This window comes from Leptidea sinapis, chromosome 46 (genome assembly GCF_905404315.1).
Source record: "Leptidea sinapis chromosome 46, ilLepSina1.1, whole genome shotgun sequence".
Taxonomy (NCBI): domain Eukaryota; kingdom Metazoa; phylum Arthropoda; class Insecta; order Lepidoptera; family Pieridae; genus Leptidea; species Leptidea sinapis.
The window spans coordinates 2,421,792-2,493,880 of NC_066310.1; the positions used below are offsets into that span (position 1 = coordinate 2,421,792).

The 72,089-nt window shown below is 36.0% G+C and overlaps 2 protein-coding genes across 2 annotated transcripts; both read left to right on the top strand.

Moving 5' to 3' along the window:
• Positions 1-9,636: 9,636 nt before the first annotated feature.
• Positions 9,637-37,792, top strand: LOC126977952 (beta-hexosaminidase subunit beta-like). The gene is made up of 10 exons (XM_050826658.1): positions 9,637-9,882; positions 14,675-14,888; positions 18,837-18,946; positions 23,307-23,515; positions 28,685-28,797; positions 32,030-32,231; positions 33,028-33,154; positions 33,812-33,895; positions 35,248-35,450; positions 37,302-37,792. The coding sequence occupies exons 1-10, from the start codon at positions 9,712-9,714 to the stop codon at positions 37,483-37,485; spliced, it is 1,617 nt and encodes a 538-aa protein (XP_050682615.1). The 5' UTR covers positions 9,637-9,711; the 3' UTR covers positions 37,486-37,792.
• Positions 37,793-47,005: 9,213 nt separating this feature from the next.
• On the top strand, positions 47,006-60,492 carry LOC126977977 (uncharacterized). Its single transcript, XM_050826701.1, has 7 exons — positions 47,006-47,062; positions 48,319-48,467; positions 48,912-48,988; positions 49,095-49,186; positions 50,350-50,559; positions 51,304-51,453; positions 52,248-60,492. The coding sequence occupies exons 2-7, from the start codon at positions 48,344-48,346 to the stop codon at positions 52,756-52,758; spliced, it is 1,164 nt and encodes a 387-aa protein (XP_050682658.1). The 5' UTR covers positions 47,006-47,062; positions 48,319-48,343; the 3' UTR covers positions 52,759-60,492.
• Positions 60,493-72,089: the final 11,597 nt, after the last annotated feature.

The following is a 72,089-nucleotide window of genomic DNA, read 5'->3' on the forward strand; positions in this document are numbered from 1 at the left end:
AGTTCGGACAGAGAACATAATAGATAAAAGAACTAATATGAAAATATTTACCGACAAAAAATGGATACTTAAAAATACAAAATTAGCAGCGCTTTCCGCACTAGGCATGCCTGTATCGCGGAAAACCAGTTAACATACAAATACAATTAAGTCACAAAATAGGTTCATGACTGAGCTTCAAATTAAATTTTTAATGAGTTTAGAAAATATTTGATAGAAGTAAAGTACTCATTTCTGATATTAATATAATACATTATAAGTAACCATTGTCTATGTGTTTAAGCACGTACATAATATTTATAGGCAATGCAATAGAGGAGTAGATATTGGCAAAGTGCGGTGTAAACTAGAAGTAATGTTTCTTTACTAGAACCATTCCGTAGAAGATTCATAAAATGAATTGTTTTACGAATTCTTGACGAAATAGATTGTATTTGCTTAGAAAAAGTTAGCCTTTGGTCTAGGTATACACCTAGGTACCGAACAACATTAACCCTATTCAGAATAACACAAGAACATGGAATTATGTCATCAGGGCAGGTGTGAATTTTTAAGGAAAGATTTGGTGGAGGGGATGATGGTTGCGATTTGTGGAAACATACATAGTTGGTTTTGGAAATTTTTAGGGATGATAAGTTATGCTTTAGCCAGCTAGATATTTTGAGGATTTCGTTATCAGCTTTGCAGAACACGCTTTGCCATGATGAGTCTTGTAAGATCAGAGCTGTATCATCGGTATAGCCAATTATGTCAACGTAATCGCTAGCGCTAAATAAATCTAGCATGTCATTTACATAAATTAGGCAGAGCAGGGGTTCAAGAACGCTTCCTTGGGGTACACCGAATTTTACAATAGATGTTGAGCTAGAGAATATGAACCATCAATTTTTATACAATGTTGCCTACTCACTCACTCGAGAACCAGTCCAAGGTGACACCCCTGATATCAAGCAGTTCCAGTTTCCGAAGGAGGATAGGGTGGGACACAGTATCTATAAAGCTTTACCCATTGTCAAGCGCGTTTGATACCCTTCCACGAAGAAGAGACACTGCATCTTCCGTTGACATTTTCCTACGGAAACTGAACTGATTAGGTGATAAAATATTTTTAGTCTAAAAATCTCCTAAGCCGACTATCGACAATTTTCTCTAAGATTTTAGAAAACGGAGACAGAAGGGATATGGGCCCGTAGTTGGAAGGGTTGGTATTCGAGCCACCTTTGTGAATAGGCACAATCAAAGCATTTTCCAGCATTCAGGAAATACTCCAGACTCCAGTAGATAAACTAAGGTTAAATATGTGACATAACGGTAAAATAACTATAAGAGCAATTTTTTAATAAGAACATTGCTAATTTTATCGAATCCAGGTGCGGAATTGTGTTATAACTGTTGGATGATTGTGTATATTTCTTGCTCATTGCAAGGATGTAGGAAAAATGATTGGGATGAATTAGTATCTTGGGTTGAATTGGGTAGGTAAATATTCGATGCCAGCTCGAGCTCTGTTTTGTTTAAGTTAATTAGGGATTCATTAGATAGATTACTTCCAATATTAGCAAAATAGTCGTTACAAAGAGTCACTGAATTTGCAGGAGATCCACTGATTTTTGTTAATTCGTTACCTGATGAACTATTTTTATTAATATCACAAATTTCATTTATTGATTGCCAGAACTTACGAGGATTATTTTTGTTTTTGACTAATTTATTGTGATTATATTCAGACTTCATTTTCTTAAGTAGGTTATTTAAGAAATTCCTATATCTATTCTATTATATATAACTTTTTTGATAAGATTAGTGAGATCATTTTTCGATATCATGTGTAACTTGTCTCTGTGCTTCATACATTTAATTAATCCGGGAGTGATCCATTCTTACATTACGAATTTAGATCGTGGAATAGTTTTCATATTAGTGTGCTTATGAAGAGATGCGCAAATGGCGGATGAGAAATTCTCAGCGGTTGTTGAAGCATTACCACAGTTTAAAACATTATTCCAGTCATGAGTTTTAAGATCTTCTTCAATCGCAGTATAATTGATAGCAGGTAAAACACGTGATCGTTTTGGTTTGGTAGTTTTAAACGAAAGGTCGCTATAACCATGTCATGATCTGTAATAGAACTTGAGTAGACGATCCCAACGGCATCAGCTTTTGAGTTATAAATTGAATTTGGAGACTGTTGTGGATGATAAGATAAGATTAGATGATATTTTATTGTGATCTTAAAAAACATTACTTTTTAGTCTCGGGTGGATCTATTAGTAGGTTGGTAGGTGGAATACAACATCGTACAAAGTTTTCGATTAGGTTACGTAGTGTATATGTATTTGCATTTACATGTACCACATCTTTCTAATGAGGACAAAGTGAGGACAATATTTTAAAAGTACAATCGTTGGAATTGAATCATGACGTTATCCTTGAATCCTTGAGGTGGTTTTCCTACAGTCAATAAACAAGTAGGACGAAACTAGCTTGAATATACATTTCCTAAGTAACTGTCACTAAAGGCCTTCCCAAAAGACCGCCATGATGATCACTCCTGCGCTGCCCTCATCCAACCTATTAAACCTTTAGTGTCCCTTTAAATTTACAAAATTATCTAGCTAACTTGACGTTTATAATCATTTCGCTAAATAGTTACATTTCAATTGTACGTTCTCAATTTTAAATCGAATAAACTTTATTCAAACAGGCCTACACAAAGTCCTTTGATTGGTCATTATAAATATTTAATTTAAATTACTGAATCTACCGCGAGTTCGCAAAAAGTCTACGACACTCAATTATCATGTAATTACAATCTCCTAAAACTGAAACCTTGTTATTGCCACGGTTGGTGTTCTGGGTAAACACGACACCCCCTCCGATCTGGGTCCGGTCTGCCTCCTGAGGCAAACCCCGGGAACCAGCCCGGTGGGGTGCTGGCGTGCCAGCACCTCCGCTTGGGCCGCGCCTAAAGGCAAGGCAAAAAAAAAATATAAAAAACAGCATGCCACCACCAATCCTGCCGCTGATGTCACAGCGACGCGCGACTCGACCGCGCCCACTTCGACGTAAGGTTTTTGTGCGGTCGGCAATCTCCAGCCTTGAGGCCGGGATGGACGCAATGATAGCGTCCGGCCAAGCCACCCTCGCTGCTGGCGCAACGAGGCGCCCCGAAGCCGCTCAAGCGGGTCCTTCAACGGGAGCCGGTGAAGCGACCTTCGCAGCGAGTCCGCTGATGCCGTCACCGGCTCCATCCATGGAATCGTTACCGTCCATCGTCCGACCAGCAACGCCCAGGCGACGACTGATGCCCAAGACTGCCGCTACGCCTACTCCTGCCGTACGCACGGCGACGCCTGCAACGGCGAATCATACCGCGCAAGCACCTCACCCACGTCAGCCACGATATCCCGCCACGCAGCCAGGTATACCCGTGGGGCGTTTCCCCTCGCCTCCTCATAGAGGAGAACACAAAACCTCGGCACGAACACCACCGAGTATGCCTACCCTGTCGCCAGGCTCTCCAATGGAGACCGCGACAAGCCCAACATACGCGGCTACTACCGCGTCCAAAAAGACGCCGACGACGGGCGACGTCACCGCATCCGCCGCCTCCGCCACCGCTACCGCTGCGACCGCCGCCACCACCTCAGCCACTCCGACCACCAAAGCGACCAGTCGCTACCCACCGCTGATTGTGGAGGTGCTTCCCGACTGGCCGACGCATTTCCGGGAGCTCAAAAAGCTACTCGGCCACACACCTAACGGACGCCCGTTTGGCAAAGGCGTCCGCTTCATCCCCAAGTCGGACCAGGAGTTCCGCCACATCCAGCGCTACCTCACGCAGCTGGAAAGTGTCGCTGGAATCTCCTGGTTCTGCTACTCGCTCCCCGCGGAGAGGAGCGCTAAGGTAGCAATACGGGGCCTGCCGGCAAACACAGAGCCGGCACAAGTGGACGCGGAGCTGCGTGAGCTCGGATACGTCCCGGAGCACATGCGCACGATCCCCGCGCGCCCAGGCAGACCGGGATGTCTGATGTTCGTGCAACTCCAGCGTACGCCAAATCTCATCCCGGGTATATATGAGGTGCACGAGCTCCTCTGTATGCCCGGGATCACCATCGAGGCGTGGCGCGGCAGAAAGGGACCAGCGCAGTGCCATCACTGCCAGCAGTTTCGGCACTCCTCGCACAACTGCCACCGGCCCATTACCTGTGTGCGGTGTGGGGAGAACCATCCTGCACGAGAGTGCCAGCGCCCCAGGGAGGACCCGCCGACGTGCACCAACTGCGGTGGCGCGCACACGGCGAACAACGCAAACTGCCCGGTGTTCCGCAAAGAGACGCGCAACCGCCGGGCGGGCACCATCGCACGCACCGCCTCAACAGCGCGCGCGTATCCTCCCACTGTCCACGTATTAGAGGCCGACGCGCCCGGCTCGCTCATGGCTGCCGCCAACCAGCCACGGCAACCGGTTAAACGCCGACGCAAGCGCGGGAAACGCGCTCAAGCGCGCCAAGGCGCCCTACCTGCCGCACCACTTACTGCGACACGCGCTGCTGCGCCCGCCGCACTGCAGCCTACCGAGCGCAGTACGAAATCGTCCAAGCCCACCGTGGTCGCCGCCCCCGCAGGGGGGATGAAGGCGAAGCGAGTGACGCCGCTGGACCCGCGACTCACCAAAGTTATCAGCACATTGAATCATGTGCTGATGGCCATCCAGGAGCAGCGTGAACCTGTTCCGCTGATCCTGGGTTGCATCACGGAGCTCTGCACCTTTTATCTCTTCTCTTCTCTTTTAGTTCTCCGACCCGTGCTGGCGTCCCACCTGCCTCTACGTACGAAGTTGTGCGTATACAAGGCGTACGTTCCCACGCGACTCACCTACGCTGCCCCCGCCTGGTTTGCGCTGACAAGCGAGACGGGTCGCAAGTCGCTGCGAGTGCAGCAGTCGCTGACGGTCCGCACCATCTCCGGAGCACCACGCTTCGTACGAAATCAGGTCATCTCCAGAGACCTGCGCATGGAGAGCCTGGACGACTTCATTCGTCGCCTGAGCACCTCTATGTTCGCGCGCGCCGATGGAGCGCGATCCCAGCATTTGCGTGGCATCGCGCCATACCATCGACGACCGCCGGACAGAAGAGGACTACCACGTGACCTAGTCTCCTAGGACACGACTGCTTCCTCGCCGCTGGCTGATGGGCGCTCACCGGTACACTACCGGTGGGCTCGACCTCGCTGAGCGGCGGGCGCAAGCTAACCACGGACCTACAAACCGGCTGCAGTCCGCAGATCGCTCGCGACACTACGCGGGCTTGATCGCACTGTAGCATGATACCACCGGACATGACACCACGGACCAACCGGTCCCACCCAGTGCCCCGTCTGTAGTTGCAGGCGGCGTTTATACTACTGAAAGGGGCCATCGCCCCGAACAGTTACCCCGAGGCCCGTAAGGACCTACGCGGAAGACCCACCAGTTTAAATCTGTATTCAGTACTACCAATATTGCAGTTTTCTTTTGAGTGAACATTTGGGCCTTCTGCCGGATATACCAAAGTGAAGTAAGTGAAGTGAATAGTGATATGAATTGTGAAGTGAAGTGGTGTAAATAAAGTTGACTGCCGTTTTCTTTTGAGTGAACAAATAGTAATAAATAGGTACTATTTTAGTCTTATATTAAGAGAATTATGTTATAAAAAGCAACTTTGTTTTAATGAAAATAACATAACCTGCATTAATTTTTTTAAATTATTGCGAGACCATTTTTGTATGCTAGTCCGTGTATAATAAATAATAAAAAACTAAAAAAATTAAATATTAAATTTCAAAAACTATAATAATATTTTCATTGGATTCGAAAGTATGCTTCGTAAATTATTATAATGTAAAATGAAAGAAAAATATGGGAAATACCCGTATATTTTTCGAATGGGTTCGGTTTAAAGAACTTTAATTTCTCATTAAGACTGTCGTCACTTACATGAGAACATAAAATCAGTGAGTGAGAGGCGAATTTGCTCATTGCTGCTTTCCGGTTTTTTAAGGCGGTGGTCCAAGTTACAAGATATAGTTTAGTGTTATTATAATAAGATGTTTTTATTCATTGCTTTGTAAATGATATAGCAGCCTTTTTTTGAAGATGTTGAGCGAAGTCGCTTCTCTTACAGTTTTCGGAGGCTTATTGTATAGCTGTGCTCCTGCAAATGTTATGTATTTTTACCATAGTTGGTTCTAATACTAGGTATATAATAATACAAGGTGTCTGGCGCGACGTAATACAGATTTGTTGGTATTGTGTTTTGTTGTGAATGTTGTATTTGAGTGAATGAGTCTATGAGTTATCTTATATATAAGTATGCATGTGTAGTAGTTGTAAAGTTGAGTAATGTTCAATAGTTTCGTTTCTTTGTAAATAGTTTCTGTAGGAGTTAAGTAGTCATAATTATGTAAATTTTTTATTATTCGGTTTTGTAGCGTTTGGATTGGTTTTATATTAGTCTTACCTGCATTACCCCATATTTCAATGAGGTAGAGTAAGTGTGGCTTAACTAGGGCATTATATATCAATAGTCGAGCTTGTTTTGGAATACACCGAACTATTTTGTGTAGAGAGCCTACTAGAGATGAAAGTTTGTTTTTTATATTTATTAGGTGTGATTTCCATGTTAAGTGTTTATTGAGTGTCAATCCAAGGTATTTTTCTTCAAAAGTCTTTCCCCCCGCATGTCAGCAGCTTGGATTTGCTTTGATGAGCTCCAATTTTTACAAACTGGTACCGACTTTTTAAGTATGACTCTAGGATTTTGTGTGCGGTTTCTATTATACCGATGTGTTGCAGTTTTTCTAGGAGCAGGGTGTGGCTGACGGTATCAAAAGCCTTTTTGAGATCAATAAAGACTCCTATTGCCACTTCCCTCTGATCTATTTTGGTTTTTATTGTGGTTACTAGATCAATGGTGGCACCACTGTATTTGATTTTGGCCGGAAACCGTACTGTTTATCATATATAAAGTTTATCTCAGTTAGGTATTTCTCTAATCTGTTATATATGATTTTTTCAAAAATTTTTGAGAATGTCGGTAGAACTGAAACTGGTCGGTAGTTCTCAGGGTTAGATTTATTGCCTGCTTTGTACAGTGGGGTAACTCTAGCAACTTTTAGAGTGTCCGGAAAGATACCTTCAGCCAAAAGTTGATTTAGACATTTTGTTAATTTATTTATTATAAGATTTTTGATACTTTTTATAGCTTTGGTACTTACACCATTCAGTCCTGTACTCGTGTTGGGATCTAAGTTGTCTATAATTTTGGAAACCTCATTTATAGTACACGGAGTAAATTGAGACAAATTATGATGTTTGGTGTTGTGGTTAACTATGGGTAGTGTGTATGTGTTACTATTATGAAACTGTTTAGGTATTTTGTTGGCCAAATTTGCCCCTATATTTGCAAAGAAATTGTTAAAAATTTCGCATACCTCTATTGGGTCCGTAGTAACAGTGCCGTTTTCAGAGGTTAGGTTTGGAGGAGCACAACTATTAACAGTTTTGTTGTTAGAAAGGGTATTGATTAATTTCCACATTTTTTTCGGGTTATTTGTGAATTTTGAGAATTCTCCGTAGTAATATTTTTCTGGGTTTTAATGGGTTACAGCTCTAAAGCTGAGAACTATAGAGTGAACTTAGACTTTGCTCAGACTTTCGTAAGACTTTGCTTAGTGTGATAAAACGGGAACTTGATTTGTGCATTGGGCTCTTTTAGCTTAAGCTTCAGCATAATTTCAGCTATCTATAAAAACGAAATAAAAGATTGCGCTAAGTTTACACTCAGCTAAGTTTATAGATCTCAGCCTAAATGTTCGCTAGGCTGTTTTGGGCTGTTGTAACTTATTTTCAGCGGGACCGGGATTTGGTTGTAGTTGGAACGTAATTTCTGGTCGTTGTCGAAAGCTGCTCTTGGTAACTTCACCAGCCGTCCATGCCGCCGTTGCACATGAGGAATGACACCCTGGCCCATACGGCAAAAGAGAAAGCCGATCTCCTGTGCGCTCTTTTTGCCTCCAACTCGACTCTTGAAGATAACGGAAAAACACCGCCGACCATCCCGCGGTGTCAGAGCTCTATGCCTGAAGTACAGTTTAGACAGAAAACTCTTAGGCGAGCTCTGTTTTCGTTGGACGTCAGAAATTCGAACGGGCCGGATGGCATTTTTTCAATCGTGATTAGAACTTGAATACCGAATAGACTCCCGTGACCCATAACACACTGAAATTTATTTTCTTGCACGTTCATTTTTATATTGCAATAATCCTTATGATGTTTATTTAAATTGTATGGTTGAAAGGGCGATTATAATGTCCATAAAATGCTTAAGGTAACATATTTAATTCTATAAGACCTATCAATTCCAATTAGCATTAAACACATTACATGTGAACAACTTTAGAATCGATTAATTATCTTTGAAAGTGTTTATCTTTATACCATCACAGACTTCCTGTACCTACATCTATTAAAGTTAGCTTAACAATCTCACCATCAGACAACTCATTCATGAAAGTTTGAAGGCTTGATTTTTTCCGACATCTTGAACAATCGTCGTTATATTGCAACCATTATAATATACTTATATAAATCCTCAACATACCTGTTATACATATATAACTTTCTTTATTAAATCACTCTTTATTTTTGTGAAATACTTAAGAAAATCATTTAAGTGTTTTTGAGTTAATCGTGAGCACACACGCGGTGGGGGATGTTTTTGTATAAGTTGTAGTGACTACAGCGAATAGAACTACAACTTAGGTACTTATTGAACCTTTATACGACATCCCATTGATACACTAATCTCCAAATAAGGACAAAATTATTTCCTAAAAGTTAAAATACCTACCGACAGAACTCTGGTTTTTTTTGAGAGGACGATAAAACACTTTTGAATACTATCATTTAGCACTTGTGGCTGTAATTGCGACGGCCGCCTTCTTGAAGGTAGCTACAGAAAATCAGTGTTGGGTTATACCCTGTGGTTATACCCAACTAATATGCGGAGTATCAAACCGTTTTGGGACAAAACACTGCAAACACCACCTTATTATGTTGATATAGAATAAGCCTTACTTTATTTTTTAATGTATGTTAGTTTTAATTAGATTAGGCATATTATAGTAATTCTTTTGATAAGTTTTTTCATATTATTTGTTATTATATTTTGTAAATGTTCACGTGTATTTGTAGTGTTTGTTCTAAATAAAGATATACTTACTTACTCACTTACGTATTGAAGACCCCGAAACGGGGGCGGTGTACATACCGACTAAAAGGCTCCTCTATGCTGATAGCCCTAAAGGCTTTTACAACGCTCAAAGTGTAGCTCACAGGCGTGGGGCGTCTCGGAAGGAGACTCAAACACAGAACTCTGGCTAATCCCAAAAGTCTTTAAACCTATTTTTTCTATAAAGCATAGATATCAACTTTGGTACGGCAGTTAACACACAACATCAGTCAACGCAATGTTTTTGATATCAATAATGTCACTCAGGTCATATTATCAATTGTATCGCATGCTCTCAATAATCTAAAATGATTACTAAACATCTCACAATAATAATATTAATAAATTATTGTGATGAATACCGCACGCACCAGGCGAAAAATGATAACTCACACAGTGTGATCGGAGACGCGCTAGGCTACAGTTGCTTACGATGTATTATCTATTGCTTGTATTTATATTTATCACGAGTGGATTATGTATGTCGATTGTCAATCCTGGACCAAGATTCCCCCCGACCAAGGGGGAAGTGTGGCCTAAGCCCCAAGAAGAAATCAAGGACACCGCCTTTTATAAATTTAACCCCTCGCATTTCAGTGTGAAGGTGAGTTTTTATTCTATTAATATAAATGGTATAAATATCTAAAAAACCGAAATACCTAGTTACCAATTAATTCTTGAATCTTACTCAATATCGTAAAAATAAATAGTATGTATAGCAAAAGGTATAACAATAAACATCTTTATATAATTTAAGATACTTATTACCTAAAAAACATAAAAATAATATCGATAAATTTAATATATTTCGAGTTACCTATATTATTTATTGAATACCTATTACTTGGAAGTTAGAACCATGCTAATGTTATTAATAAAAAATATCATTGGTATGATATTCTGTTATTGATTGGCACATAAATTAGGTAATTTTATAGGTAATGATACAATCTCACATAGCTATACTGTAAAATAAAATAATATCTTAACATAATTCGAATTAACACAGATTTACATTACCCTAAAATCATAATTGGCGAAGTTATTGATTTTCTTTGTATCTTGCAATGATGCATAGTGTCGGGTAAATGTGTGACGCTACAATCAAAACAGTACCTATTATTTTATCAACATACAATATAAAATTAACTTCTGTTTAGTTTTAACATTCATCGATTGTTCATCAGATAATCTAAACAGATGACATGGTGCTCAGAGTAATTATTTTAGAACTAGCTGACCCGACAGACGTTGTTCTGTATATAATAAATAAAATAATGTTTTTATATGAATTTGTCAATAATATATCATAACATCAAAAATTACTTCGTAAAATATGCATCCTGCTGTCGTAATGAAATTGTTTCACAGCAGAACTGTCAAACCGTGCGTCAATAAATTCTCTCATAGAAATTATGTGTGGACACATTAAAGGAAAAACAAATTCGTTGTTTTTTATTTAATTTAGCAGCATTTTCCTATTTATTCACCTTTTAAACCTTCCCTGGACTTCCACAAATAATTCAAGACCTAAATTGGCCAAATCGGTCCAGCCGTTCTCGAGTTTTAGCGAGACTAACGAACAGCAATTCATCTGTACTAATATTATAAAGCTGCAGTGTTTGTTTGTTTGTTTGAACGCGCTAATCTCTGGTACTACTGGTCCGATTTGAATGATTCTTTCAGTGTTGGGTAGTCCATTTATCGAGGAAGCTATGTTTTTTTTTCAAAATTAGGAATCCGTAATAAAATTGCTATTTTGTAACACAAGGTGTAAAATCGAAAACCTATTTTTGCGTGCGCTGCAAAAACTATTGACAATAGAACAAAATGATGTACAGGCTATAATATATGCAATATTTTATTACTTATAAAACTATCGCGTGAATTATACTTTATATGGCAAAACAAAGTTTGCCGGGTCAGCTAGTTTTTATATATATAGACTAGTGGACCCAACAGACGTTGTCCTGTACACACGTCTTAAATTTGAAAAATCGGTCCAGCCTTTAGGAGGAGTTCACTAACATACACATGAGCAGGAGAATTATATTATATAATGGACGGAATTGAGGATCTAAACCAATCTCAAATTCACTGAAACAAACAAAGAAATCATCAAAATCGGTCCAGCCGTTTAGGACGTAGTTTAATAGTCAATCTAAATGATTCTCCAATCCACCTGAAGACACACATCAATCTCAAATTCACTGGAACACACAAAAATATCATCAAAATCGGTCCAGCCGTTTAGGAGGTAGTTCAAATGTGAATCTAAACCATCCTCGAATCCCCTTGAACTCACACAAAAAATTTCATCAAAATCGGTCCAGCCGTCTAGGAGGAGTTCAGTGACATACACACGCACACATGAAATATATATATAAAGATGAATATTAAATAAGTACATAGAAATCAGTAAGTTAAACCACCGCGACGAGAATAATTTTTCTACTTTCTTCATTTAATTAAAACCCTACACCTAAAACAATTTTTCTTTATTGATTAAAATAAAAAAAAAAAAACTGAAATTTATTTCCAATAGAAAATTTTATCTGAAAATGGGTCGAAATAAATTTCAGAAATTTACCAATTTTTTTTTTAATATTCTCGTATTCGGACATTAGATGCGAGACATAAATAAATATGCAATAAAGAATCAAATAATATGTAGGTACATTAAAAAAAACAACAGACTTCAAATACACTATTCCAAAACAATAGATATAATTATAGAATTAATTAGATTGTATAAAAATACGCAATTATTTTTATACTTTTTAGTTAATATGATATCTATTGTTTTGGAATAGTGTATTTGCAGTCGGTTGTTATTTTGTAAAAAAAAATATTTTTTGGTTTTAGTGAATTTGAAGTACACTAACTTACAATTTGTCTAAACTTGTGTAGATATACTAAATTTTTCAATGCAGAAATGAACGTAAGCGCTTTGCAATTTGATCATAGACAGAAATTCTGCCACAGATTGCACCCTTACTGTAAGTCGTTAAGGAGTCCCATTGATCATCTCAACTCATATTCGACTACGACAATTACTCGACCATAACTATGTTATGGTAGTTGACTTAAATATCCTAATAGCATAAAAAAGATTCGGCCGAATATCCTTAACTTGCTCCTAAGAATTGAAGAGTTCCGTTACTTTGTCATGGATTCCGTAATCAAAACTTAACCAAACTCTCACCATACTACCTTTGAAGTATATCCTTTCCAATAAAGAATCATCGAAATCGGTTGGCACGATATTGAGTTATTCATATATTTATCATCCGTATATATGCATATACGTATTGAAAATTTAAGACTTTTATGGTTTTTTCATGGATGCCATTGTGATCACACGGGTAGCACCAATTTTCAAATAAAAAAAGAATCACCAAAATCGGTTGAAAGTTTTGAGGTAACAAAATATATTTTATTAAAATAAAACATAATAAGTAAGTAATTAAATTACTAATAACTAAACAAAGTAAGTACCTTGTTATAGAAATAGAAACGCAATGGACGGTATCTTCCAAATAAAATAAAATACAAGATACAATAAATTATTAAAAATACACCCAAAAATATAGTTCCTTAGCTTACCTTCCCGTATAATAGCGGTACGTTCACAATAATGTGCTGACTATGCGTCTGGCATGCAGATTGCAGATGTAGGGGGGGCGCGGTTTCTCAGTATCAATATACCTACATAATATTATGGCTCTTGGAATAACCTACGGGTTATGTGAATTAATTTTGAATTAATTAAGACAGTCTGTGCATAGAACTATGCCATAGCTCATATATTTTAATTTAGTTTTAATTAAATCGTGAAATTAGTTGTTTTTAAAAGGTCAGTCGCGGGTTGCGCAAACTTAATTATCATATGAACATTGTTTATTTTGGCTCTAATAGTCGGATATTTAGATTTTTTTATGAAAATAAGGCAAGAGACGAGCAGGACGTTCAGCTGATGGTAATTGTTACGCCCTACCCATTAAAATGCAATGCCGCTCAGGATTCTTGAAAAACCCAAATTCTCGTCACCTTGAGACATAAGATGTTAAGTCTCATTTGCCCAGTAATTTCACTAGCTACGGCGACCGAAACCCAGTAATACATTACTGATTCACGCCAGAAATAGGCGCCGTTGTGATACCCATAATTTAGCCGGCTTTACCTATTATTATTTAATTATTTGAGTTTCGTGATATTTCAGTATTTTCATTGTTTCTATATTTTCTGTAACCGGATGCGTTCCTCTGCTGGACCTTTCTTCCACGTACACCACACCTGTGGAATAAGCTTCCTTGTGCGGTGTTTCCAGGATGATACGACGTGGTTACCTACCATAAAAGATCCTACACCTTCCTAGAATTCTTCAAATTCGTATTACTCAGTTACACGAATTAAATTTGAAAAAAAAAATTATGAACGATGCGGGACTCGAACCCTCGACCTCTGGCGTTCCGTGCCAGAGCTCTAACCAACTGAGATAACCGTTCGAGTGATGTATCGTCTTAAAACATTGTATGCTTTGATCAACTCTCAGGATATGGCTTCATCTACAGGATCTACTTTACAGTTGATAACCTGCTCAACCCATTGGGGTTGCAAATATTGATTTGCATAGGAAATTGACTTGAGATGTCGCTCTTGTAAATCCAAACAATTTGTAATGTTTTTAAAGTGATAACCCTCACTTCTAGGATTAATACAAAAAATAAAATTTGAAAAACAAAGTTTTATGAACGATGCGTGACTCGAACCCACGACCTCTGGCGTTCCGTGCCAGTGCTCTAACCAACTGAGCTAACCGTTCGAGCGACGGCGACTACCTTCAGACTGAAACACAATAATGCTTACACATGACTATTTCACGGCAGAAAAAGGCGCCGCTGTGGTACCATATGCAAAGAAGCCTCCCACTGGTAAATACTCTTAGTTGCCTCTTAGGCCTGGGACTTCCCTATTATTTTTATGGCCCGGGAAAGATAGGAAATTGTTTTGATTGATTGTTTTAACACCCTGTATTTACTCGAAGCGACTAGCGGAGGCGCTAAGTGTGCAGTAAGCCGGGTTGTGAACATTCGTTTCGAACAAAGAACGTTCGTTTTACTAAGCTAGTCGCTAGGTGACTGGGTAGGCTCTAGGCGCTAAGTAAGCCACCTGTCAGTGCGAACGTGGTCTAATTATGGGGCCTGTCCCAGTATTTTACTATCTGTAGAGGGTAGATCAATATATCTCTATAAACTACTCGCTATTGGTTCTCTACCCTAGGTCTAGATCACTAGACGTTTTAAAGTTAAAACAATGTACAAATATGTATCGAAAAACTACTAAGAATCCCCGCATCCAAACAATTATCCCACTATAAAGTATCATTGTAACAGGTGACGGGTCACAACTGCACGATTCTTGCCAAAGCGATTGAGCGATACTCTTATATAATAAAGAGTAAGAATGGTGTTCGACGGTCACTCGAGCCCCGGCGGAAGAAGAAGAGTGCACACAGAAGCAGCAGCTACCAGGGTCGACTGGCCGGTCTGGATGTGGAGCTCACGGCGCCCTGCGAAGAGTATCCGCACTTTGAAATGGATGAGAGCTGTAAGTCAGTCAAAATAAAAAAATAATAAGCATGGGGGACTTAGGCATTCCATATTTAGTCGCAAGGTGCTAAGAACTACGTCTCTTATAGGTTCGCAGAAAAAAACGCGTTGCGACGAACGAACCTGCATATTCATAGTAAATGTTATATTAATTCGTTGCGACGACTGTGTTTGCCGCATAGCTTGTTTGCATCCCATAGTAAAAATTACCACTTAATATTTTATTTCATAAAACAACAATTTAGTTAAAATAAGACGAAAGGTCATAACTATTTTGATTGGTACTGTTGTAGGTTGTGTTAATGTTCACGCAGTTATATATCCTGAAATACACCATATTTTGCGTTGTTCACGTCCGCCGTTCTGATAAATACTAAATCACCTCTAACTCGCGGTTATAATTAACCCGGGAGACGACGTAATTAACGCAGCCGTGCTCTCTATGCTCTTTGCGACTATGTCACTTTTTATACCTTCTTAATTAGATTTTTATAGTTGGAATATTCAAAAGAATTATCAGGAAATGTTTCTGTGGTAAATATCATGCGGTTAATAATATTATGACTTACTAAATCATACCAAACTGTTCTAAGCTTGTGTGTGTGTGTGTGTGTTGTGTAGTGTTTGCTATAAAATAATAATCATAAAAATGTATATTTCACCGGGTGGGATATTTTTTTTTACTTAACTACAATCTATATCCCCGAATTACCATCTGTTTATCATATACCAAGCCGCTGCGTGTCAGCATTAGAAATTCGTGTCCTGAAGGATTAATAAATTTATTAAGGGTTGAGGGGGTGACGAGGAGTGATATATAGTCCTCCCTTCAACCACCAAAGCTCGCAGAGGAGTAGTTTGATTTTTATTGAACTTTTGAAGTGAAACTTCTTTAGAATCGTTGTGATTTCAAACCGGATGCAACGGAAAAAACAACAGGTAAGAGACACAAATACAAAAATGTGTAGGATGAAGCCGGCAAAGAATGGGACAGAAATATGCATACTATTGAAATGAAAACTTCTTTATCATCGTTGTGATTTGAAAGACGATGAAACGAAAAAGCGACAGTAAAAAGAGCAGTCACATCAATTTATAATATTTAACATGGGAGATAATGAGATAGGAAGCATAATACAATGTTTTGGTACCAGGCGATCATAGTTAAAGAAGAGATTGTCTTAAGTATGGCGCGAGTATACCTTAATATATTCTGACTCCAAGCGCACGACGTATTACTACATAGACAACAGGAGAACTTATAACACAACAACAATATTATTATATATATTAGTGGTGGTAGGAATGTCTTTCATAGCGGTTGAAATCATGTGTCATCCTAGCAACACGTACCAGGAATTCCTCTTTATTTCCGAGTCCCGCATCGTTCATAAAATTTGGTTTTCAGTTTTAAGAAGTGAGGGTTATCACTTTAAAACATAACAAATTTCTTTAGGGTTATCGCAGATTAGTTCCAGTTGGAAGTCATGGTCCACTGATAAGTTTATATCACAGAGCAGTGAAAAATATATTCATTATAGGTACCTAATAACGAAAAAAAAACAAAAAGTAAAGGCAGTCATAATAGAAAAAACCACGGTTCTCCGCGGGGTGAGAGGGGTGTCAGTTGTAAGGGGGAAACACCTCCCCCAGAATAATACCCATCCCAACCTCGGGATGCGAATTTCTAATGCACACCCGGTGCTCACCTAGCCGAGTAGCTTACCTGTGCATATACACCTCCCATCGGTGAATTATACTAAATACTGGTGAATACTGAAAATCAGAATCTGAATTTTCGCCTTCACAAGCTAAATCGTTAACCATAAAATGTATGCACGCATGTTAGTAGGAATAGGGTATTTTAAAGACGTGTTAATAATTATTATTCAGCCCAAATAAACATTTGCAATTATTAAATTGCAAGTATTAAATGTGTGTAATATTTGAAGTAGTTCTTGAAAGTGATAACAACACTTTCATTGATACATTAATAATAAAAGGTCAAGAACTTTATCTTGATAGTATTCGAACTAGGCGAGGTTTGTTTGATTAAACGACCACACACTTAAGGCCTACGTGATAGCTGATTATATCGAGATGCGCGGACTGAGCTATATGGTTTGAACGCATGAAATGCAAGAAAGAACCATGCTCCAACTAAAAACCAACATTCAAAATGAAATCATGGCCATTACACCCGAATTTTTGCGAAAAGTTGTGAAAAATATGCAGAAAATGGACATCACTTACAGGACATCATTTTTCAAAGTTAATTGCATAAAAATTCCCAATAATATTATGCTGTATTTTTCAAAAAAAAAATCGCATAAAGAAGTTAGTTAAGTAAGTTAGAAAAGTTATAAACCATTTAAACCATATAGCTCATTCTGCGCCACCTGTACAATACCACGGACTAATAAAACAAGAAGGACTCCGTGCCGTGGTATTAGCAAGTGAAGCACCTTTATGGTAGTGTGCATGCGGTTACGGGGTATACCAGTTGCACAATTTTTTCTCCCTTAAATACTCATACATCCACAAGTACTTTTATATTATTGTTTTTACACTTTTTCACAACGCACGACGACATTTTTAATATATTCTATTGCGACGCAAACAGATCTGTCATAGACGATGGCAAATCTCTTAATGGCGGCTGATCGGCTTGTATTAGTGTAAGTGTATGCGTGGGGCTATGTATTTACACGTTTACCGGCTTGTTTTGGTGCTTCACTGTTATATAAGGTGACACGGATTCCGTATTTTTTTTCTCATCTGTGTACAACACTAGATTTTAAGTAGCAAACATAATGTCTAGCGATGTAAAATAGTTAGAAGATCCTTAATAACAGTCAGTTTTCTTCAAAGTAGGACTCTTAAACTATTTAACAATGCTGCCTTAATACTTATTAATGAAATGTCAAGAAAAAATCTATGTAAAAAACAGCGAGGAATCAGCGAGCTTTTTATGATTAAAATTTAGTGGGATAATTTTAATGTAACGTTGTTTAAAAGGAGTCGAGAAATAAATTAATTAATCGCAATAATTGCACCGACAACAACTAGAAAAGTAATGCAAATATTAATGAGCCAATATTATGTGTATGAATTCTAATAATGACCGACGAATTTCCACATTTTATATTAAAAAAAAATTGCGTGTGTACAAAGTACACATGTCAGAAGTGAAACCTGCATTGTGCATGAACCTCTAAACTGCATATGAAGTTCTGGTACATGTTGCTAGGATGACACATGATTTCAACTGCTATAAAAAACATTACTAACACCGCTACCATATTTATGTTCTCCTGGTGTCTATGCAGTTATAAGTCGTGCGTATGACATAAGAATATACTAAGGTATACCTACTCGCGTCATACATAAAAATAAAATAGTATGCATATTTCTGTCTCATTCTTTGCCGGCTTCATCCTACACATTTTTGTATTTGTGTCTCTTACCTGTCGTTTTTCCGTTGCATCCGGTTTGAAATCACAACGATTCTAAAGAATTTTCACTTCAAAAATCTCCATGAACAATATTATCCTCATCGAAATTTTATTAACTTCTAAATTATTAAAGATTTACATGGGAAAGATTTTTTTTATGAAAATAAGGGACGAGACGGACAGCACGTTCAGCTGATGCAGTGCCGCTCAGGATTCTTGAAAAACACAAAAATCCTGAGCGGCACTTCAATTGCGCTCGTCAGCTTGAGACGTAAGATGTTAAGTCTCATTTGACCAGTTGTTTCACTAGCTACGGCGCCTTTCAGACCGAAACACAGTAATGTTTACACATTACTGTTTTGGTACCCATAATCTAGCCTGCATCCTGTGCGAAGGAGCCTCTCACTGGTACTCATTGAATATCCTTTAAAACAAAATATTTACCGATGTAGTATATTCTATTAGCTAATCCTTATTGTAATTATTTTCAGATAATTTGAACGTATCAGCCACATCAGTTTTGAGAAGCTCTTCAATATGGGGCGCCATTCGAGGGCTTGAGACATTCGCACAGTTGTTTTACTTAACAGATGATCGTAACGTAAGTGTTTTATAATAATAATGTAAGACGCAAACTGTATGCAAAAGATTCTCTTGTTCGTTGCAGGTAGGGCTGCCATCCGTCCGGGTTTCTCCGGATTTGTCCTTGTTTGTCCGGGAGGGGTTGTTAAATAGTGTCCGGGTGAAAGGGTGCAACCCGATTATATTTGTGCTAAGGGAGTTCCGTTTAATTGAATGATTTGCATTAAATTAATCATCCCCGCACCGTTGTGCCTTACAAACTGTTCTGTGTATGCCTTACTGCCCAGTAGAACAAGGAGCCGAGTTCGATTCGGTTTTCTTTAGATCGCAGTTCGCGCGCACGGAAGGTATGTACTGTATTTTTTTTAAACTCCTAATGCCCATTTATATGCAGAACTGCTTAAGATTGCACAGTCCTTTTTTTATACCACACAACACTGAAGACACACATAAAGTTTCATTAAAATCGGTCGAGCCGTTTAGGAGGAGTTCAGTTACAACAGACGCACAAAAGAATTATATATATTAAGATAATGTAATCTAAGTGTATCATTCATCAATTAATAATTAATTATGAAACGTAAACGTGTTAATTTTTGAAAGAGTATTTTTTTTACAATACATTTGTATTTCTAAGGAAAATATCAATATCAGGACACACACTTCATTAAATCTATATATACAAAAAAAATGTATGTTTGTATGTTCCCTAATAACTCCTAAACTATTCGACCGATCTCAATGAAATCTTTTGTAATAGATTTGTTGAAGCTCAAGGAAGGTGTAGATATTTTATAATTTATATGGCAAAACAACGTTTGCCAGGTCAGCTACTTCTCTATAAATTCTCATAATTGGGTCATAGCGCAACACGGGCCACCGTCGGTAGGTGCTCCGTGTTTCTCGAAGTAATGAGGTTGTTAAAACATCGAATAAGCACATATCGTATCACAATTCATATTGTTAAGACACATATCAGATACCCATTTTCGCGCTTCAAGACTATGCCAGTTATATTTACGTAAGCGCTCAGAGTATTCGGGAATTTTATGTCGAGTACCCAACTTGATGCAAAGAAAAGAGTTCTTTTTTTACAAGCCGCGGAAACGACTCTGTTCTATCACGGTGAACATTATAAATTGGAGACCAAATCATTGAACAATACTCTAGGAGACTTATCTCTATAATAAATTTAGAGGTGTTCGTTATATTAGATAGCTGATAAAATATTCTAATATATATTTATAATCATATCACCTATTATTTATTAAAACTGGCAAGCGTTATTTAATATTTCTCTCTAAGAGGACTGCATAAGAACTAAATTCAAATGAAAATCGTTTATAATTGATGCGATACGCTATTTTTGTCACCTTCCAAATTATGCTCTAAGAAAACTGCGTAAGAACTATATTCAAATAAAAGTCCAGTTGTAATTGGAAATATATTAGGCAAAAGAATATATTTTGTTCGGCTATGCAACGCGTTAGATTATTTTTTTGGTCGAATAAGTATCAAATCTGTGCTCTAAGACGTCTGCATAAGAACTTTATTCAAATAAAGTCCAGTTGTCATTGGAAATATAATAGACCAACGAGTATAATATGTTCGGCTATCCAACGTTAGATTATTTTGATTGTTTGAATAAATATTAAGTCAGATCGGATATAACGCGTTTGCGGCTCACTTGACTTCGTATGACGTATTTTAATTAGTATTGAACATTGATTATTGATTATCGTGCGTTTTTGAATTGATTATTTGTTTTATAGAATAGTTTAAGTTTTATAAAAGTTGTACCTAAATTTAGTTTTTTACCAGTATAGTGTAAATAGATATAGGTTGAGTATTTTCTGTATAAATAACTGCAAATAACTATTGTACATAAAATGCACTTTGAAGTACGCCTGAATTAATATAAATTAAGATTAATTTAAATTGCATAAATAAAATCAATAAATAATAAGTAGATATTTATATTTTATCATAAATCATAATTTCAGTCAGACAGTCCTAAGCCTGTATAAAAAATACGAAGGAAATTCAATTTTTTTTAATAAGTAGGTACATTATTAGTAAGCACTTTTAAAAGCTCACACAACAATAATGTTTAGAATAATATTTAACAGCGCACGATACATCAACATTGTGTAACGAATAGCAACGATAATCAAACGCATCATAAGTCATAACGAAGTGTACTAATATAATATAGCGTAAAAAATAGTAGGCGTTTTAAAAATAGCGTATGGTTATAACGCGATTTCAATATATAGCCGTTACGAACACCTCCATAAATAATAAATCGCCTATGTGTTATTCTGGTATGTAAGCTATATTATTGTAGAGTTTCATCAAAATCCAATGAGTATTTTTTTTTTTTTTTTGATGAAAATAAGGTACAAGACGAGCAGGACGTTCAGCTGATGATAATTGATACGCCCTGCCCATTTCAATGCAGTGCTGCTCAGGATTCTTGAAACCTCCAAAAATTCTGAGCGGCACTACAACTGCGCTCGTCACCTTGAGACAAGATGTTAAGTCTCATTTGCCCAGTAATTTCACTAGCTACGGCGCCCTTCAGACCGAAACACAGTAATGCTTACACATTACTGCTTCACGGCAGAAATAGGCGCCGTTGTGGTACCCATAATCTAGCCGGCATCCTGTGCAAAGGAGCCTCCCACTGGTAGAAAAAGTTGGTTTTGCGTTAAAGAAGTTCAAACATACATCCAGACATACAAACTTTCACATTTATAATATTAATAATAGGATTTATTACAAGGTAGTCATAAATTAACAAATACACTTGGAGATTGTCAGAAAATATTACTGAGCAATTTGAAACAATTCTTTCAACCATTAAATTATAATGTTTTTCTTGGAATTACTATTGATAGTAACTTACAATGCAATGAGTAATCTGTAACTTATCGAACAGACTGAGCTTCTGCAGCTTTTGCCGACACATTCACTGCTAACCTCAGAAAAGGAAATTATTACTGTGCGGCTTTTCCTAAATGTCTTTCCGGAAGTGCGGACACACGCCTGGCGCGTAAATTTTGGGATCTTTTATGTTACAGAGGACGCTCGATTCGCGTGGTCATCTTGTGACATAGGCGATTATTTTAATATAACATTTTTTATTTGTTTTTTTTTTCCAGTTTAAGGACTGATTATTGTATTATGTTATTGTATTAAAATGAACGAAATTGAAGTCGGTGAAAAACCATATGTAAAAAATAGCAGGTACCTACACTCGCCATGCGAGACTGAGTGGGACAGCTTCGTCTAGAACCAAACAGCCCAAGCGGGTAGGCACCGACTTAAACCCTATCAATAGCTATCCTGTGCACATACAAGTAATAGTATTTTATTAATGATTTGCATAGGAGGTGTATTAATTTATTTTTTATACTTTTCGGTTTTTGAAGTCGGTTTTTTAAACGTAGTTTTTTTCTATAAATATAAGTGAGAAGCGCTTAATAACATAGGTACTTACAAGTAGAAGGCGTTTAAATATCTATATTATTTTCCAAGCTCTGTTAGCAACAAATTTCGACTAAGGGACTATGCGCACTTATTCAGCTCTTTTCAGCTAATATTACAACCAAGTACTTTGTGGTATTTATTCTTTCTATTTTCGTTATTCTCATGCTATTATTGGGTTATGTAAATTTTCGAAAGGCAAAAGTAATATTATTTGTTTTAGTTAAATTAAGTGATAAGAGATTTAATCTTCTTTAAAAATAGTTCTGGCCCACTATTCCCATGAAAGAGTAACGCAGTGTCGTTGGCGTAGGAAAATACCCTTCCGTACTTTAGTTTAAAGTTAAATCATTTATGTATTTTAAAAATAAAGTTGGTCCTAATACACTTCCCTGCGGTATTCCGAATTGTAGTATTAAATTAATGCATCAGAGATAATTATTTCATCGCAAATTTTCGTTTAAGTATATAAAAGTTCCATCCTAATTGCATCACGCGGGGGATTTCACAAAATAGGCCAAAGATCCAAGCCCAAGTTGTTGCTGATCTTCTGTTGCATACGTCGAGAGAAATAAGTGTAACCGCATTTGCTGGCGGTTCGCTAAATGTGCCTGTATGTATTAATTGCTTCTTCCTGGCTGCTTTATTGTATATGATGCCGGCTAGAGGGATAAATATTGCAGGATCTTTTTGAGCCGCGAAGCTGTGGTGTGCTTCTATTATATTGTAGTTTGGTTTGAAAGGCGCCGTAGCTAATGGAATAATGGGCGACTTACTATATTCATGTCAAAATGACTTAATAACTTTTTTTCGTTATGTTGGCAGACCCATTTCGTTTGTCGTCTTCAGTTGTTCGGCACTTAATATAATTTGTATTTGGTATTTGTCAGGAACTGCGCGTGAACAAAACACAAATATCGGACTACCCGCGTTACTCTCACAGAGGTCTGCTGCTGGACACCTCCCGTCACTACATCTCTATGAGCACCATCCTGAAGTTGTTGGACGCGATGGCTATGAACAAGATGAACGTGTTCCACTGGCACATTGTAGATGACCAGAGCTTTCCGTACCAGAGTGAAAGATTTCCTGAATTGAGGTAATTTAATTGAATAAAAGGCGAGTGGAGGACAAACGTCCGTGAGGTTAACCTTGCAACACCAAGGAGTTATAGTAGCGTCGCTGGCTTCTACGACAGGCGTGCCTTCATAAAGTAAGCATTTCGTTTTCACCGCGTTGAAACGCAGCGTAACGAAGGTCCTTGAAATCAGTACTGTGGAGGAACGCCATACATTCAGATGGCGAGAATTGTATTTGGCAATGTTGACTGTGCCATGTGCGCTTGTGCTGATACGAATATTATTGAAACATAATACTTACCCCTCTGTCTTCGGTCATAGAATTATGCCACCTCGTGCACTAGGCTAATGCGTATATGTACTTATAATGTATATTTTTGAATACCTACACAACCAAAGGTGTGAACACTCATTTATATTACATCCCATCCACATGTCATTAAAATTTTCGTATAACACATCAAAGTTGTGAAAATAAATGCATTATACTTTGGTTTTATATATCCCCTGTGGGGTACCTAATCCGTTGTATATTTAACGCTTATAAACGTAGACATTTATTACAAATGTTTGTATTGATAAATTAGACATCTCAATGCCAAATGATGACTGCTAAATTAACGATTTATTGGTATTCGTCCCTTTTTTTAACCGACTTCAAAAAGGAGGAGGTTTCAAAGTCAATTCGTATTTTTTTTTATGTATGTACACCGATTACTCTGAGATTTATGATCCGATTTACGTAATTTTTCCTTAGTTCGATGCAGAATAGTTGCCATTTCGTCCTATAAAAATGTTACATAGTTTGGCTCAATAGTTTTTGTTTACCTCGATGATATAATTTTGCGTACGGCTTTTTTAGGAGTTTTCATTCAGGTTGATTATTTATTATACTTAATTATTAACTGACACTAAAAGTAAAAAATAAAAAAAAACTAAGTTTAAGTAACCGCCTTCAAAAACTGAAAGGTATCAAATAACTAAAAATTTTTTTTAATACACCTCTTATGTAAACCTTTACCTTTAATATTTATAAATATGTAATATTATTTGTATGTGCCAAGACAAATGTAATAGTAGGTACTTACACTCGCCACACTTGACTTTGAGCGGGATAGCTTCGTCTAGAACAAATCAACCCAAATGGACAGACACGCGTAGCCAGACAACCTTAATAATTACAGTATGGTGATTATAATATTAAGTTCTATTTTGTTTAGGGCTTAGCACCGCTTTACAACCTATCAATAGGTAGCACATTTAAATAATGGTATTTTATAAATATTAAAGGTAACGGTTTGCGTAATAGTTGTACTAAATTTTTAGTAATTTGATACTTTTCAGTTTTTGAAGTCGGTTTTTTTATTGATCCCACGATACAGTCCCCAACTAGTTTGGCGATACATTGAGAATTACAATGTAGTCATATAATATACTAGCTGACCCGGCAAACGTTGTTTTGCCATATAAAGTATAATTCACGCGATAGTTTTATAAGTAATAAAATATTGCCAATATTATAGCCTTTACATCATTTTGTTCTATTGTCAATAGTTTTTGCAGCGCACGCAAAAATAGGTTTTCGATTTTACACCTTGTGCTACAAAATAGCAATTTTATTACGGATCCCTAATTTAAAAAAAACATAGCCTATAGCCTTCCTCAATAAATGGACTACCCAACACTGAAAGAATCATTCAAATCGGACCAGTAGTACCAGAGATTAGCGCGTTCAAACAAACAAACAAACAAACAAACACTGCAGCTTTATAATATTAGTATAGATGATAAGCTTGTACAATATTAAAATTTATTGTAATTTAATGACAATGCATATATTATGTAAAAAGATTGATTGAAATAAGTTTATTATGCAATTACTTAGTTACTTACATTTAGAGGGAAAATATTGTAAATGTATTGTTACTGTATAATTATGTTTCTTATAATGTTTATTATTATTATTATTATGTACAACAATTTAACCTACATTTTATGCCCAGGTGCAACAGGTATTGAATATTAATGCCAGTGAATACATGCAGGTAATAAAATGGCAAATGCCAAATACTAGGAATTGATTTGTTTATTATCTTTACAACAACTGCGGAATTTCTGTTAAAGTCTAAAGATTTTAATCTTTTTTTTATTGTGTTTTTGTTCATTATGTAGTACTCGGTAACAAAATTTTACAAAGATATTTTTGAATGAATTTGGAATGTTTAGGAGTTATATTTGCTTTCCGTACCGACACATTACCTATATATCGTTGGTTTTGTTCGCATACTGGGTCCATAATTATCCTTCGCTCAATTCACAGTAGGGGAACATGGGTATCAGTGGATCACGGGGAACAGTGAATCATTTAATATAGTTCTGTTGGAGGTGTTCGCAACGGCTATATATTGAAATCGCGTTATAACCATACGCTATTTTTAAAACGCCTACTATTTTTTCCGCTATATTATATTAGTACAATTCGTTATGACTTATGATGCGTTTGATTATCGTTGCTATTCGTTACACAATGTTGATGTATCGTGCGCTGTTCAGTATTATTCTATACATTATTGTTGTGTGAGCTTTTAAAAATACTTACTAATAAAATAATGTACCTACTTATTAAAAAAAATTGAATTTCCTTCGTATTTTTTATACAGGCTTAGGACTGTCTGAATGAAATTATGATTTATGATAAAATATAAATATCTACTTATTATTTATTGATTTTATTTATGCAATTTAAATTTAATCTTCCAGTTAGTTATTCTACTCAGTAAATACTAAATTGTCAGGCGTACTTCAAAGTGCATTGATTTTATGTACAATAGTTATTTGCAGTTATTTATACGGAAAATACTCAACCTATAGATATAGGTTTACACTATACTGATCAAAAACTAAATTTAGGTACAACTTTTATAAAACTTTTTAAACTATTCAATAAACAAACAATCAATTCAAAATCATTCACAAACGCACGATAGTCAATAATCAATGTTCAATATTAATTAAAATACGTCATATTATGAAGAAGTCAAGTGAGCCGCAAGCGCGTTATATCCGATCTCACTTAATATTTATTCAAACATATAAAATACGTTAGATACGTTACATAGCCAAACAAAATATATTCTTTTTCCTAATATATTTCCAATGACAACTGGACTTTTATTTGAATATAGTTCTTATGCAGTCTCCTTAGAGCATAATTTGGCAGGTGACAAAAATAGCGTATCGCATCAATTATAAACGACTTTTATTTGAATTTAGTTAATAATTAAGTAAATTCAAGTAAAAATAATCTTAGCCTTCTAATACTGGACAATCATGAGTCGCACATTTGTATTGAGGCACTAAATTTAGCCAAAGAAAATGGGGTGACAATTATTACCGTCCCACCGCATTCGACCGGTAAAATGCAACCTCTAGATGTTGGTGTTTTTGGGCCATTAAAAACTGCATACAACAAGGCTGTTGACAGCTAGATGATGCGCAATCCAGGGAAAACATCCTCAATTTATGAAGTTGCTGGGTGTATTAGAGATGCCCATTTGAAAGCAATAACACCGGCTAACACGTGCAATGCCTTTCGCGAAACAGGGATTTTCCTCTTCAACAGAGATATTTTTACTGACGAGGATTTAGGCCACACTATCAAAACCCAGACGACAGTCAACATGAAGATATTTTCAGAAAACAGAAAACAGAACAAGAACTCCTTCACCAACAATTCTGCTTTTATAACTGTCATCGGCAATTGTTCATGACCAAATATCGTCTTTAGCCGACCCTCAAAATACATCATCTGCAGAATTTGCCAAATCAGCTTCGAAAGATATTGAAACCTTAAATGACGTCGAACTAGTGCCATTGATATCTCCTTCAGAAAATATTTTCTTTTATCAACTATCAACTGAACCAGCTTCTTGTACACCAGTCAAACAATTACCTGTAGAACCACCTTGCACTGCATTTAATGGCCCAACGCCAACTTCTAGTACATTTATAGACTCAAATGCACAAGCTAGCAAATTCATTAGTCCTTTAAAATTTCGTGGCTTACCAAAAGCTGATCCTAGAAAAGATAGTAGAGCAGCAAGACGAAAAGGTAAAACCATGATTGCTATAGATACACCCGAAAAAGACCAAATCGAAAAAAGAGCAGAAGATATACGCGAAAAAAGACTAAGATACAGTCTAAAGCTGTTATGAAAAGAAAAGTCTTAAATAATAGCTCCAGTGAAGAAGACAAAGAAATGAGCATCTAATCGGAAGAAGAACCTGTGTTTGAAGAGGAAGCTGAGTTTCTAGTCATTAACCCTGATAAATTTGTTCCATTGATTAAATTGCCAAAAGAAGTGGACTTCGTATTAGTATTATTTAAAGTGAAGAGTAAAAATATTTATTACATTGCAAAAGTAATAGGAGAAAAGGGTGGAGAGACTGAGGTCAGTTTTCTTCGAAATCAGTCAATAACTCAAACAAATTTCACCTGCCTGTTGTTCCAGATCTTGCCACGGTCACATTGCTCGATATTAAATTGATATTGCCTAAACTTGGGTATACTGGGAGCACAAAAAGGACTCAAGGTCTATATTATTTCGACGTTGATTTTTTTGTTATTTGTTCATTTTTAATTTACTGTGGCCTTAATTATGATTAAAATTTTAGCAGTTTGAAATATCTATATTTTTTATGTTATTAAACCTATCTTTACTTAATTTCTAGATTATTTGATCTTTAAGACTATTTTGTGATTTAGAAACTTTATAGACTGATTAAAAACAGAAGCTATAACTTATTATTATATCTTTTTTAAACTGATAAAGAGATTCATTTAATAAAACAAAATTTATTGAATTTTAAATACTTGTGATTCAGGGTGCCCCATTTGATCCTTTGTACCCTGATTCTTTGTAACCCGTGCATGGTCCATATTAGGTCAATTCCCTGCACTAGACAAAACTATCATATAAAGGACACTAAGCTATAAATAGTCATTTTAAGCACGTATCCCAAATATTAGGAATGCCTTAGCATATTAAAATAAAAAACCTTGGTCAATAAAGAACAAACTCAATCCAAAACATCAGCACAAAAAAAAATGATCCACTGATACCCATGTTCCCCTACCCACCACCATACACAACACAATGTTTAAGTATATTGTATTTTTTTTATTGCAGTGGGCAAGGTGCTTACGATCAATCCATGGTATACAAGAAGGAGGATATAGAGAGTGTAGTGGAATACGCTAGAAATCTCGGCATCAGGGTCATTCCGGAGTTTGATGTGCCTGGTAATTACAATTTTTTCTTTTGCACTCACTTGCAATCCGGCAAGTAAAGACCGCCAACGGATCGACCATAGCAAATGCGATAAGTTCGTCAATCTACTTTCCTACAATACGAGACAAGTTTTAAGCGCCCCATCAGTATGGAAAAAAATGTACTCGAGGTCAAAGGTAAAAAAAAATAGTTTTCCGCGATTTCCAGCGAAACGGTAAGTAAGTTTTAACACAAAAATGAATCCAGATAAAAAATGTAGATCATAATATTTTCTATAAAAAATGTATTTTTTCCTACGAGCCACCGTTTCTGCGATATATAACGATTTGAAATGTTGTAAATGGTGTTATCGCCCTAATATGCATGAGTACGTCACGTAAATACATCTCTAGAATTGTTTATTTATTTATTTATTTGGGCAACTAACAAATTACACTTTTTACATGCTTAAACTAAAAATATAATAATAATATGGATAAGAGTTTATTCACTTATAAGCTACCATAGCATTCATGATTTTTACTACGTTTATAAGACAGTAATTTAACAATTAAAAAACTAAAATGTATAAATATTTTAACATATAATGGAAAAATGAAAATGAAATATGACAAAAAAGGGTTCTAAGTCACGTGTTTAAATTAAGTATTTTCTTTTTATAGTGAGAAAGCGGAATGAATAAATCAATGTTCTGCGATTTGGCCAGTTTTGTTCATGTGTAAATTTTTCGAGACATCAATTTCTATTGTGTGCGTGGCTGGGCTCTTATACCTGCTATAATAAATGAAATACCGCTGTCCGTAAGAGCGCTTTCGCACTACGTCCGATCCGAATCCGTTCCGTATCTGAAATCGGATGACGGAAGCCGGATCTAGTGCGTAAACTACCATAGAAATAGTTTTACGACTACTTCGGACCGTGTTTTCACGGGTACGGATCGGAATCGGATCGGACGTAATCCGAAAGCGCTCTTAGTCTCAGGGTATACAATCTTAGTGATATCGCAACGGTAATAAAGTACACGCAAAACTTACGAAATTAAAAAGAAAATTTATTGAAGTTACTTTGCGGAAATCCATAATTATACAAATGATTTGAGTTTTATTTAGTGTTAATTCCGCCAATATTTGTCTTTAAACAATTACCGTGTACATATTATGACGATAAGAACTTTTTGAATCATTATATCTCAGAAATAGTGGTTCGTAGGAAAAAAGTATTGATACATTTTTGATGTAAAACTTCTTTAGGCGCGATTTGGGAATAACTTAGAATTTTTTTTACGGATTACTCAGTAAAAGAGTCAATTGAAACAATTTTTTAAGCCATTATATTTGTATGGTTTTAAAAATAACATTTCAATATTATGCTCTGTAATATTAATAGAAAATCGCCAAGTGTTAAATTTGCTTATTTATTACTACTTTTGTAATTTATAATATATAAGTTAGCAGAATTATTCTGATATTTGCAACATTCGTTAATTATTAGGCTAGGCAAAGGGTTCGAGCCCATACAGCCATATTCGTTAATATTCAATCACAACGTCTTAATATGTGCTAATATAACCTTCAATTTCTTATTATAAATTATTTTATTTAATGAGTGAATATTTTAAAATGTGTGAATGGTATTAATGAGTTAACAATAGAATATAAAATGAAAATAATCAGTCAAATAAAATGGCGGAATCCCAGGAACATCTTACTCTTTCATCAATAAATAAGCATAAAAGAGAAAACCAAGAACCTGATATTGACCTCACATGTAAAAAGTTTAACGGCCTTACAAATAAACTTGGTATAAAGTTATAACTAAGCATAAACAAAGAATATGCAAAATGTTTACAATATCGTTGACAACACTGTCAATAATGTGATAATTCTGAAGATTTCCGAATGACAAGCAGCCTTGAAAATAAACGCGGGAAACGTTAAACGTCCGAATTAACCAATCGTAAGCAAAATGTCTATTTTACATTTTATGATTTGTTATAACTTTATGCCAATTTTATTAATAAAAGGCCGTAAGTGTATATTTTCTGATGAATAATAATATCAAAATATAACATTAAATCATTCTTTGTAAAATATATAAAATCTCACTTGTTTAAATAATATTATTTATTATAAAGGCATTCTTTTATTTTAGGTAGAGAAAATGCCAACTTTGCTCAAAAGATGAAGTTATATCGTTAGCGTTTCCGAGAAAAAAATAGAAAAATATCTAAAAAAGCACAAAAGGCTTTATTTTTATGTAATATATTAATGTATCTGTTAATTATTCCTAAAGTTAATTATTATTAAGTTTTACTTCAATCGTGTGTAAAGATTACACGCACACACTTTTTCGTATAGATAATTTCATGATCTACAATTTTTGTTTGGGTTACTTTTCTTATAATACATAGGTACCTACCGTTTTGCTGAAAATAGCGAAAAGCTTTTTTTTTTGACCTTTGACCTCGAGTAAAATTTTTTCCATACACAGGAATGATGGGGAACTTAAAATTTTATTTATAATTATGTTTTGAACAATTTTACTTCAAATGTCTAGATTGACCAGACTATTAGCGGAATTAACACTCAATAAGGGTCACAACATTTGGATAATCTTTTTTCATACTAACTAACACGTCTAACGTTTCTGGGTCCTATCCGCATGCGTTCTATAAGTTCGTCAATCTACTTTCATGCAGTTGTCTCACATTTCTAGGTTCTGTCCGCATGCGTTCTATAAATTCGTCAATCTACTTTCGTACAATTGTTTTACATTTCTGGGTTCTCTCCACATGCGTTCTATAAGTTCGTCAATCTACTATCATACATTTGTCTAACATTTCTGGGTTCTATCCGCATGCGTTCTATAAATTCGTCAATCTACTTTCATACATTTGTCTAACATTTCTGGGTTCTATCCGTATGCGTTCTATAAATTCGTCATTCTACTTTCATACAATCGTCTAACATTGATGGGTTCCATCCGCATGCGTTCTATAAATTCGTCAATCTACTTTCATACAATCGTCTAACATTTATTGGTTCTATCCGCGTGCGTTCTATAAATTCGTCAATCTACTTTCACACAATTTTGTAACTTTTCTTAGTTCTATCTGCCTTCGTTCTATAAATTTCAATATAATAGATATAATAGATTAATTCTGAATGTTTTGATTCGGCCGACAGATCTGAAACGCACCGATTTTTTAATAACTATAAATAAGCTTTAATATATTTATTTCAGGACACACTCGATCATGGGGCAACGCGTTTCCCAGCGTTCTGACCGAGTGCTACAGCCAAGGCAACGTGATAGGCCTGGGGCCCATGGACCCCACGAAGAACATCACATACAAGTTGCTGCGTGACCTTTTCCAAGAAGTACAGGAGTGGTTCCCCGACAAATACTTTCACATTGGTGGAGACGAGGTCGAACTGGATTGCTGGTTTGTTTCGGTTATGCTTGTATATAACAGTTATCATTTGACTAAATGTGATTTGACTAAATTTGACTAAGTGTCGACTGACACACGTATATTCTACAGCCTAGGTCAGTATGTGATACGTTACAATTACGTGTGTAAATGTACCATAAAATGATAAACTATAGTTTTTAAAATTTCCCGGCAATTTGTGGCCTTTCTTTTGCACACGTAAAACGAACATGAATTATAAATCATAACAAAACCTCAATAGCTATTATTGCGTACTACAGTACATGTAGGTATATATCTATACACATTCTACTTCCTACTTAATATTATTATAAATGCGAAAGTTTGTAAGAATATATGGATGCTTGGGTGTATGTTTGTTACTCTTTCACGCAAAAACTACTGAATGGATTTACAATAATATAGATTGTTCATCATAATAACACAAAGGCTATAATTTACATAGAAATAGTGGGAATTATCCAAAATAATACGATAAGTGTCAGCAAGTAGGAAAAAATCTGCATTATGTTTCATGCGAGTATATAATATAATATAAAATATAATTATTAGAATTGTTTATCACACTAATATTATAAAAATGTGTGTGTGTGTGTGTGTTCGCCATTTTTGACACTAATTAACAGTGAGTGTACTTGGAACTATTATTAATATTATCTACTACAATAAATGTTAAAATATTTTCGTAGTAAGCTCACGGGCCCTTCAATTCGTCAAAAATAGTAGCCGTCACTTTGAACGTGTCTGCCTGACCAGCATTGTTATAAAACGCATAATATTTGTACAGGAGATCAAACCCCGAACTCCGCGAGTACATGAACCAGAACAACCTGACAGTCACGGATCTACATTCCATGTTCATGCGACAGGCCATCCCCTTGCTGGCGAATGATTCCGAAGTCGTTGTGTGGCAAGTAAGTAGTAACCACAGATCCTGGATACATGTGGCCTAGCAGCTCAGTCTCCTAGCAACAATACTGGAATGAGTACTGCATTTTTACTTCAACGATTAACATTGGGCAGTTCAGCAAATTATTTCAACTACGATCACCCTTCAAGCTACAATTGTAATTTTGTATTTTGGTTCGAAGAATGGTTATTATTGGCGCAAGGTATCATTATTCTATCACATTTATCACGGGGAGTGCTCGGAGTGGTTCAGGTGCGAATTTTTATTTGCATCATGTTGACGTCTGGCATACTAGACCCGCGCGTTGTGCGAATAATTCCTTGCCTCGCACATTCACTTTGCGGAATAAATTACTGGCTGCATTTTCCCGTACCAATACGACTTATAGACCTTCAAGCATAGAGCATACTACCAACTTAAAGGCCGGCAACGTATCTGGTGTTGGGGATGTCCATGGGCGGTTGCCTCACCAAGTTGCACCACGTGAGCATCTTGTCCATTTGCCCCCTCTAGTCCTCTGGTCAGGTCACGGAGCCATATGCACCCGTCAGGTACAGTTGACCCTCAAGCTAACATTTGTCTTTGAATTAAACCGGTTAAAAGATGTATAATATGTAGTAGTACCTACATTACGTAAATTTCTTTTTGTTTCTCTGTATAGGAAGTGTTCGACGAAGGCGTGCCTCTGTCAACCGACACCCTCATTCAGGTGTGGAAGGGAAGCTGGATCAGCGAAATGGTCAATGTAAGTTCAAAATTTTATCTAAATCTTATGGTTCTAATGACGATATTTTTCTAAATTATTTTGAAAGTAGATTGTCTGCAAACCATAAATTTTATTGAAGTGTTTTGAATTTGTCACGATCAGATTGAGTACCTATGTACTAAATAGGGCCAAATCAAGAGTATCAAGTATACGAAAGCGTCCCCTAAGCAAGGGACTGTTGGTGAATACCTGGCTGGGTACGTGCTTGATGTTCAAAACCATTAAGAGAATAATTTAAAGAAGTACTTAACTGTAAGCATAAAAAAATAAATCTATAAGTTAAAGTTATTGAATTTTTAAAATTTTCAAACAAACAAATTATATCTTCTATACATATAAATAAAATTGGAGTGTCTGTTTGTAATTTTGAAATAACCATTTTTTACTACATGTATATGAATATATGTGAATAATTTTTTTTATCTCTGCTAATCTCTGAAATGGCTGAATCGATTTTGACGGGAGTTTTATTGGCAGGTAGCTGATGTAATAAGGAGAAACTAAGGCTACGTTTATTTCAGAAAAAATCTTTAATTTTGGAAAAATAAATAAATGTTGCAATGTCCAAGAAACGGTCTAACTCTATAAATAATTTATATGGCAAAACAACGTTTGCCGGGTCAGCTAGTATTTAATAAAAAAAACAGTTTTATTAAGCGTTACGTGGCCGTTACACATCTACGAGTTTTGAACGGCCACGGCACAGCGTGGAACAAGATGGTGTCAGTGCTTCGCGCGGCTATTAGACTACTCCGAAATTATATTATGGAAAATTAATTTGTTTTGGTGAATTATGTATTTTTTTAAATTACTTTTGTATGATTTCATTTAAGTAGTTTTACAGGAGCGCTCATTATATGTCGCCATTGTACTCAACGCAAATGAAACACATCATTATTATACAAATGATTTAAGTTTTCTTTAGTGTTAATTCCGCCAATATTTGTTTTTAAAACAATTCGACACGTGTTTCGCCTCTACACGAGCCATCCTCAGGACGTGTTGTCTCGCCAAAATCTGGCACGAGACTGAATCAAATGAGCCGGAAGCCGCTGACGCGCTGTGATTGGTCGGCTGTTGTGACGTATTACCCCCGGAAGAGACACGTAACAAAGGTGATGGGACTAAATTTGTGTGTTCATTCAACAATGTGAACATGTTATTTTTGTGTTTTATTATTTCTAATTGCTCTAACACATTTAAGCGAAATCCTTTATAACGACTTTTGCGAATCAACACTAAAGAAAACTTAAATCATTTGTATAATTATGGATTTCCGCAAAGTAACGCCTAATTCAATAAATTTATTTTACACATCATTATGTTCGTAGGTGCTGACAGCAGGTCACCGGCTGATATTTTCTTCTACGTGGTACCTGGACGCAATGAGTAGCGGCTGGACTGATTACTACTGGGCGGACCCGAGACAGATGGTGTATGACGTCACCTATAACCAGACGCTCCTCAATGGAATCGTGGGAGGGGAGGCGTGCATGTGGGGGGAAATGGTTGATGACAGAAATGTCATGAGCAGGTAACAAGAGATTCTACAATGTGTCTCTTAAGTAATGAAATATTATAATATGGTTGTGGGAATTGTGTTCAAGAGACACTACGATGAATTCAATTTTTTTTTACAATTGTCTCTTAGGTACAGCTAATTATTATTTAACAAATATGTGTAAGATTCCAGTTTAAATAAGCGTTAATTTTTATATATATAGACATACAATAGTTTTCATTAAATTTTTATATTTGGCATATATTGAGGTTCCACTAATAAGGTTGAGTCGAGGTGGATTATAGGTGGAGCTATGGGTCACCTAATGTTAAATGATCAACAGAGGAATGACAGGAGCGTTGCCGGTCTTATAGAAAGTGTCCTGACGTATCGTCCTGGAAACACCGCACAAGGAAGGTCTTTCCATTGTTTGGTTTTACGCGGAGGAAAGTTCCTTGAAAACATTGGATATTATTTTGGAGTTACCTATTATATCACAAAATTTCCGAAATGTAAAACAACCTAATATTTTGTTGATATAAGTAATATGCGCATATAATTATGTAGACGAAGGTTTACATTACCAGAGGGAGGCTCCTTTGCACAGGTTGCCGGCTAGAGTATGGGTATCGCATAATATGTACCACTAGTGTAATTTCTGGGCAAATGAGACTTAACATCTTCAAGGTGACGAGCGCAATTGTAGTGCCGCTCAGAATTTTTGGGCTTTTCGAGAATCCTGAGTGGCACTGCATTGTAATCGGCAGGGCGTATCAGTTACCATCAGCTGAACGTCCTGCTCGTCTCGTCCCGTATTTTCATTAAAAAAACATGGCTGAAGTCAGAATATTATCTTTAAACGGAAGAGTTTTTGCATGTCTTATGTGTGAAGTGCGTAGTTATGTTCTATTCCAACGTTTTTACTATTAGGTACTTATTCTTTGCTATAAGTGAATATAAAATAAAACAATAAGTAGTGTCTCAAGAAAAATAACACACACACACACGTACACACACGAAACGCACATATTTGTTTATGGTGTGTGTGAATGATGCAGCTACTGTACTCAATAACTCTTGTATTAATTTACATTTACTTTTTTGACTTACTCGTGTAAGGCATTGACTATTTGACGTTTGAGTATGTTTGTTGCATCACTTTACATATTAAATTGTAATTGAAATTAATTGTAAATCGATGAAAATGTAAATCTTGATATAAAAGAGTGACAATGGGTTTCTGGTTACTTCTTCTCATTAGATCAACCCTTTACGAAGTAGCGGTAGATTCAATAGGAAAAATTTTTTTTTGACTTTCATAAGTGTCATTTCCGTGACCTGAATAAAGTGATTTTGATTTGATTTGACATATATTGACATTACCTTTTGTTTGTTATATGTATGTATATTTTTTATACATTTAAATTCTCAACCTAACATTTTTGGCCGTGATATTGTTCTCGAAGAGCGTGAGCTTCTGGGCATTCGTGTTACTCGCTTATTAGAAGGTCGCGTCCACATCAATTTATACTTCTTTTTTATGGAATAAGCGAGCGTACGGGTTCTTACCTGGTGTTAAGTAATCACCGCCGCCCTCATTCTCTTGCAACACCAGAGGAATCACAAGAGCGTTGCCGGCCTTTAAGGAAGGTGTACGCGCTTTTTTTGAAGGTACCCATGTCGTATCGTCCCGGAAACATCGCACAAGAAAGCTCATTCCACAGCTTCGTAGTACGAGGAAGAAAGCTCCTTGAAAACCGCACTGTGGAGGACCGCCACACATCCAGATGGTGGGGATGATATCCTAACTTGTGGCGTGTCGTGCAAAGGTGGAATTACTATATACTGCAATTTTTTTTTTTAATCGTTTATAAATATTTGAAGGGTATGGCCCCGAGCTAGCGCCGTGGCTGAGAGGCTCTGGAGCGCCAACACAATAGGCCGACGCTCAATGTACGACTCGATCCCACCTGAAGTATACCACCGCATCGAGGAACACACCTGTCGCATGATTCGACGCGGTGTGGAGGCGCAGCCGCCAACGGGACCAGGATTTTGCATCCCGTGAACTAATCTTACAATTCTAGTGCTGTTGACACGGACTAGTAAAAAAATAAGGACTCCATGTCACCTTACATAACAGTGTAGCACCAAAACAAGACGATATATATGTAAATACATAGCCGCACGCACACACTTACACTACTACAGGCCGATAGGCGGCCATTATGAGAATTGTCATCGTCTGTGACAGATCAGTTTCAGAATAGATGAGACGGCGCGGAGTCCTTCTTTTTTTACTAGTCCGTGGCTGTTGATATAATAATTAAATAGTACCTACCTACCTACTTAATAGTAAAACTATAATTTTGAAATTATCTGTTTAATTTATCCTAAAAACAGAGATTAAAAATGTGTTCGTCCGACCTTTGAGGGATAATAATAAATAAATATATTTGTTATGTTTCTAAAGTGACAACCCTCACTTCTGGGATTAATACACAAATAAAATTTGAAAACACATTTTGTTTTCATTGCCCAACCCCAATATTTGCATATTAGGAAATTGACTTGAGATGTCGCTCTTGCAAATCTAAACAATTTGTTATGTTTTTAAAGTGATAGCCCTCTCTTCTGGGATTAATACACAAATATAAAATAATTTTGTCTTCAAATTTTATTTGTGTAATAATAAATTTAAAAAAAAGGTAACTATAGGTCATTAAATTCCTTTTCATCGGGCTGGTTAGAGAATAGTTTTTACAGGGATCCATGATTCAATCGCTTTTGGCAGAAATTGGTAAAATGATAGACTTATTACTTACTTACTATAAGGCTAACAAAAAGCGTACCAGACAATGATATTTAAAACTATAATATCATTGGTGCCAGACAGAAGAACATTTGTAACCGAGATATAGCAAGATACAAAAGGAAAGCGAATCCTCTGTTACTGTAACCAATTTTGATTGACAAGACTTAAACAAACAGCTGCGTTTGGAATTACTTCCTTAATACTTTGAATATTATTATGGGTATGTTCCGATATGCACTGCGAGCACTGCACAGTGCTATCACTGTAGATAAATTCGTTCCGTTATGGACTGCCAGTATACTGCCGCAGTAGCCTAGGGAAATATATGACGTCATAAATCGACCCCATATTCTACTGTGAGCACTGGCGTTTTCGAGATAAGGTACTCGCTGTACTTTGATCACGTGATCAGTCAAAACCACTCGAGTGCCTAACGTTTTATAAATAATACCTACAGTTTAATCCAAAATATTTTTAATTTGACAGTACTCCAACAACAGTTATTTTTTAATGAACTAGAACACACTCATATGAATGCTGCGTCAAAAAATGCGGCTGACAGTATACGGGATTGCGTTCCGTTTTAAATAGTAACCAGTATAACTGGCTATAAAAGAACGGCTTCACAGAATACTAAATTGACGTCACACTGTACAGTGGTCGCAGTGCATATCGGAACATACCCTAAGTACATTAGCTAACGCACACATTGACAAATCAAAATTGCACGCGTTAATGGGCTGTCAGGTGGTCAATGGGTAAAATCAGAGCGTCGCTAAGGGTTTGTGTTGGGGTTGTAAAGTGACGAAATCAATTCTGCCTCCAATTTAGATTATTGTACTGCGGAGAACCATGTGCAGCCAGTATGAGCGGCATTTATTTGCCGACAAACTATGAAGGCTTGTCCACATGCAAAGATGGAATGAAAGCCAGATAATTAATGTCATCCTTCTCTTTCACTCGCCTTGCACCATAGACTTTCATTGTACTAGTAGCACTGACCTCTACTTTATAGCACTGGACTGGCGGCTGTCAAAGTGCTTTTGTGCCTGTTTGATATTCGCCGTTTTGGCACTGTTGTCCATGTAGCGAGAGTCTGCGGTACTGAAACTAGTAATGACAACCTCAGCAAACATCGATAGATGGTGGGAAACTATTAACACAAAAAATGTGTACTTCATTTTCCGTGTTATTTAACTTCTTGAAGTATAAATAACAAGGAAAACGTACATACTAAATATATAATAATTAACATAATTAATTCTATAGTCTATCTAAGTATTATACGTCAAAATTATTTCTCTGGACGCTCGCGAGTGGCGCTTCAAATGATAGGCACAAAAAATTTGCTGTCAAACATATGGAACAGCCTGTACAGTGGTATTTATACAGATCAGTGACTAGTAGCGTATAGCCAAACAAACAGTGTGAGAGAGATGAACGTCTCTATCAGAGGTACAACAAAAGAGAAAAGGTAAGCGAATCTATTTGTACTAATCTGTTTCTACTGGAACTTATTTTGGAGTTTACTCCTTAAGAATCGATTTTCATATAAGGCGCCCGGTATGAGAAAAGTATGGAGAGTAAAACCTACTCATCAAATGGGATAGTAACGTTTTTGGTGCGCATAATTTCTCGCGCACCTTTCACTTTTTAGTTGGCGTGACAGTCTAGACGCTCGGTCCCTATATTAGTTGTATTGCAGTGATACGAATAGCAATCATCATTTTTCTTTTCTTGTATTTTGAAGCTTTATTATATTATTGAAATTGATTTATTATTATATTTTCATAAAGTTAAATGAAAATTCTATAAATTATGGAAGAAAGTGGTGTAAATAATAGTGCCGGAAAATCTGATAAGCACGTGGGTACTAAGCAAGTTACATATCATACATTAATATGACATGTATTGTATATATAAACATGTGTGCTTTGTATTTATTAAATATTGAATTATCAGTATAGTTCATACAAATATATATGAGCTATGCACATAATATTTAAATGTTTAATTTAATTTGGAGAGTATACCTATATAGCGCATTTTACGCCAAATAGACAATTTTTAACCTAATCTATTTTTTTTATATCTATTTTTTTAATTAATACGCTTTTATTAGCTTCTGTTGTATGTCTGTTTGTAACCGAATCCATAGGAGTTGATTTTATTTAGTACCTGTTGAAAGAATCGTTCTTGAGGAGTAAACTCCAGTCGTGTGTCGGAGCTAACACACACACTTTTTTATTAAAAAGTCGTAGACAGCCACGTTTAGAATTAACTTCGTAGTATTTTGAATACTAAGCCTTTGGCAAACACATTGAGAAATCAAAATTGGTCACGCATTATCGAGCTGTCAGATCGTCTATACGCTAGTTTACTTATTCTAAGTCATTGTTCTACATAATAATGTATACCTACCCACTCTCTCTTGCTTTTCATACCTTTCTCAGGCCATCGTTGGATAAAGCCATGAAAGTCCTGAATTATTATATTTCAGATATATTCACCCAGCCATTTTTTTGGTTTTGCATTGGTGAGTTCAAAATACTTGATACTTCTTTGTATATCCTAGTATAGAGTATAATTTAATGGGCAGAGAATTGAAGATGATGAAGCCGTAGCAGAACAGGGATTTTTAGGTGTTCAAGACGAAGAGTATTTTAAAAGAAAGAGGAAGGAATTTTATGCTTGGGAAAAGAATATTCCAAGTTGATTATGCTAAAAGAAGTAAAAACTTCCTTAGGTAGATACTTTGAGCACTTTATTGGCTATCATTTCATAAAATTTTACTGAACAATCGATACGATCGACTAACCCCTAATTTGCCAACACGTTCCGCGCGCCCGTAGAAGCTTCTTGCTGAGCTGTTATGGCGGCATACAGCGGGAACATTATATTATGCTAAACAGAAATGGCCGCTGCCAGCTAAAGCCAAATAAATACAAATATAATTTTTTGTCTACAAGAGCGTTGCGCTTTATTTTATGGCTCTTAGAACTAAGAGTAATTAATAATACATGCGATAAAAATTCTTTGTGCTGTTTTTGTCTAGGGATGCGTAGATATTGGCAGCATTTTTGACGGCTGACCATAGAAACGCTTGCCGTGTACACTTGTGCACACACATGGAAGGCCAATGGAGCGCTATCAGCCAGAGCAAAATTTACCATAGTAATCACACGATTATTATTATGTTTACTGCAAATATTATAGTACAAAATAAAATGTTCTATAAATATAGAACAAAATAATTTTGTATTTTACATTATTACCTTCGCTTTAATGAAGTTATCACTGATGATTTCAGTTTTTGTCGGGATGTTTAAAGCACTCAACTATTTTTTAATTTTTTATTATAATAATAAAAGCCATTATGTAGATTTCTAACAATATGATATACAATATAGAGGGTAATACAAAACTACCAGTAAAGTGGAGATGATGTAAAATGGAGCCTTATAACGAGTCCATTCACAATATAAGAACCGTAGTAACGCTAAATAATAGAAAAAAATAGAAAAATATTGTAATTTCAGTTAAATTAATGAGTAAACTACTCAGAATGTAGGTACCTATATTTCTAACTTATTCGTGGTACTACAAAAATTTTAAAAGCCTTGCTCAATATATTGCATTATTGTTAGTATAATTGATGTGAAAACCGATCCAACACGCTGTTCCATCTCGGCAACCGTTGGGTAATCGGAGATATACATAACCCTGTCATTGTCCTTCACATAACCCCACAAAAAAAAGTCCAAGGGTGTGCGGTCCGGAGAACGAGCAGACCATAGCACCAGTCCCCCGTAGCCGATCCATCCTCGCGGAAAGCGAACGTTAAGATATTCTCACTTCTCGTTCGTTGCAAGCAAAATTTGCCGGAGCATGCTGAATCACCATGTTTCTTTGGTTTTCAATGAAATCCCAAAAGTAAGAAGTAGAAAACATTTATGAATGAAAAATAGAAAAACTATTAAAGTAGACAATTATTAGGTAAAATGGGTAAGTAGGCCATTCAGTTTAATAATCTGGTGTCCTGACATGACAGCTTACTAGGGTTGACAAAATTTTTGGATTTGATAATTTATTATACACTGGCCTTTAAAAGTAAGTATCACACTTTTAAAATTGGGATAACGTTTTAAGTTCACAAGATATACTTTCGACATAAAAAGGACTCCAAAGAAAATTTAATTTTGTACATAAAAACTTTATGGTCGGTAACCTTCTTTTAAGAATTGGCTGAAAAAAAACTTCAAAAACAAAACCATTCCTTTTTCAAAGTGGACGTGTCCGAATTACAATTTTACCATTCACATTTTTCTTTCTGTTTTAAATTTTTTTCAAGATCGATCGGGTTTGTTTTAAAAATTTATGCTAAAAAGCACATAACGTTTGTTAATTATGCCTTTTTCAGTTGAAGGATGTGCTAGGATCATGGCTTTTCTGGAACTAGGCACCAGTATGCGTCGCACTGAAGGAATGGTGGGTGTGGCGGTACGAACGGTCCAGAAGGTAAAGCGAAGGTACGAAAAGACTGGACACCACCTGAGGCCAGTGCCCGAGAAGATCGTTATATTATTTCCACTGTGTTAAGAAATCGCCACCAAAATGCAGTTGAAGTCCAGCAACAGCTACTTGAGAACCGGAGGGACTACATTAGTGACAGTACAGTGGGAAGAAGACTTGCTGAAGCGAATTTGAAACCCCGAAGACCAGCGAGTGGCCCAAAACTCGAGAGACAGCATCGAGTAGCGAGACTACGATACGCCCGTGAACACATGCGGTGGGATGAAGAAGAATGGTCAAGAATTTTGTTTACAGATGATTCTCGAAGTGTTTACAGGCGACCTGGTGAGCGATACCTTCAAGCCTGCATCTCAGAAAGAGACCAATACGGTGGAGGCAGTGTACATGTATGGGCTGGCATATCTTCAGAAGGTCGCACATAGCTAGTAGCCATAGAAAATGCCACCCTCACTGGGCAAAGATATGCTCAAGAGATTCTCAATGAGTATGCAGGGCCGTATTTAGCAAATATGGGTGATGGATCGATGCTGATGCATGATAATGCCCGGCCACACACGGCTCATATCGTACAAGAGTATATTCAGGAGGTCGGTATCAGCGTGATGGCTTGGCCATCAAAGTCCTGATCTCAGCCCGATTGAACACGCCTGGGATGAGCTTGGGAAGATAGTCAGAAGACCACCACCTACTACCCTCAGGGCACTAAAGCAGGCCCTGGTAGAAGAATGGGAGAATATTGCCCAACATCGGCTCCGAAACCTAGTGTTCAGTATGCCAAACCGGCTCGAAGCTGTAATCAGAGCTCGAGGAGGCAATACCAGTTATTAAAAATTAAATAACATGTAATACATTTTAGTTTAATTTTTTTACACTAAACTAAAAATGTCTATTTTCATTGTTTTATCTTTTTTAAGTTTAAAATGTTACAAATGTTTAATTTTAGTTTATAAGAATTAGAGCCTATAAAATTTGCAACAAAACGTTTTTAATCTTAAATCTCTACCTTCTATAGATAAGAAAAAAATTTAATTTGAAAAGTTTGATACTTACTTTTGCAGGCCAGTGTATTTTTACGGGGTATTTTGTACCACGTTGTATATTATTATTTACGTCTACATATGATTTGTCTTGTAGAATTTCCATTACCGATGATTTTTTTTAAATATTTTTTGAAGTTATACTTCTTTAGGCGCGTTATGAAAAAATAATGAGAGTGTAATATTAAGATGCGCGCGCATCACTGTAACATATAAGTAACAGGTTGAAGTTGGTTCCTAAAATTTTCAAACGATTGCATCATTCGTTATTAAGCTACTATAGCTTCTATCGCGGGTCTTGAGCATGGAGACCTAATCCAGAAATTCCGTAACGAAAATAACCTAACACCCCACTTACTACATGTATATAGATATTTCGCCATGATAATTATAGTTGCAGTGGAACACGTATGCTTTTTGTGCAGGAGGTCCCAGGTTCGAGCCTAAGGTATGTCTTGATTTTTTTAATTTCTTTATTTTTTTATCACGTTTTTTTAATATTTATTCTTATTTACATTTCTCCGAATACAAATTTGGACGAGGTAGAGCATTTTATTCATCGCACTTTACTGGAGTACACAGAAGAAGGGTCGAAAATACTTGGTACAAATGGTAATAAATTTCCATTTAGTTTGGCTGGCGATTTCAACATTAACTTCGCTGATAAAAAATCGACAACTTTTCTTTCGAAAATATTGATTTTGATAATGAATTATGATCCACAAGAATCCACAACAAAATATGGGACCACCATTGACGCGGTATTTTCCAGATAACTGGAAGATATCAAGTCTGAAACTTATGTTTCTTATTTCAGTTACCATAAACCTATAGTTTCAATGATAAATATTCCTGAATAACCTACATGTATTGTAAGATAATAAAAATATTTTGAACAATACTTACTTCTCATTTATTTAATAAAATAAAAAAAATTGTTTTTTTTATCGGTCACGACGCTCAGAAGTGTAACTTGAATTAATAACAAAGAAAAAAAAACAACGGAAAAAAAATACTTCATAAATAAATAATTATAATTGCATAAGTTGATAAAAAATGGTATTCAATAGCTTTACTGCGGCAGTCCCCGAGTGCCACACGTCTTTTTTTATTTTGGTTTCTTCGTTCATTATTAAGACAGGCAAAGGGTTCAAGCCCATACAGCCGTATTCATTATGTAATCATTAATTGTCAAAGCCATCTTTGCAAGATTTTTACAAAAATCTTATTTCTAAAAACAATCTAAAACGAGGAATAAATCATTTTAATAATTTTTGCTTTGTTAGGCTAAAGACGTATAACTTTTTGTGTACATAGATTGACTGTTTTCTAATTACAGCACTAGAGCGCATTATGCGGCATAATGCTCAACGTTCAGTGTACCAAATACGGCAACGCTCTAGCATTGGAAAAAAGTTTAGACGAATATTATTTTTTCAACGCTGAACTTAGTACACCCGCACTCTGCTGGTGCATTTTAAAACTAATTCATGTTCCAAATAAGCATCAGCACAATTCGGCATTGTGCGACACTGAGTCGCATTATGCTCTGTAATTGGAAAACAGTCATTTAGTACACACACATTTTTTTTTATCTGTGTGAAAACTTGATTGACGTTTGACCGTTGACGTTACGAACAGAACCAAATAATAAATTGACCGTTGACGTTTGTTAATTGTTTTGATCAATAATCAATTCGATTTTTGCATATTGACCGCTAACAGAAACATCAAAAGTGAAGAAGAGTTTTTTCTAATAAATTTATTCAAGAAATGTTTTATTAATACTTCAAAATGTCTGGTTACTTGGAAGTAAAGTATCCCTTGAAGTCGAACCTCGGCCTTAATCCGTTCAAGGTGGATTTTAATATTAAATCATTAATTGTGTTGTATTTTTTATCCGTTATAAACCCATGTTTATTTATTTATTTTAACAGTCTTGGAAGAAACAATGGTGTATCCTTAGGCCTAGTGCTACTTGTGGTGGTGGGGGATCCCTCGCTGTTTATTGTAGCGAAGCTGGTGCTGCGGCGGGGACTATTGATTTACCCGCGGGCTGTTTAGTTAAAAGGGCGAAGTCTCGTTCTAGGCCGCATGCTTTCGCGGTATTTTCTTTAGACTCGCCTTCCAAGCCGCGGATACTTCTGGCAGCGCAAAGTGTTAACGAAGCTCATCTATGGATGGATAAAATAAAAGATCTTCTAAATGGTGATAAAATGAGAGGTAATGTACCTTCACTTTAATAAAATTTTGATTTTAAGAAACAATAATTTATCTTTTCTTAACTATTAACTAATTTCAATTAACATTTTTGATTATGTATCCTTTAAAATTTTTGTTGTGGCATATTGATCCTATTAATTCCCGATAAAAGTTTTTCCTTTATTGGTCATTTTACTCCATATGCATTTTTGCAATTTTTTTATTAATGCAAGTAATTTTAAAGTATTCTTCTGATATTCTCGCTATATCTGTAATTCATTGTATACATTATCAATAGTTATGATTGTTTAAAGTGATCTTTAACCTATTACTTTTGTTTGTGGTTGTCCATTATTTTAGCACAGAATACTAATAATTTTCACAATGAATACCTAGCCATGTAGTCATTTATACATTAATTGAATGTATATATTGACCAAACATCCATATTACACACTCACAATCACAAAGGCACCTATACAATATTGTCATTACAGTTGTACATATCCCAATACAGACATGACATTCTATGCTAATAATTATGTATTGTTTAACTGTCTGCTGCATGAGTTGCATTTGTAAGTGTGCTAAAATCATTCAACACTTCAATGTTATCCAAGTGCAGGATAGTGGCCATTGGTGACCTCTTTTTTTATATGGTTACTTATGTAGATTTAATGTTAAGTTAATATTCATATCATGCTTTAAATGGGGGCTTTTTTGAATTTTTGAAAATTATACTGCTATTTAATTGTATTATATCTCAGTGCTTGAAAAATAGGCATAATAAATTCACCACTATTACCACAAAGGTATAATAAAGCTGTGAGGTGTCAGACTCTATTGATATATTTTAACACACATGAATAGCTTGAATCTAAAATCTTTGTGATTTAGCTATGAATGTGTTGAGTAATTTTATAGTACATAATTAATCTATTATGCTAAAATAGTCAATAAGAATACAAAATTGCTCCCAATTCATGCAATCATTCCAGGCTCCGATACATTGCTCAAAGATTCATACCCAGTGACAGTGCTTGCGACAGAGTTGTCTCGTAAGTGTGGCCTTATATCTGACAGTGTGCTCACCCTGTCGGCTAGTGGGCTGCTAGTGTCCCAACCCTCATCCAGCACCAATATTCATTGGAAACATATCACCGAAGTTCTACTAAAGAAAGATGGAGACATGAATAAAACATGCTCTCTTAGTATTGATAGGTGCGTGCATGTTTTTATTATTAATTACTACAGAAGTTTTATAGTTTCTATATTATAATGTATTCTATATTTGTTAAATTAATTTAATTAACTTGTTGCATGCATTGAATAAAAATATAAAACAGATATTAGCGAAGACTGGTTGAACCACCTGATGTGAACTGGTTTCAGACCTAGACACAGAATAGCTTGGTGTGGACTTGGGCATGCATTACATAAACACAATATATTGTCTATGATTTGACTGTGGATTTTTTTTAATGTTAATATAAAATGAAACAACATTTGAATAGAGAAAAAGTTATATATATTTATGCATATTTATTAATTAAAAGTTCTTTTGAAGTATATAATTAGGATAATTAATTAGCCTATTTCTACCATTTTAATCACAATCAATTTCCACAGAATAATTCCGAAATTCATTAATTTTTTTGAATTTATAGTATTACTATTAATTTTATTTGGTTATGGGTTTGTTTATTTATTGACTTGGATATTCTAGAATATAGATGAAATTACCCTCTTGTGTATGTTTGTATATTAATTTGAAGGTGAGGTTTGAGTTCCAATTTCAAAGCATTACTTCAACATTGCATCATATTCATTATCCTTGTTCATTAGTAGTGTTCTCATTTGCTATTATAATTAACATTGGTTTGTGACCATAGTAAAACACTCAAATTTTCCTCATGTATCATTCTATCATTGTGAAATGTAGTAATAATAAACATACAAATTAAACTATTTATTTTAATTGTATTTTGCTTCATAAAATGAAAAGTTCCTATTACATACAGATGTGGGCTAGGTAAGTAGCTAGTAAGATATAGTACAGCAACTCCTTTTTTCTGCTGTAAAGCAGGACTCTGCAAGCATTATTGTGTTTCGGATTGAAGGGTGTCATAGCTAGAAATAAAATTTCTACTGTAATTGTGAAAATTTAAATGGGCAGGATATATAAATTTATATCAGGTAATCTTACTCATCTCGTAATTTTTTCATAATAATAAAAAAGATATTGAAAATACATATAAAAAAATGACTATTTCTATTTTTTATTTTTTACACAGAAGTTTATTTATTTTTTCAGTGGTTTTTCACAAGGCAGTGGTGAAATGAAGTTTAGTACTCCATTAGCCAATGAACTTGTTGTTGCTTTAAGACAGACATTGACGGGAACTCGGGTGAAGAGAATGAGCCGCAGTGAAGGAGATTTGACATCAAACAATGAAGATATTTGTAAGATTTTTTTTTTAAATATCTAATATTAATACACACAAAGTAGGCAATACAGTCAGACTGACACTTTCTTGATTACTTCTGAATTTAAGGGCTCAAAGTCGTGTGAGATAATTAATATTCATTCATTCATTTATTTGCCATTAAATAGGATGGTACAAAATTTGATCTTGCAATAGCTTAACCATTACCAATAGCGTTGTCGTGTGAAGGTGGAATTCGGTTACAGAAATCAGGTCAAACAACTCTTACGAACACTCCCTGTGATAAATGTAGTAAAATACACACAGTTAAGCCACTGTTTTCTCAATTGTACATATGAAACTATAACCACTAATTTTTTATTATAAACATTAGCTAGGTTGAGAAGATCTACCTTTGATATGCATACTTAAGGACAGATTAACGAAAGATTGTTACATTACATTTGAATTTGGAATACAGGTGAGGTGAGACGGAGTAGCTGGTACAGTGGACCTTCGGAAGTGTCTTTAGATGACACAGACCTTCTGATATCTAAGGTATCAATTTTGTTTACACCAATCTAGACAGTATAATTTAAATCAGTTTTTAAGGCAATGTTTTGATTGTTGTTCTGATTTAAAATTGTGATATTTTTATTTTCAGGAGTGTCAGGAGTCAGTTGGTACAGATTATGGGTATGATGATGATCAGAAAAAGCACAGGTGTATCCGCTCACTGGCAGCTTTCGATGACAGGTTTGTTACACGATTATCAGGGGTGTGTATACCATACCTCTCAGCCGGAATAAATATACCGTTTGTGTTAAAGTAGCTAGTGAAATTACTGCGCAAATGAGACTTAACATCTTATGTCTCAAGGTGACGAGAATTTTTGGGTTTTTCAAGAATCCTGAGCGGCACTGCATTTTAATGGGTAGGGCGTAACAATTACCATCAGCTGAACGTCCTGCTCGCCTCTTGCCTTATTTTCATAAAAAATCTAAATATCCGTTAATATCTATTAGAGCCAATCTTCCACCTGCTACCAAAAACTGCCCAACGAGGCTAAAAAAGTTTTCACTTCAAAAATAATACTCTCTAAAAAAATATATTTTTGCGATGGCGTCTTTTACTGCCGAGAAGCAAGTGTGCAAGCACTGTTTGTGTTTTGGTTTGAAGGGTCCCCAATACCCCGCTAGGCAGGACTAATCACTTACCAACAGGTGAACGTATTGCTCTTTTCCTCAATTGTTATCTACAAAAAACAGACTTATTGTGCAAGACACCGCGGTTCCGCCGTCTTGTACAAAAAGTCGCCTTAGGGATGTTTCGAGTTGAGCAAACGATCGTTGTTGAGTGGTAGTGCCATGTTGGGTCCTCACGGCCACAACCGAATTAGGCCGGCACGCCCGGAGAAATACCACTCTCCCACTTGAAATCGGCAAGAAATAGCGGCTTTACCTCTATGTTTCTTGCGTTTCCGTTAAATTTCTTGCCTCGCACAGCCACTTTGTGGAATCAATTACCGGCTGCGGTTTTCCCGAACGACTAAGGGACCTTCAAGAAAAAAGCATCCCACCTTAAACGCCGGCAACGCATCCCTTGACACCTTGACATCTCTTGATGTTGCCGATGTCCATGGGCGGCTACCTATGTTACTTAAGAAGAGTTATTAGTTTTTGGCCATTCTTTCGATTGGCATCATAAAAGTAGGGGTGTTTTTTTTTACATTTAAGTCTGTTTGATTCCCAGACGAGGCAAGTAATTTTTAGAAAATCTTTGAATGCAGAATTACTAACTTTTAAAAATAACATAAAGTCTTCTTTCAGTAAAATAGCCTATCTTCGATATTTAAGGTACTTTCCCTTCATGTCCCATAACTTTGGGACATCCTGTATATAAAAAAAAACTCTGCGCAGCGTGTGGGGGCGCCGCTCGGGTGTGTCGCTGCTGTCGGCTGGCTCGGGCGTCTACGAGGAGATCGCGGAGGAGGCGGGGCCGTGCGGGCCGCAGGGGGCGGGGCCGTGCGCCGCACTCGAGCACACGTACGAGAGTGTGGAGTGCGTGTACGGAACCATGCGGCGAGCGGGCGGGAGACACGCGCCGCCGCTACCGCCGCGGACATTCGGGTGACTATAGCAGGGACTTAAACCAGCAAAGGACTATTCCATATTAGGATTAAAGGAATCCAACTCGCCTTTTGATTCCATACTGTATAGAACAGCGCTTCATCAAAATAACGCAAATGTTATGTGTATTAGGTTATTTAACCACCTTCCAAAGAATATTAGAGAGATGCCTAAAACAATAATGCATTAAAATTTTAAATTATGGCTAATAGATAAATGCTTTTATAGTTTAAAAGAATTATTTAGCCTAAAACAATGGTATTAAAATGTTATTTTTGAGAGGTACCTACAAAGTAATGTTTATTTTATATTATATTATTGAAATTAAGCTATGTAAAGTGTATTAATGACGTATAAATATAAAGATTCCAATATTGACTATCAAATATTTGTATGCCGATATATTGGCGAATTGTGCTGTACATCATTTATCTATATTTATTATCTATGTTAGCAACTATGTTACCACGATTCATACAAATAAATCATTTCATTTTAAAATATACAAAAGTAAACCAAAAATCAAATGCTCCGACCTCGATTTTTTGGGGACGTTTATTGTTTTATGGTTTGGACATGTGGAGCGAGTGAGTGAAAAAAGAATGACGCATCAAATTTATTAATGTGTGTGTGGGCAAGTCGGTCGCGGGAGACCTCTTAGAACATTACGTAATTAATAATTGGTCTCAAAAATGTTCAAATCTCCTTTTGAAAACGGCGTCACATTAGTCAATTTTGTTTTAGCACGTTAAAACTTGGCCAGTCTTGGAACAGCCGCGCGAACTATCAGAGCTCGGAGCCAACGCAGACGAGCGGCGTGTCCAGACACAGTTCTCTCGGCTCGCTGCACTGCTCCAAGGGACCCAAGCACAAACAAGGATTTAGTGTGTTCAGGTGAGTGACACATTCATAGTCTTGTCTGCATATCACTATTGGACGTACTTCCTGAAAAACGTTCCAAGCCACAAACACCACATTTTAAGGAATTCGTGTTTAAAACTTTTAATAAATAATAGTGTATTCCATACATGCTCAGCTGTTTTCGCACCAAACACGGCGTTCGCCACTTAAGACGCGATACCGATTAAGTGTTTATAATACTTGAGATATCATTATCCGGTTTATGTTACGGGTTGCTAGATAAACAAGCCTGATTATTATAAACAAAAAAACGTGATTTATGATAGTTTCGTGCTTTGAATGTCAGAGTTGTACGAGAAATTGACTATTTTGCTAAACGCGTCATAATAAGAATATTGAAATTGAATTCTTTGTATTATTTTTACTGGGAGGGAGGAAACATCAGTGGCCATTTTTCCACATAAATATTCTCGACTCTTTACTCCTTGTTTAACAAAATAAAAATGATTTTCAACTTAGATTAATATCAGTATTATCAGTGTCTCTGTGTTATGCTTTTTTATATTTTTGTTTTTGTAAGTGCTAGAGTACTTCAAACGGTGCTTAAATAGGCTTAATCTAATAGGCCGCATTCAGAAGCCATCTAACCAGTCTGACTATGAATATTTCCTTCCCTTGTTAATTATTAGTCGAAGCCGCAGTTGTCCTTTCCGCACTAATCATTGCCTCGCTCGCGTGAGCGCGATGGTATATTGTATTATGTATTTGGTAGATAGATCAATTTGTTAAAAAAAGACGTGGTATAAGAGCAGCTTTCAACTTTACAGAAAAAGACTGAAAAGCGACTCGCGTATATCGTCACCGAAATGCGAGACGAAGGAAACGAAAGACGTGGAGACAAAGAAGAAGAGATTCGACTTCACGCCGACCAGGGACATATTCAAGAGCTTCAAAGTGAGCAAGAAGATGAAGGGGCTCAAGATCGGCCTGACGAAGAACGAGACCAAGAGTTGCGAGTTCCTCGACGACACCCGTCACGTGACAGCCAACCGGTGCTCGAAGTCAGTCGAGTGTATAGACAACGAGTTCGATCTGTCGACAGACATATCGATACAAATCAACGAGACTAATATGTCGGCGCTAGCGTTGCCCGAAGAAATTGTCGAGTTGATTCTCAATAACGAGCAGTTTACGAAGGTAAGGTTAAAGGAGACGAGTCCTCCTTTAACCATAGAAAGTGACTACATGCCAATGTCACCGATAGCATCAGTTCCACCCATAGTTCCGCCGATTGAACAACATTATACAGTGATGTCCCCGCGTGGACATACCGCTTAAAGGCGAGGTTACAACACAGCGGTGAGGCATCGCATCGAAAAATTTCGTGTATCTTTAAACCCTCAGGTGTATATACCTCTGTGGTTTTATTCTAAACAACCAATCGTCCTGTTGTAAGTGAAGCGTATAACACTTATCATAATCAGTCTCGCAATACGTATACGCACGCTTATGTGCGTGCGTGCCCGTTGAAAGTGTGGGTACGTTGAAAATTATGCAATTGCATGTGCAGGTTGCTTTTTTGATTCGTTGTCGCATTGTAGTGTTGTAGCCTGATACTAATTTGTCGATTTCGGTGATTTTACGTTATTAAAATACTGTTGGGTCACGTACTTTAGTATCAACATAACATGTGTTATGTGGATACTTTTCGGTACACTGAAGCTGTTTGCGTACGGGCAGACTGATCTAGGCTAAAACAAATTTATTTTTGACGAAAGGTCGCATAACTTAACTATGGGACACATAGTTAATGTCAGAACCTTCTGACATAGGCATCGGTAACGATATTTATATAATGGTTGTATAAAAACATGGAAAAGGGAATGCGAACACTTAAATTGCAAATCTTTCATCACAATTGTCTGTGTATAACATTCGCATTAGTATGTTCGTTGTTAAGTATGAAAGCTTCTTAGGCCGGCTGATAGGGAAGCGTTTTATAAAAGGTTTACTCCAATATTGGTGGTATCCATGTTGCAATATATTAATATTACATATCCGCACAACCATCTACTGCATGCATAAAAAACTAACGGTTCACGAATGTTATTTAAACCTTGTAAAAAAAAATAATTTGTGCTTCGTGTTTTTCCACGATATAATAATATCTACTCCACAGCCTATTGTTTACTTACAGCGATGGACAATTTCAAGAAGTAGGCAATATTTATAATAAAAAAAAAACAATAATGGTACAGGCTGCATTTATCTGGTCTTTCTAAATCAAACTCCAATAGGTTAAAAACCTCCACAGCTCGAACAGATATTTTCTTTTGTTCATGCCCTGGTCAAATCTTAATCCTCTATACGCTGAAATAATTAGGGAGCTCCTAAAATCAATTTATACATATTTTCCCTGTAAATATTGCAGTCTTAATACGTCAACACTTAAATACACTGTAGGTTAAAAGACCACGGCTAAATAAATGATATTGAGCGGCTATAAATAATAATATACAAAAAACATTAAAAAATCGTACTAAATTTGCGCTCGTAGTCTGCGGCTCGACAGGAATTAAGAAGAATGTGATTGTGCTGAGGTCTAAGAAATAATAATATCCGATTGAAAAAGTTCCAGTTCAAAAAGAGGTGCGATATTATGCAGATTACATTTATCGAAGTAAAAAAATATATTAATCATAATAATAAAAGGTAATAAATAAATCTGGTAAAAACCAGAACTCACTCATGATTTTTTCCCGAAAAGTATTGTAAGTATTAATTAATAGCTTTATTTGTGTAGATAAGTAATGCTTATAATCATCCGAGCCGCAATTCTTCACTGCCAAATATTAATAAGGTAATTTAATTGTATTTAGCAACTTTTTAGCAAGTCCGATGATTGATAATTTCGGCGGATTTCATAACTACCCTCATAACGTCATTGTGTGATTTTATTTATTTAAAAAACTATGTACATCTATTTGATTTATGTCACGGTTTTCTACAAAATAATTTTCGATACTTTAAAGGCCGGCAACTCAACTGTCATTTCTCAAGGCATATAGCTCTCAGAAATAAACACTCGGAAAAAAGCCTTTGACACATGTCAATCATGAAAGTGTACCAAACAAGTCATGAAAATCTTTTATTTTTAAGGTTCATTAGTAACTATTTTTGACGCTGACACCGTTTCTGAAATTTGTTTTGTAAAGTCCCTGTAATCTTTTTTTTGACGCTGACACCGTTTCTGAAATTTGTTTTGTAAAGTCCCTGTAATCTTTTTTCCATAGGTATTTATTAGGTAGGTATTAGGTATACTGTGTAACGCAAAGTTTTGCTGATAATCATAATTTGATCCCAAGCTGTCTGATCGTTTAGAATATCAAAGATCTCATGATTTGAGGGTGAACTATGGTGATTGAAGTGTTGGGTAACCCCCGATGTAGCGATTCGGTAAATTACCCAATATGGCTGCCCAATTGTTCATGATGAGCACGGTCTTGGTCGCATTGCTGTGTCGCGAACCCTTTAGAAGGCACCGCTCCCAATCGAGAATCTCCTCACTTATTTACACTCCGTTACACGCGCGCGGCACTAAAGCGCCCTAAATAATTTTGATTTTTTTTCTGTACTGAAGTAGAAATAGTTATCAAAAATATGTTAAGTGTAATCAGTCTTTATTTATGCTTATTATTAAAACCATCTCACCAACCACATCCGCATTTGTGAGAACAAAAAATACGACACTCTTTCCTAAAGCGTCAAAAACCCTTTAAAAAGTCCGCATAGTAACATAAATTTGTCATTTTAGTCATCATTCATTAGGGTGACTCGTCATCATTTTTTGTGATTTTATTATCTTATATTACATATAAATCTGCTTCTTTCTTTCTGCTATGGGGCTTCATCACCAAATGCAGAAATCATCCGGTCAACACACTGTTTTTGTGTTAAACCACTTCGAAATTCATAATAAATCATCGCTCTAGAATTTTCTCGAGTCAATTCCATTTTCTCAACGACGAAACAAGTTTGACAAGACCTTGTGACAAGACCGAGATATTTTTTTTAAATAATTAAATGGCATTCGATTTTTAAAACCAAGGAGTTTTTAATTAAAAAGATTTTAATATGACAGGAACAGTGGAAATATTCCATTCCCGATAATTTTAGTGCAGCCTATGTACAAAGAATTGTATACAATAATATATCGATACATTGGATAAAACAACTCATATCACTTACTTCCGAAGCTCGAAAACATGTCACGTTATTCCACGCGCCCACAAGTGCCTCAATGCCGCTCAACTTGTTGTAAAACGAAAGTCTCCGTGCTGACGTTCTTGACGCCACACTACCGCGTACAGCATACTTTAAATACACATGGTAGCAGATGTATTTAATTATTATTGTATATAATAAACCAAGAAAAGTGAAACTATATTTTAATATTAATAATGAATACTAAATATAATATTTTAATATTCATTGAATCCAACGAAATAATCGCATCGGTCAATACGTTTGTCTCACTTTTTTTTATATAGAGGAGCAAGTGGTTAACTTGATGGCAAAATCTATATATAATCAGATAGTTTAGAGTTACCGGCCTTTAAAGTTAGATAAGGTATCTTTAAAGTCTTATTTCTGATATTAATTATTTTGTAAGACTACGGTAGGTATAGGATATAGAAGGGACGCAATTACTTATGCCAGTATTAAACTAAAGTATATTATGTCTTAGCAGCGTGTTGTGATTTTTTTTAAATATAGTGTAGGCTCCGTAGAGGTGAATAGTTGTACCTACTATGTAGATGCGTGGCAAAAAAATCATAAAAAATAATTGTCTCATTTGTAAAAGGTATACATTTGTCTGCTGTCTTTTGAGCGAAGATGAAGTGCAAGTCCATGACATAGACTTACAATATACAAATTCAAATGTATTTGTGCAAAATAGGATGCCTCAGACCTGAGAAGAATGGGCGCAACAAACTCAGCGGGCTCTTTTTCATCAAAAAATATGTTCACACAGTACAATTAAACTTATTTGGTGGTATCTGTGTAAGTAGTATAACAACTGTATAAGTAGACAAAGCGTGCTATAGAGAAGAACTCCTCTAGCATGTAAATCACTGACCTCGAAAAATACCACTGGACAGGTTGTTCCATATCTTTGACAACAATTTTATTGTGCCTATTTGAAACGCCACTCGCGAGCGTCCAGAGAAATAATTTTGACGTATAATACAAATGGCTGCGAAGGAACGTACAGTACTCTCAAGTATTTTTACATTTTGTATTAATTTCGTTCGTTTTCCGTGTTATTTATACTTCAGGAATCATCGTAATAAAGTACACATTTTTTTTGTAAATAATTTCCCACCATCTATCGATGTTTGCTGAGGTTGTCTTCACTAGTTTTAGTACCGCAGACTCTCGCTATGGCCAATAGCGGCAAAATGGCGAATATCAAACAGGCACAAAACCACTTTGAGACCCGCTTGTCCAGTGGTATATAGTAGAGGTGAGTGATGTATATAGAAAGCGGTAAAAAAATGTAAACAGAAATTAGTTTTTTTAGTGAAGGAATACTTACGCCTACTGTTTTTTGAGTGAAGCTAAATGCAAGTCCATAAATACGTACTCACACCGACAGATTGTCAACTGTTTGCTGGCTCATTGTGATTTTTGAATGGTGTGCTAAATAAGTACTTGGATTTGTACAGTCGGATTTGATGACATTGCATTGCGAGACGAGCAATGATTGTATGCTTAGATCATTTTTACGTCTAGATAGACTATGACGACAGCTGTGAAAACGTCAAAAAATATACTTACGAAATACCCTCTTTTTTGAACTATTCACGCACACTAACACAAAGTGTCATACAAATCGCCAGTGTAAGACGTAGCTTGTCACGAACAGTAAACTTATATTCCTGGCCTGTTTTTATCGGTTGTCTAACAGCAAGAGACTATGTAGACGAATATATTATCTAAGATTATTTGTTTGGTGCGATCGGTGCATTTGATAACACTCCTCAGCCCTCGTTAATAAGACACATCTGGTGCTATGTAAACAGGACGAGGATTGAAATAGAAATTCGCGTCAAAGTCATACATGGTGCCGTAAAAGAACTTTTAGTACAAAATTATACAACATACTATACTGTAACTACATCCTAGAGAAATAGTGGGCAAATGATTCTGTCGTTTTTTAATAGGAGTCCATCAATGAATGAAGATTACTGAACGTTGAATTATTTTATGTAATTCTTATCATTGTTGGCTATCGATCACGACACTAGATTTTCAATAAACCCACAATAGCCAGTAGCAACTGTTTACGATATGTTGTGATTATTACCTGACCAATGAGCATTCAGTACACCGCGCCCGCTTACCTCAATTGGTTGACTGAATTGTTTGCATTGCGGAGTTATTAGGAGTCTACTGGGTTATGTAATCGATACGTGATGGTCTATTTGTCCTTGTAGGGACTTGTTAAAACAATAAAAAGTGTTGATAGGTAAATATTTAGGACTGTTCTAATTAATCATTATAAAATACTCTAAAATTCACAAATAAAATTAAAAACAAAATTTTATGAACAATGCGGGACTCGAACCCACGACCTCCGGCGTTATCTCTATAAAATCTTGTTTGCTTTGTTCAGCTCATAGCGACACGTTACTCAAACGGTTGGCTCAGTTGGTTAGAGCACCGGCACGGAACACTGGAGGTCGTGGTCGAATTATTATTATTAATTTATTGAATATATACGTAATGAAATGTCATTGACTACATTATTTGTATTGCGAATATATAGGTATTTCTAAGTCAAAAAATATAGGTACCAGATAAGTAATCACCAACAAACGTATACTAAAATCCTCTCCTTCTTAAGTATTAATCCGATCGGTTCAGTTGTTTTATTTTATATTTATAACTAAAGATATTGTGTTGTGTTTTTGATGCTTATGCTGAAAGATCTATGAAGAATATATAATATAAATAAATTTGAATTTATAAAAATTATGTCAAATTGTGTGAACGACAAGAATATTTATAATTATGTTATGAAATCATCGAAATCTAAATATTAAGGTACTATGAATGTTATAAGTGTTTATTTCTTCCGGGACGACTGTCGCTTATATATTGCATTGCTACGTACGCTTGCAACGCCCCGGACATTGACATGTGCAGCAATGGAGTGCAAAATAATTGACGAATAAATTAAGGATCTCATAGTGAAATAGATAGCCGTATATTTTATTTAAAAATAAACATCTGCTTAGTTAAAAATACTTACCGATAAAATGTAATATTCATTGGTATAATTGCTGGTTGTGAAAGAGTCGACAGTTAGATGTACTGAAATACACCATATTGTAATCTCTACTTACCCTCTGTTGGTCTCTCCGGAACCTGACGACATGTCTAACGGCCGTTCCTAATATTCAGTCTATCTTACTTGAGATAAAAATCGTAACTATCGTTGACTTTTCTGTCCCAATAAACTTATAGACGGTAACTCACCTTATCCGTACACGCTGTATGTCAATGGGACGACGTATAGCTTACCAGCGATAGAAGTTTGTATGGAAATTTCAATTCACGCGTCCCAATATAAGGCGATAAGAATGACTTATCGGGTATATCGGGACTGCTTCAGATTATTGACAGATTACTCACAGTAGAAGGAAGTAATTTATCTCTATCTGTAGATAGTAAATTGGGAACTGCCGTAAGTCACTTCCAGTACCTTCTGATTTAGATTTCTATGTATGAGATCAGTTTTAAGTGACGGAACTGAATATTCTACTTCTCATAACACAATGTTAAAGCAAATTAGAAAAAATAAATCAAGTGTGACGTGATTTGTAGCTGCTGATTGGCTTATTAGCTTGGATGTGATTGGTATCGCGAGATATAATAGTCGAATTGACTTGTTAAATTATTGTTGTAGGTTTAATGTGTTTGAGGAAGTTTTTGTTGCTGTTTCGATTGAGATAATAAAATTAATTAGAATAGTGTTTTAGTTACAATATTGAAAAATATCTTAAGTTAATATTTCTATTTGGAGTATTCGTAGTATGTAATATAGCTACGTATACGTCGTAAATAATTTAAATGCGTCATTTTTTGTTGATAATCTTATTCTGAGCAAGAAAAACATATTTGAAAATTTGCGAATATCTTTGAATAGCGACGCTGTTGGTCAGAGAGACCACATGTCATGACGACAAAATATGTAAATTTTCAAATAATACTGTCCCACTTATTTAACTATGACGTATATGACAATCAACCGGGCTGAAATGGCAGACGTTTGAAGTGTCCGCGTAGATTAACTTTTGTTCCTTACTTTCAAAGTATTTTAAGCGGTCAATATTTTACTAAAGCGAAATAATCTTAAATAATATATCGAATAAAAATATTAAAACTACTGTAAGCATATTCCCATTCGCTATTTGTTTCTCTTAAAATTTAATTTAATGCTCAGGATAAGAAATATTTGACACTTATTTAAATTATAACCATAAATGGGATAAAATAATCATTGTTGCACATTAAAAAAAAATTGCGGATGCATTGATAACTTTAGCAAAATTTTTTCCGGGATCAATCAGTTTCAAGCGAACTTTTCCATGTATTCGTAAGCTTCTCAATTAGATAGATGTAATGTAAGTAGGTACTTATAAATGGATCTCGTAAATGTCGCTAATGTGTATTGTGTACTACAATCTAGATGTAGGTTTGTTTATTCATAAAATTTTCTTTGTTAGATCATCACAATATCAGAATTTTTCTATTAGAAACTTATTTTCTAAACGTGAAAGAAGCATTTGTCACATTTTTCAATAGATCTTTACAAAATATTTTTTTTTCGGCCAAGTTTATCGAGACAGTATTATTTTTTTTCTTTTATCCAGTTATCTCACTCACTCTATTCGAATGGATTTGCTTGTGTGTATAGAATTTGTAAAACGGACCAAACATTTTGTTAAGCTATTGGTGTGATAACGACGTCATCTGTTTTTGTAAATAAAGTCTAAAATTAAACAGTGGTTGTTTCATTCAGTTGAGTATTAATTAAGGTGTAACTTATAAAACAAGTTTCATTATTTATAGAGAAAGTTATCAAGGTTCTTTTTTATATCTGTTTCCTCATAATGTTGGGACTGGTTTGAATTTTTGAAGTGAAACTTCATTAGAATCGTTGTGATTTGAGACTCTTTGAAACGAAAAAGCGAGACGATAGAGACACAAACAGGTAAATGCAAAGGATTCAGCCGGCGAGAGAATAAGACAGACACATCAATTCATAAGATTTAACGTGGGAGAAAATGAGATAGAAAGCATTATACACTGTTTTAGTACCAGGCGATCATAGTTGAAGAAGAGATCATCTTATGTAAGACGCGAGTATACCTTAAGGCGAAGAATAAGCAGAAAACACGCAAACATGGTGTTTTTAGGCAAGTCTTGTGGTGAAAGTATAGCATTTCGAGCTATGAACACTACTTAATCCTGTTACACATATCATTAAGTCTTATTTGTAGGTTGCTTATGCTTGCTGTTGGTTATAGTTAACACTGCCGAGCCTTTTTGAACTACCACTTTTCTTTGAAGTTAAACAAGTTTTTTGGCATGGCGTGACGCATTTTTTGGTACTTCTCTCAGAAAAGTTATTCTTATAGCTTATACTTTTTTGTGAAGGTTCATTTATTCAGATTAGTAGTGAATAACGAGGATTGTAAGCATATAAACTATTTTCCAAGCAAGAATTTTGAAAATATTGGCTTTGTTACATAGATGGCGGGCCGGCAGCCGTGAACTCATATCGCTCAAGGTCGCTGGCATTTAGTGTCGCCTTAATATATTCTGACGTCATGCGCACGACGTATTCCTACATAGACACCAGGAACACATAAATATGGTAACGGAGATAGTAATGTCTTTCATATCGGTTGAAATCATGTGTCATCCTAGCAACATGTACCAGGACCTCATATGCAGTTTAGAGGTTAATGCACAATGCACATCTTAAAAAATATTTTAACAAAAAACCAACCGACTTCAAAAACACTATCCCAAAACAATAGATATAATACTCGTATGCACTAAAAAGTATAAAAATAATTGCGTATTTTTATAGTCTAATTAATTAATGTAATTCTAGTTACTTTTACGTTACTTTTTTTTAGTCTTATCAATGTTTTGGCAGTTTTAGTAAAAATTAAAAATAAAAACGATTTAATCAATTTCTTCCCTTGGAGATTTAAAATAATAATAGATTTTTTATTTTCTGGAATTAAAAAAAAATATTAAGTATTAGTTTTGATAAAATTTCTGCAATAAATTAGTTATTTCAGTTTTGAAAAGTAAAATATATAAACTATAAGTTAAAGGAAAATTATTGGGGCGGATTTTTTTCTGGTGCCCAGGGGCGGCATTAAGTTTAAATGCGGCCCTGATCTCACCTATAACTATTTACGTAGTTACAAACTGATGTGTGTACGTGTATGTACGTGTCTGATCAAGTGCATTAAAGAAAATATAAATATAGGATGAAAGTTCGAAAATATAACAATCCTCGCGATAAGGATAAGGATAAATAAAGGATAGTTCCTTTGATTTATTGAAAAAAAGATGTGAGGTATTGCTAGCAAGCTCCTACGCTAAATATATTGAACGACTTGAACTATCATTACAATCAAACCCTAAATTAATTTGGTCATTCTTAAAACAAAAGAGAGGCAAATATTAAAAACGATAATAACTCTGTTTCCAATGGGACAGACATTTGTAATGTTTTCGCTGATTATTTCTCGTCAGTATACAGTTCCAATAATAGTAATAGTAATAATCAAAATTCTAATAGTATTTCAAATCTTATCAACCCTTGTTGTAATGTGTACCTTGATTATATATCTTATACAGAGGACCAAGTTTATAATGTTTTAAAAAGACTTGATATTAGGAAAGGAGCTGGAGCAGACGGTATTCCATCGATATATGTACATAATTGCGCTAGTGCATTAGCTTTACCACTTGCACTGATTATCAACAAATCTCTTAGGACTAGCACATATCCAATCTTATGGAAAAAAGCCCTGGTGTTGCCTTTATTTAAAGCCGGTGACAAAGAGGAGGTAAAAAATTATAGACCTATTTCCATAATTTCTGTTTTTGCAAAAGTGTTTGAGCTACTTATATGTCCTGTCGTTTCATGGCACTTTAAAAGCTTTGTTACATCTGAGCAGCATGGGTTCGTGAAAGCTCAATCAACAGTTACCAACCTTGTTTCCTTTGTGGAAGACATTACTGAGGCTCTTGATACTGGCAAATCCGTTGATGCAATCTACACAGACTTCAGTAAGGCCTTCGACAAGGTTGATCACTCCATTTTACTATTGAAACTCAAAGGCATAGGTATAGCAGACCCATTGCTGAACTGGTTTAAATCGTATCTTGCCAATCGGTCATCAACTGTTGTTGTTAATGGTTATGCTTCTGAGCCATTTTTTGCCTATTCTGGTGTACCTCAAGGGTCTCATCTAGGGTCTTTGTTGTTTAACATATTCATTAACGACATCAGTGATTGCCTTACGAATTCTAAGTTTTACTTATTCGCTGACGATCTTAAGATCTTTAGACCTGTCTCTTCAACTGCAGATGCAGAGCTTTTACAGGAAGACTTAAACAATTTGTTAGTGTGGTGTCGTAACAATGGCATGATTTTAAATGCTAACAAGTGTCATGTTATGAAATTTTCTAGAATGAAAACATCTCTTGCATCAACATATTACATTGATGGTAGTCTTTTGTCTGAAGTTCCTCACATACGCGATTTAGGAGTTACGCTAGACAAGAAGCTCCGCTATAATATCCACATAGATAATATTGTTAGCAAGGGTTTTAGGACTCTTGGCTTTCTCTTTCGTAACTGTAAGCAATTTAAGGATGCTCGCACTAAAATAATTATTTACTCAGTACGTAGTATTTTGGAATACTCCAGCGTTGTATGGAATCCACACTTTAATATTTACTCACAAAGAATCGAAATGATACAAAAGAGATTTCTTTTGCATCTATCTTACGATCATAATCTAGTTAAAACTCTTAGGAGTTACGAGGATAAATTAAAGTACTTCAAGCTTCAGTCACTTTCGAATCGAAGACAGTTCCTCGATCTTACTTTTTTATATAAGTTGGTGAATGGCGTCATTGATAGTACCTATTTATTAGCTCAATTAAATATTCGTGCCCCACTGAAGACAATAAGGCCGTCGTCTTTTATGCCATTCGTAGAAAAAAGCACACGCTCACGTCAAAGACGCTATTCTCCAATTAATAGATTGATGTTGAGTTATAATGCTCACTTAATCACATAAGAAATGTATTGGTGTCATAACAACTACTGTTAATAAAGAAAAGGATAAAGAAAAAGATAAAAAAGTTGATATTGATATATTTTCAGACCATATTTCGTCATTTAAACGGAATTTATTTCATTTATATTCATGATTTTTTTTTTGTAAATTATAGGCAAAAAGTATATTTTATTCAAATAATTAATAAATACTGATAAGTTTAAGTCTGTTTTATATAATTGTGAAATGATGCATGTTTTTATTATTATATAATATTATTGATCTCTTATTCATTTACGTTTAATTCAATTTGTAATATTCCGATAATGTTTGCATTTATTTTAATAAAATATGTTTGTGTCTATGTTTTTGAAATGTGTGTAACCACCTATAATTAAGTCAACACTTAGAATTTATTATTCATTGTAATAATGTTATTATACTTTTGTTAGTGTTTGTCTTGTTGGTGTTAAATAAATAAATAAATAAACCTATCATGGATGACACCGACTCCAAAAATTACAATAATTGTAACTAGAATTAGATTAATTAATTAGATTGTATAAAAATACGCAATTATTTTTATACTTTTGAGTGCATATCTTTATATATATTGTTTTGGGATAGTGTTTTTGAAGTCGGTTGATTTTTAGTAAATTTGAAGTACACTAACTAACAATTTATCTAAATATGTGTAGATATACAAAAATTTTCAATGCAGCAATGAAGTGCTTTGCAATTTGATTACAGACAGAAATTCTGCCATAGATCGCACCCTTACTGTAAGTCGTTAATGAGTCCCATTGTTCAGCATATTCGCCTACGACAATTACTTGACCATAACTATGTTATGGTAGATGACTTAAATACCCGGATAGCATAAAAAAGTTTCGGCCGAGAATCGTTAATTTGCCCCTATGAATTGAAGAGTTTCGTTACTTTGTCATGGATCCCGTAATCAGAACCTCACCAAACTATCTTTGAAGTATATCCTTTCCAATAAAAAAAGAATCATCGAAATCGGTTGGCGCCATATTGAGTTATTCGTAAATTTATCATCCACTTTGCTATACGTATGTATAGCAAATTTAAGACTTATGGTTTTCACATGGATGCCTTTATCAGATCTGAACCAAATTACAATGGGACCACACGGGAAGCACCAGTTTTCAAATAATTATCAAAATCGGTTAACCCAGTCGAAAGTTATGAGGAAACAAACATAAAAAAAAATACCGACGAATTGAGAACCTCCTCCTTTTTTGAAGTCGGTTAAAAATTGATATACAAGTGCTGAACCGTTGTTCGTTGGTGTTAGTGGTTTTCTTTGTGCTCTGCTTCGTACCCCCTCCACTCGTGTTTACGGCCTCAGCGTGTGTTAATACGTGTTTGTGTGCGCATGCGTAGACAAAGCTTAAGCAAAGGCATCACAACAACCTTTGTGTTTTGTGTATACAATGTGTGTACGTACACAAAACACCACGGCACGTTAGAGAGTAGTATATTTCGCATCATTTTTATAGTAAAATTCTTCATCATTTTGTAGGTTACACTTCTACCACGTGTGAATAGCACAGATGTTTTTTTTTAATTTGTAAGGTTTTAGATTGGTCCCATTATTAAAAATACGTGTGGAATCTAGGAGAAATTGTTATCTCCTCAAATTAGATAATTATTGATTCTATATATAAACCGCTATACATAGAGGTTTTGGTTATTTTATTTGGTCGACTTTTAACAGACATGTCACCTGATTGTTAATGTGTACGTGTTGTAGTACCTATCCGACGCCAACGTCGCAGACCACCACCGACCCGCCGCGTTTGGCACTACAAGTCGGCAGATTGGGATAGGATGCGTTCCTTTTTTTGCATCCTAGTGCCTGCGCCGTTGCAGTAGCCGATGTGATACTGCAGGGCATGGATATTTTTATACCAAGCTCTGTAGTACCGATCGGTGGCAGATCACAACCCCTGGTTCGATGCATCGGTTAAAGCAGCATCTGACTGCAAAAAACAGGCTCAAAGGATCCGAACTCCAAAGTTCTAAAGAGGAAATATAACCGTGCCTCCAGATTTTTAAGCGGCAAATCGCCCGTGCGAAATCAAAGCACGTCGTCAAAATCGGCGAGCAGCTTTCCAATTACCCGACTGGAACACGCAAGTCCTGGTCGTTGCCGAAAGCTGCTCTTGGTTACTTCAACCAGCCTTCCATGCCGCCGTTGCACATGAGGAATGACACCCTAGCCCTTACGGCAAAATAGAAAGCCGAGCTTCTGTGCGCTCTTTTCGCCTCCAACTCGACTCTTGACGACAATGGAAAAACACCGCCGACCATCCCGCGGTGTCAGAGCTCTACGCCTGAAGTACATTTCAGACAGAAAACTGTTAGGCGAGCTCTGTTTTCGTTGGACGTCAGGAAGTCAAGCGGGCCGGATGGCATTTCTCCTATCGTGCTTAGAACGTGTGCCCCTCAGTTGACGCCGCGTTTATTCCGGCACTCTTATTCCAAAGGCGTAGTCCCTGACTCATGGAAGTCAGCCCTTTTCTATCCGATCCGAAAAAAAAAGGAGACAATTCGGATCCGGTAAACTACAGGCCTATTACTTCCCTGCTCTCCAAAATCATGGAGAGCATAATTAGCGGCCAGCTCTTGGTATATCTAGAGGGTCACCAGTTGATCAACGACCGACAATACGGTTTTCGCCGTGGTCGGTCGGCAGGTGATGGTGGTGGAGGTATACCTAACACATAGATGGGCGGCGGCTATTGAAAGCAAGGGGAAAGCCTGGCAGTTAGCTTGGATATAGCGAAGGCCTTTGATCGTGTATGGCACAAGGCGCTCCTCTTAAAACTTCCATCGTTTGGGCTTCTTGAGAGCTTATGCAAGTGGACCTCCAGCTTCCTCACTGGGCGCAGCATACAGGTCGTTGTCCACGGTTATTGCTCGAACCCGAAGCCCGTGAACGCTGGAGTGCCCCAAGGCTGTGTGCTATCTCCTACGCTGTTTCTTCTGCATATCAATGATATGTTGGACACCTCCAACATACATTGCTATACAGACGACAGTACTGGTGATGCCGTATACACGGGCCATGCAGGTCTCTCTCGGGAAATCGTTGACCAGTGCTTGACCAGAAACTTGTGTCTTCTATCGAGTTCTCTCTTGAGAAGGTCGCGGAATGGGGTAAATTGAACCTTGTCCAATTTAACCCCCAGAAGACTCAAGTTTTCACGTTTACCACCACCATGCCGACCCACATTCTTGCGCTCTACAAAGCGCAGGTACGGCCACACATGGAGTATTGCTGTCATCTCTGGTCTGGCGCACCCCAGTATCAGCTCGACCCATTTGACCGCGTGCAACGTAGAGCAGCTCGAATTGTCGGGGACCCAGTGCTCTGTGAACGGCTGGATCACTTGGCGTTGTGTAGAGATGTCGTTGTGTGTCTTCTTCCACATCTCCTTCCTTAAATGCCGGCAACGCTCCTGTGATTCCCCTGGCGTTGCAAGAGATTTCGGGCGGCGGTGATCACTTAACACCAGGTGACCTGTACGATCGTTTGTCCTCCTATTTCATAAAATAAAAAAAGGGCACCCAGAGTGATTTTACCGAATTCAGACAAATATTATATTTTTATCTTTCACAATAATATCTTTATTACATGGCACATCGGTCATATTAAATAAAAAAGATAAATATTATATTTATTTATTTATTTGGTTACCGTGAGAGTAAGCGTATTGCAGTATATAACGCATCCTTAAAATATTTAAAGTATAGCAGAAACAATTTTTTAAACATACTGAAGTGACGCAAGTCGAGGACATTTTTTTTTAAATATAATTGAAACTAAATAACTAAATTAAAATTAGCTTAGGTACGTATAAAAGTTTCATTCAATTCATAATAATTCATTTACATTGTTCTAAGTATATATTACATGATATAGCGCTCCGCCTCGGCGTCACACTCCAGGACTTTTATTCTAACATTTTGAGAATTCTCTAGAGTCAAAAGTTGTAGAGTAAAATATATATTTTTATGCTTACATATTTCTTTTTAATTATTTTGTATAATTTTCTTATAATACTTTATATTTTCAGATTTTTATTCTATTTATTTATTTTTACTTTTTTGTACTCAAGCATTTTATTGTAATGGGTTTTGAGGCTTTCTATTGTTTTTTTTTTTAAAGTTATACTTCTTTTGGGGCGTTTAGGAAAAATTATTAGAGAATTTTTAAGATGCACGCGTGACGCGCACACCGACACCCAAAATCAACACAGCGAATACCTACTGGTGAACTTATCAACTTTTTCCGTTCTAACTTAATCTAACACTAGATGGTGCATCTAGTGATATTTAGACAACATTATCTCTAAAACATATTTTGAAACCTTAGATTAAGGTTTGGTCTCCGCTGCGCTCCAACTATATACCACACTACCTACTAAGAACAGTAGCTTTTTTATTACGGCAACTATTAGATGCTTGTGTGCGTGGCATCATTAAAATTTTGCAACTTGTAATAACACGAAGTGTATATAAATACGCTTAGTGTTATTTTACATTGAAATTAATAAAATACAAAATACTTGCTGATGATATGTGATCCTAGCGTCTTTCTTATTTCTAGTAGTATTATTTTTACAAAGTTTTACACGCAACCCGGCAATTTAGTTTCGATTATTAGCAAAGTTAGTTAACAGCATACGTCAACGTCACACATTGTTCGAGACTGGCTCGAGTACGCCCACTTGGGCGTTGTATTAGTTGCCGCACTTTGCGACTACGACTGCGGTATCTAGTTGGAGCGCAGGGGAGACCAATCCTTAATCTAAATTTGACACCAAGCCTGAACTGCAGCTACCATAAACCTCTTGTAACTCATATGTCTACTGAACTACAAACAATGGACGAGAATTAAATAAATTTCAATATGTATATAATAGAAGCTGTAAAATAAAAATAAAAATTCTTTCTATTTGTAAAAAAGAGCAATTTACTTATATTATATAAATCAAAGTTTATTTATGTATTTATTTTTATATTCTCAAAATTTTATCCTTTAGACTTCTTTTTGATGTCATTTCTAATAACTTCTAGATACTACTATAACTAAACTATACGTTTAATTATATTTTCATTGGTATTATTTAAAACAGTTGCCAAAGTTTAATACGCCAAAGAAGTACAACTTGCTGCGTGCGTACATAAAAGTACACACTATTTAAAAGTAAACACACATTATTTTTGTATATTCTTATTTTATAGTTTAAGTTATTTTACCTTTTTACATATTTTTTGGACACTTTGGCTCAGTTGGTTAGAGCACCGGCACGGAACGCCGAAGATCATGGGTTCGAGTCCCGCATCGTTCATAAAATTTTGTTTTTCAAATTTTATTTGTGTAACGCAGATTAGTTCTAAGGGATTAAACTTTTTAATTATATAATTGTTTAAATTTTTGTACATTTTTATTTTGAGGCTCTATTTAATATACTTACAAATTTATTTTAATATGTATTTATCAATTTTCACATTAAAGCTTATTGTATACTATATTTGCTAATAAACCTACCTACTACTATATCTCACCAGTGGGAGGCTCCTTCGCACCGGATGCCGGCTAGATTATGGGTATCACAACGGCGCCCATTTCTACCGTGAAGCAGTAATGTGTAAACATTATTGCGTTTCGGTCTGAAGGGCGCCGTAGCTAGTGAAATTACTGGGAAAATAAGACTTATCATCTTATGATTCAAGGTGACGAGCCACCAAAAAACCACTGCAACCGGAGTCAATACAAATATGTAAAACAATAAAGAGATTCAATATAAATACTTTATAGGCAAATTATAATTGTATACTATACCTATACCTTCATCGCATTATCAAAAATAAAATAACTTATTTATACACACGACATACTTAAAAAAATATATCAAAATTTTAACTGGTTAAAAATAATTAAAGGAATCTGGTTTTATAACAACATATAAAAGGTATTAATATATTTTATCAGAGATCGTGTTATCCGCTGGAACGAGACTATCTTAGATAATTTATACGTCTATGACCGTTTTCAATAACGTATCTCTAGTAACGGATTGGTACATTGCTGTCACCGTTTAATGAAAACATCTTATCTATCCATAGTTATGTCCAATATAGTTAGAGACCCCGCAAACTGCAGACTTTTGATCGGCCGATAGTTTGGTTGGTTTCTTAATCAGTATGAAGATGTATGAGAGTGCGCACATTATAACGATTCGGTATTGGCCGACAAAAAAGTTTGATGGGCTACACGATTGCCTTCAAACTGAACCGTCAGCAAACTATCGGCCGACTGTTAAATCAGTACAGTGCTCTTCTAGGCGCGCACACCACCGATTATTTAGTCGGCCAGACTCATCAATAGCCGATTTAAAACTAATAGCGAATCGTCCCTAAAACTGTCGGCCGATAGTTGTCTAGTGTGCGCACTCATCACAGACCCAACTGTTTAGTCGGGCCAGTGTGCGCACTTAACAGCCGAACTCAACCAAACTATCGGCCGATCGAAAGTCTGCAGTTTGTGGGGTCTCTTATAGTCCAATGCTTTATGTCGATAGGTTATTGAAATGTATGTAAGCGTAAAAGGATAGATTTGTCTACCTCTAGTAAGTTAAACTTAGGCTAGATAGGTTATTGAAAACGGCCGTTAGATAGTCTCCTGCTTAGATAGATAGATAATTAGATATAACCAATAAATACAGGCCAGGAATATTAGTTTAGTGTGCGTGACAAGCTTCGTCTGACACTCGCGATTTGTATGCACTTTGTGTTAGTGTGCGTGAATTGCTCAAAATAGAGGTTAGTTCTAAACTCAATTTTTTTCGACGTTTTCACATCTGTCATAGTCTATCTAGACGTATAAATGATTTAAGCTTAAATATTACAATACCGTATGCATCGTAACCGAATGCAAATCAAATAGATATAAAAAAAACTTTAAAGAGATTCAATATAAATACTTTATAGGCAAATTATAATTGTTCGATTAGCGTTAAGGTACATATTTAAAAAAATATAAGTGTATACTACCTACCTTCATCGCATAATCAAAAATAAAATAACTTATATAAACACACATAATTTTCAACAAACACCAAAAATATAAGTATAAAATATTTCATCAGAGATCGTATTACGAGGACTGCACTAAAAGTATCGGGAATGGAATATTTCCACTGTTCCTGTCATATTAAAATCTTTTTAATTGAAAACTCCTTGGTTTTAAAAATCGAATACCATTTATCTATTTAAAAAAAAATATCGGTCTTGTCACAAGGTCTTATCAAATTTCTTTAGTCGTTGAGAAAATGCAATTGACTCGATAAAATTCTAGAGCGATGATTTATTATGACTTTCGAAGTGGTTTAACACAAAAACAGTGTGTTGACCGGATGAGATCTGCATTTGGTGATGAAGCCCCATTCAAAACCACAATTTATTGCTGGTTTGCTGAATTTAAACGTGGACGTGTCAAGCTCAGTGATGATCCCTGTCAAGGTCGTCCAAAAACTGCAGTCACCAAAGAAAACGTTGATGCTGTGCGTAAGCTGATTGAGTAAGATCGACATGTGACATACCGCGAAATTCAGGCAACTTTAGACATTGGCATAAGTCAAATACAAATAATGTTGCAGGAACAATTAGGCGTAAAAAAGTTGTTTTCCTGATGGATACCGTATTTGCTCTGTGAAGAGCAAAAAGCGGCTCGCGTTAATTGGTGCGTCAGAAATCTCGAAAGATTCCACGCAGGATCCTCAAATGCTGTATACAACATCGTATCAGGCGACAAATCCTGGATATACGCGTACGAACTCGAAACAAAAAACCAGTAACGAGTTTGGGTCTTCGAAAATGAGTTAAAGCCAACAAAAAATTAATCGTTCACGGAGTGTTGCAAAAAAAATGGTGGCCACGTTTGTCTCCAAATCCGGCCATGTTGCGACTATTCCTCTTGAGGGACAAAGAACGGTTAATGCAGAATGATATGCTAGCATTTGTTAGCCACAGGTCGTTTCTGAACTCCGTAAAGAGAACTGCAACCGCCGCATCATCCTCCATCACGACAATGCGAGTACTCACACCGCGCACAGAATAAAAGAGTTTTTAGAGCAAGAAAACATAGAATTATTAGACCATCCGCCGTACAGCCCCGACCTAAGCGCTAATGATTTCTATACTTTCCCTAAAATAAAGAATAAATTGCATGGTCAGAGATTTTCATCA

Excerpts from the sequence above, each read along its gene's own strand:
- LOC126977952 (XM_050826658.1), top strand. The coding sequence starts at position 9,712 with ATGTATTATCTATTGCTTGTATTTATATTTATCACGAGTGGATTATGT. Across the intron at positions 18,947-23,306 it reads ACTTAACAGATGATCGTAAC|GAACTGCGCGTGAACAAAAC; the intron begins GTAAGTGTTTTA and ends GGTATTTGTCAG. Across the intron at positions 33,896-35,247 it reads GGATCAGCGAAATGGTCAAT|GTGCTGACAGCAGGTCACCG; the intron begins GTAAGTTCAAAA and ends TTATGTTCGTAG.
- LOC126977977 (XM_050826701.1), top strand. The coding sequence starts at position 48,344 with ATGAAGTTTAGTACTCCATTAGCCAATGAACTTGTTGTTGCTTTAAGA. Across the intron at positions 48,468-48,911 it reads ATCAAACAATGAAGATATTT|GTGAGGTGAGACGGAGTAGC; the intron begins GTAAGATTTTTT and ends TTTGGAATACAG. Across the intron at positions 49,187-50,349 it reads CTGGCAGCTTTCGATGACAG|CGTGTGGGGGCGCCGCTCGG; the intron begins GTTTGTTACACG and ends AACTCTGCGCAG.